Here is a 72089-nt window from a genome sequence, read left to right as displayed (position 1 = left end):
CAGCTGGTAGATGAACATCAGCTTCTTGAGGGAAACATGTAGTTTGTCCTTTTTCCATTTTCTCTCAGCGTTTCTGCATTGCCTCTTTAAACCAAGGAAACCAAGAAAATGCAACAGTTTTCAGTTTTCAAGCTATAGTATTCAGAAATTTTGAGCATAAGCTATTAAAAGTGCTTACAAAGACATCCACAGCGACATCACGTTTGCTGCTTATGAAAGCTGTTGCATAAATGTGGAAAATTATACTAAAATGAGCAACAAAGCTACATTTTAGTGCTTGGGAGCGAATCATTGTAGATGGGTTGGATTTGGAGCAGCACAACATTGTGGTCTGAGACAAGAAAGTTCATTAAGTTTACAATCATGCACCATGCGTCATTATATGACGGTGCTCCACATGTTGAGTCAGACTGAAAGACTCCAAAATTCTGATGAAGTCAGAAGCAAATACAGAGAATAAGGCACAACAGACATGAAAGTTGAAGTGACCCAGAATAAACTCTCTCTTATAATTTCTCATGATAGTTGATAAGAGACTTGAAAATTCTTGCATAAAAAGACTAATGACTGCTTCAAGTAGAAAAACATGTCATATCACAAAGCTCTCAACCTGAACATGAAATGACCTCCACACACCTCAATCCAATAGAGCATGTTTGGGATGTGGTGGCGATTCAGCACCTACACTTGTCCAATATATCCACTATCCTACCTCTGCATGCGTCTTCAAACTACTCAACCTGAGCTGTCCCTGCTGTCTCTGCCACCTCCAGTCTTTTTGTTATTGTCAACGTCTTCAAGCCATACATCACAGCAGGTCTCACTACCATCTTGTAAATCTTCCCTTTGACATTTGCTGCTATCCTTCTGTTACAAATCACCCGTGCCATTCATCTCCACCTACTCCACCCTGCCTGCACTCTCTTCTCCGCCTCTTTCGTGCACCTTCCATTGATTTGGACAGTGCACAAGAGAGGACACTGTTGCTGAATGAATGCCATAAGGATTAAGGCAGTTTAAAGCCAAAGATGTAATAGCAAGGTGTACCACATTAAGTGTTCAGTGAGTGTCATTTTGATTTGAATTTGGGTTTGGTTCAGGTACCAAAACTACTTACTTAGGTTTAGGTATAAATACTACTTGGTTAGGCTTAGCCAGAGATTTTGGTTGGGGTAAAACACACATTTAACATGTTGCAAATCTCATTTATTTTCAGTTGCCATGGAGCTGAGTTCGCCCCATTTATTCACACAGCTGCTGGAAGTCACTTAACATTAAAACACAACAGCAGGTCTTAATGCGTACACAAATGACTTATGGGCTGCTTTCCTGTGTACGGCAGTCTCACTCATTCAGGTATGCCTTTCCAAAGCAGCTCTCTGGGGTTTCAGAGGCACTGTTGTTGTTGTGCAATCCTGGCACCTTCACTCAGGCGCTCGGGACGTTCACTTCTTCTTGAGTTGGAGAGAGGTAGGTCACTTTGCAAGAAGGGCTCATTCTTATGAAGTAAATGTAGAACGTTAAAGGCAGTGTTGTGGTTTTGGAGGCACTTAACGCATATGTAATACAAATATTCAATTTATGTTAAAATACAAGTTGTAAAGTTGTGCTATGAGGAATACAGTGAGCATTTGAGGATACTTTTTGGCGTACAGCTCACACAGACTTGAACACTTTTGTGCTCACACTTGAATGCACCCTGAGTACCACACACAAACATCACATCACATAACCTCATGTAGATGAAAACACTGAGCAACAGGAAGCTTGTCTGAGTCTGGAGGAAGACGAAGACCTGCTATGACTGCTGGGGGCTTCAGCCAGCATCTGACAGGAGGAGGTGAACCATCTCATCTAATTGACTATAGACAGGATCTCTGCGCTCAGGACTGCCGCTGCGGCCTCCAAGACTCAGCATTGATCTGATGGAGAACACTGTCTGCCTCTTTGTTACTTACTTTTTTTTTCTCATTCATTTGTCCTCTATTCTTCTCGCTTCATTTCCTTTCTCTCTCTTTCATCCAGTGCCCCTCCTCCTCTCCTCCTTTCACTCTGCTAATCACTCCTTCCTCCTCTCTCCCTCGCCGCTGCTTCTTTCCTCCTCATCAACATATTTCACTACAAGGGATCTGAGCCAAGCCTTTAAGACAGATGGATGATGATGAATGGTGAGGCAAACCAGATCTCTCTCTCTCCCTCTTTGTCTTTTCCTTCCCCTCTTTCTTCCTTTCTTTTACATGGTCTTGACTTTGTTTTCTTTGATGCACTTTCGAAGCTAATGAGAATTTGCCTTCGGGAGGGAGATGATGTGCTTTCAAATGATCGGGGCCAAAAGCTACTTCCTTGGCCATCTAACATCAATAAAAGAAAAGCCAGTTGGACACAAACAGGGTTGAGATTGGAAAAAAGAAAAAGGAGAAAGAAGAACCACTTCTATTAAGAATTCGGTTAAGGATCCTCTTAAACCAATGAGGATTGTCGCTGACTTGTTAGAGCTTGTACCCTTCTAGTCTTCTTGACTTCCCCACGAATCCTCTGTGGGATTCAACTGCTGTTGAGGATAAAGATGTGTGAGAAAAGTTACATGTAGCTTTTACCTTTGAAGAAACACAGATGAGGCCTTTAGGGAAATTCCCCATGGACCCACGATGGACTCCCCTTGGCCTCAATTATGCCAGCCTCCACTGGCATTGCAGCGTTCCATCTATATCTAGTCTACGTCTCTCTCAGCGTGACACCTCTTCTTGTCTTGCAGCACTGCAGGACAGTTTTGTCCTTCACCTTTTGATCCAGACCAGATCAAACACTGCCTGCTCTTTGATGATAGCACTGACGGTGGTAGCGCTAAGGATCCTAGGGCATTGATCCCATTCAATTTATCACCGGAAAACTCTAACAACCTGTAGCAGCAGGCCTGCAGTTATGCTGCTGAAGGCTCATAGCAGGAGGTACCATAAATAATGGTTGTCTGGCTGTGGTGATGTAAGATGTGGGTGTAGGCTTTGCTGGCTGTCACTGCTCAGGGAGTGTTTGAGGAGCTGCTGTTGTGAGGAACATAGTGGTGTAGATTGTGGAGCCAAGAACTGTGTGATACATAATAAGTGACACTATCAAATATCAATGCTCACAGATGGAGGATCAGACTACTCCAGCAATGCTAAAAAGTCCTGTGTCTTTTGTGATTCATGCTGACCACTGAAAGGATTTGGGAATTTTTGTACAGATATTCATTTCTCTCGGTCAGTGAACTATCAGAAGATTAGACATAATTTATGTATGCTTAAGCCTTTCATGATCACCTGATTTTTCTTCTCTTGCCACCAACTTTGATGTTTTTGAGCCAGCTGTTCCTGGATCACTTACACAAAAGTTGTCCAAACATTATCAGTTACTGCGTGGATGAATTAGAGCTTTTCACGATCGCGCCAGCACTTAAAGGCTTTAAAAGTTGTATCGCCTAACCATAATGTAGGTGAGAGGCTTACCAAAGTCAGCAGGCAGTGCCATTCATCACTAAAATCCACAGGATAACAACCTTGCAGTCTACTGTTTGACTCTGATGAGCCTTCAAGAACACAGTTGGTATTCTGCATTCAGTGCAGTTCAGCATTTTCAGAAAGTCCTAAGAGCAGTATGACATCTTTTGAAAGACGGAAAAAGCAAAAAAAAAATGTTATCAGCTGAATTGAGTCTCAGATTTATAGGACTGATTAGTCTATAAAGCACAGCAACAAGCACGTACAGCCACATTAAGCTCCTCAAGCAGGGCGTTGGTGACCCAGGATGAATTTATAATAGCCTTAGCGAGCCTTGATTTTTTATCATCATGTCTTACTTGAAGAAAACGAAATGTTCCCACGAAGTGCTCAAGTTTTTATCAGTGGAATTTAGTCTGATAACATTTATAATAAAAGTAAACTTTCAGTAGGGAACTTTCAAAACAGAAGCTTATGACAGTTACACGTAGGCAGCACGTACCAGGTTGTACAGAGACAACTAAAAAGAACAACAACAGCATTTTCATTGTGCATGTGGACATGTTTGAGTGGTGATATTTTGCCCAAATCAGCCATGTGCCTAAATGCAGCATATCTGTAGCCTCTTAGTCTTAATTACATAATTGATTTAGTCATTTTGCCTATAAAATGTCAGATAGCTAGAGAATCATTTAATATAAACACAACTCACAGCTGTTTTTTGTATTTTTCCCAGGCCAATGGGGAAAAGAAAACCCAACAAAACAAGGCTCCTCTGAAATAATTAAAGGAGCCATATTTAGCACAGGCTGCCCTAAAACTGTAAAAATATCCATTTGTAGATCAGTGTGTGACTAAAAACATTTTTAACCCTGCAAACTAAGGCAGTCGGGGCCATTTTCATAATCCGCTTCGGCTCAGATCTTGTGACACAATGTACCTTCTCCATACTCTAATAAATCTCAGAGCATAGTGACACCTGATATTTTGCATTTATGTATCACCTTTAATGCTGTAGGAAACCATCAATCATCCAAATTACAACAAATTAAACCAATCTACAAATTGAGGAAAAGATTAGAATGAGCAGTCTGACTCTTTAACACAACACATTGGGAGATTTATTGCAATCATTACCATCTATTCAGACCTTTTCATCACCTCGGGTGCTTACCTTCTCAAGTCCCGAGTAATACAGCTCTAGATGGTGATATAAAACGATTAAGGCTGATATGGACATTTACGGAGCCCACATTCATACAGAGAAGAGACACAGATACCTGAAGGTCAAGTGAAAGGGGGGAGCAGTCAATTTCAAAGAAGCTTTTGTCAAATCCTTATTGAAATTCATCAATAAAAATGGGTTGCCCTAAGCCTTTTCAGAAATAAAATTGTCATGCTAATTCATTTTGATTGCCACATTGGAATAGCTAAACAAAATGAATGGCGGGGGCCAGATGCGCCCACTGAAGCGTAACTTTGGATATTTCATAGTGAATTACACTTGATCGACTTTCCGCATGATCTCGGTGCAAATTCTGATCAAATGCCAACACGTAAGGAAATCCAATCATTGGTTTTCTAACTCATTGATTTGCATGTCAAAGAAGTACCTGTTAAAAACTTAAATGAAAAGCAGTAGTGCTGAGTGGGACTTTTATTTTTTCTAAAACTGAAGAATGAAGAGAGTTTAGGTGTTGATCCCAAGAGTACCCACCATGATGGTACTAGAAAATAATTCTTTAGCTGTTTTTTTTTTTTAATCAAACAATAAACATTATGCTAAAACCTTCAAACACTTGCAGAGAGCAGTCCTTAAGTGTTTATCAGAGTTGACATTTGTGCTAACACGTGGTTGGGATTATGGGTTAATGCTAGGATCAAATACATGATGGGTTATATAGATTAAAGTCTGCAGACCATGGAACTGTGAAAAATAACAAGGCCTCTGTGTTGCATGAGAGACAGGACTCTTGTGCATGAGGGGGGAGGATAGTTTCCAATGAGCCATCTGGACATGGGCCTCCCCAGGGGAGACAGAGCAAAACATGCTTAATCTGTCTCCTTTTTCCCTGTTTCTTCATCTATCTATCTATCTATCTATCTATCTATCTATCTATCTATCTATCTAATTTTTCAATGAAAATATAAATGATAGATAAAGGATAGATATTCCTTAGTATTTTTTTTTTCTCCACTGTGTAGACACATTCAAACCAAAAACTTCAACTTCAAATTTGGATTCATCGCTCTGTAAGACATGTCGTCACTGATTTTCAGTGCAGTTCTTGAGTAATTAGGCATACCTCAGCCTTTTTTCCTTCCCTGTTTCCATTACTTACAGTTTTTCTCCATTGGTTTGGCTCATTTCTTGAAACAGAAATTACATTCTCAAAACTCTAAGATCATTTGGCAAAACACTCTTACAGTTTAGCACAACACTATAGCTCACCTGCAAAAGCTCATATCTCTTCCAAAACTGTTCACTCAGGCTTCAATCTAAATCCCTTTCTCATTTAAGCAGTCAGTGTCTCCAAAATGGCAAAGATCCTTCTCAATAGCTTTGGCTCATTCCTCGACACAGATCGGACAGTCTCATCATTCTTGGTGCTTTTGTCAAAATAAACCTGGATGGTTGATCACAACAACATGGTCCACCTGCAAAAGCTCATATCTCCCCTAAAACAGTTCACTCATGTGTCAAAACTACATTTCTTTCTAATCTGAATAGTCAGTGCCCCCAAAATGCATCGTCCCTTTGGCATTGTGTGAGTACTGCCATACAAAATGTTTAGATGTTTTGTCACTATGGCAGAGGACCAACAATATACAACAGAAAAGAGTAGCCTCCAAGGTTTGACATCACAGATTGCACTCACACTACTAAGGAAATGATAACCATTTTTTATTCACACGCAAAAGAAGGTTTCATACATATGTAAAAAGAAAATGTACATTACAGTAGTAAATTGTATGAACACAAAATCAAAAAACAAGGACTTATTCAGTGGTCGCTGTACTCATTCTCCCGCTGCACAGTGACTGGAATACTACTCTAAACTGTATAAATTATGTAATTCGATAGTTTACAGTAATTTGTTCAATATACAGCGGGGAAAATAAGTATTTGACACATCAGCATTTCCAGCAGTAAGGGGATTTCCAAGTGGACTATTGACACAACATTCCCACCAGATGTTGCCATCAAGCCAAACATTGAAGTCATACACACAAATCAGAACATTTAAGTATACAAGTTAAACCATAATAAATAAAGTGAAATGACACAGGGAATAAGTATTGAACACACTTTATTTAATACTTTGTAGAAAAGCCTTTGTTGGTGATTACAGCTTCTAGACGCCTCTTGTATGGATAGACCAGTCGTCTGCATTGCTCAGGAGTGATTCTGGCCCATTCCTCCACACAAACGGTCTTTAAATCGTGGAGGTTCCTTGGGCCTCTTCTATGAACCTTAATCTTCAGTTCTCTCCATAGATTCTCTATGGGATTTAGGTCAGGTGATTGACTGGGCCATTCAAGCAACTTGATTTTCTTTCTTTGGAACCACTTCATTGTTTCCTTGGCCTTGTGTTTGGGATCATTGTCTTGCTGGAATGTCCACCCTCTTTTCATTTTTAGCTTCCTGGTAGATGGCAGCAGATTCTTATCCAGAATGTCCCGGTACATCGCTCCATTCATCCTGCCTTCAATGATATGAAGTCTGCCAGTACCCCTTGCTGAAAAGCAGCCCCAAACCATGATGCTTCCACCCCCAAACTTAACTGTTGGTATGGTGTTCTTGGGGTGGTGAGCAGTGCCATTTCTCCTCCAAACATGGTGTGTAGAATGACTGCCAAAAAGTTCTATTTTGCTTTCATCTGACCATACTATAGTCTCCCAATAATCCACAGGCTTCTCCAAATGCTGTTGCGCAAATTTTAACCGAGCCTTGACATGCTTTTTGTTCAGCAATGGAGTCTTGCGTGGTGAGCGTGCATGGATGCCATGGCGGGTCAGTGCATTGCTTATAGTTTTCTTTGACACAACAGTACCTGCTGATGCAAGGTCTTCCTGAAGTTCTGTCCGAGTGGTTCTTGGCTCTTGGAGTACTCTCCTGATTATTCTGTGGACTCCTCGGACAGGGATCTTGCGTGGAGCACCTGATCGTGGCTGGTTTATGGTGAACTGATGCTCTTTCCATTTCCGGATAATGGCCCCCACAGTGCTCACAGGAACATTCAGCATTCTGGAAATGCGCCTATAACCATTCCCATCACAATGCTTTTCAACGATGAGATTACGCAGATCTTGTGAGAGTTCTTTGCCTTTACCCATCATGAAGTCTTTCCTGTGTGCCTTCTGGGTAATGAGGGGCCTTTATGGGCCATCAATTAGGACTACAGCAGCTGATTCCAGTTAGTACTGATAGGGGACTGGGTTTCTCCATCAATACTGACAGATTTCAGGTGATCTCCTGGCTTTCTATGTCATTTTGCCCCTTGTTATCTTCATGTATTCAATACTTATTCCCTGTGTCATTTCACTTTATTTATTATGGTTTAACTTGTATACTTAAATGTTCTGATTTGTGTGTATGACTTCAATGTTTGGCTTGATGGCAACATCTGGTGGGAATGTTGTGTCAATAGTCCACTTGGAAATCCCCTTACTGCTGGAAATGCTGATGTGTCAAATACTTATTTTCCCCGCTGTATTTCTTGTCATATTTAGTATCAAAACATTCCACTAGTCCTCTCCACCTGCTAGTATAGACCTACCACTGTGGGCAGATGCACACAAAATCTCTACAGTAAGTTATACATTTTTTGCCTCACGCACAGTGCCCTGTCCTATACAACATATAATTCCATCATAGATTACATAGAGTACATACCTGTTTTCCCTGCGAAAGGTTTGGATGATGGAGGATACTGTAGAGCGAGGCACATTAGGCTGCACTCTGCCATTGTGAGGCCATGGTTTATGACATGGTCTATAATTGTGGCCTGAATTTCATTCAGGACAGCACAGTGTCTTCGCGCTCCTTGGGCTCTTCCCCCTATTCCTCCACCACGCATTCTCAGTCCTCCTCTTCTTCTTCTTCCTCCTCTTCCTTGAGGAAGAACTTCCCCTTGTCCGTTTGCTTGGCCTTGTCTATCCATGTTCAGAGATGGGACTGGCTCTGATCAAGCTCTATATATCTGTGTTTGGCAGCACACAATCATGGAACACACCTGTGTGTGACACCTAGTTTCACCTGACTGTCAATGACTGCCATCAATTTATCAAATATTCAAAGAAATTCATATATGGTATTCATGGTATTATGTTCTTGACCAATTTTGACAATTGAACAGACCGTTGTGCTTGCGAGTACTTATACAATGAAATTATGCTGACATGTTTTGGAGAGAATGATCATTAGACTGAGAATCAACTAATCAGTTTAGATCTACAAGATCTATTCATTTGGAAAATGTGCTACATGTGGGCTAACTGTATAACTGTAGGCTACTTGTACTTAATCATTTGCAAAGATGCACTGAGACAATTGAGACATGTACTAAGGCATTTGCCATTTGATAAAATGAATGAGAAATGCCATTCTGTTGTGAACATTTGCCAAGAGGTTTGGAGGTTTGTCCATGTCATTTTGAGAATGTAATTTCTGTTTCAAGAAATGAGCCAAACCAATGGAGAAAAACTGTAAGAACATCTGAAGAAGTATTTTTAGTTGTTTATAGACAGATTCTAATTTAATTTATTTAAACCAGCATATTTTGGTTGGTTACCTCAGGACAACATTGTGCAGTTAGGACACCTTTCTTCAGGCAATAATGGTAAAGCAGTGGACTAGAATTTAGAACCACCTTGTTTTAGGTTTTCAGGTGTTTCCCCACTCCAAAACACCTGATTCAAATGATCAGTCTGTTATCAGACAGTTCATGCACATAAGTTTGTCATTTGAATCAAGTATGTTGGAGCAGGGATTGAGATCAGTTTTGATAGGATTGAGCGATGGGATGTGTGAGCAATCAAATCATGCACTAAAATGATCATGTAAAAAATTGGAGGAAATGAGGACACAAAGATTTTATGGTAGGAAAGAATTTGGACATTTAGGGTCATAAGGTCACTCCCTCAGTGAGGACAGTGAACTGGATGAAAGTGACAGCGAGTACAAGAGGATCCAAGAATCAGGTCTGAGGAACAGTTAGGAAATCATGGGTCAGTTAAAGGCTATACATATCTGATGTGTGTGTGTAAGCATTGGCAGGTGCATGTAAATAATGGTGTGTGTGTGTGTGTGTGTGTGTGTGTGTGTGTGTGTGTGTGTGTGTGTGTGTGTGTGTGTGTGTGTGTGTGTGTGTCTGTAGCTTTTATGAAGGTAGATGTAAGACAACAGGATGTGATGGTAATCCAAATGTCAAATGACGGAAATGTGACATTCATAAAGTTCCGCACAGCGCATTCAGACACACGGAAACACACACAATTGCACATGCAGACCCATGCATCATGCATGGTATTCCACATTCGTCCTAGGCCATAACCATCCCCAAGTAATTCATAAAATTCATACAACTCAACTACTGATTGGAAGGCTTGATTTCTGGCTGCTCCAGTCTCTATGCCAAAGTACCCTTGGGCAAGATACTGAACCCAAGTTACTCCCACTGTGTTCATCAGAGTTTGAATCTGTGTGTGGATGTTAGACAGAAAGCACTTGGATGTAGAAAAGGTGCTTGTATGAATGTGTATTAGAATGGGTGAATGAGGCGTGTTGTATAAAACCCTTTGAGTGCGCACTTAGAGTAGAAAAGCGCTACATAAACGGCAGTCCAGTTAGCATTTATTCAGTTGTTGCATTAAACACTAAATTTCATGCCATAGAGGGTTAAAAGTATGCAAAGGATTGCTTCAGGTCCTGCAGAGATGAAGTATTTCTGTTTGAATAACAGATCCATGGGATTTCGTGACAGCTACTGTTTAATTTAGAGTTGCATTAATGAGTTATTTATATTTCAAAGCATGCCACCAGAATTGTGGATTTGCGTGTACTACTCCTGGCCATGGGAGTGTTTGGGATGCCATCCAGCCAAGTTAAGAAAAACATGTTTGGTTAAGTGTGTGCGTGTGTATGTGCATGGTGGGGTGGTGGTGGTGGTGGTGGTGGGGTACTTTTGGGGTTTGTCTTGGTTTTTTGATTCACAAAAAAAATGAATGGGAAGACTATATTTCTGTCATGCACATTTGGCGATGGTCTGAATTTGCTTTGTGTGGGTGTGGCTACCTTAATTTATTCTAGAATAGAAAGTATCTGCCAATCTGCTGTGGAAAGTGGGGTTTTTTTTTCAGTCTGATTAGTTTTACTGCAGCCAGCAGATATAGAGAATTTAAATTTCTTTTTTCTTGCAGCACTGTATTTTTTTTCAGCATCTCAGAAAAAAATCATGGTTTTTTTGCCAGTTTGCTACCTTTCTCTAAAAATCTGATGCTGAGGAGGCAGAAAATCAACAAGAGTGAGGAAAGACTGTAAAGTTGCAGACCTGTAAAAACAGTAGTGGTGTTTCATGTGGCGTTGGAGCAGGACTCCTAGCCAAGATTGAACTTTCTGTAGACATTTTTTCTGATTATTGTCAGACTGGTGCTCCATTTTTGCCAAGAATAGAGCTCTGGGGTTTCTCAGATTACTTTTTTGTAAGTTTTCATAAGTTTACAGTTACAATATGGTACACAGTTTTATCAATGTACCAGTCTTTATTACCTTCATGATCATATACTTTGTCGTCTTTAATTTCTTCGTTATAAAATCTGCAATTCTACCAACAAAAGTAATTACACCCCTATATAAAAAGCCATTTTTTCCTCTTAGTTATGTGTCTCAAATGTAGGAAGATAAATGAGATAAAGAACAATTTAGCTGCAAAGTAAACATAGGCTTGAAGTCTTATCCATCACTTTGCAAGTCATTTCTCCAATACACTATCTCCCCTTCTCACGCTTTCTCAGTCACCCTCTAGTGTGTCTGTCTCTCTGTGTGTGTCACTGAGTTGCAGCAATTGGAGGCCCTCGGGGTATTGATTGGGCTCGACTTAATGCTGTCAGACTGATGGGAGACATGTGATTCACAGATGAGATCTTGGCCCTGTACACTCAGCCTCCAACCACAGTCTCACACACACACATTTTACACAGCACGTGCAGTCACGCTGGCAGAACGCGGACAGCAAGCACACAGACTACTGTATACACATTACGATCATGCGCCGTTGCACAAAGGCAAATGCATGCACCCACACTCAAATGGTTAAACTGCTCATGCATGGGTCCGCACACTCCCACACACACAAACACACACCCTTGGGAGTCCCTCCTGACACCCTCAATCTGTCATAGCTAAAACCCAGAGGACCTCGTCTTTGAGTCAGGAGGGTCTGGACAGTACACTGAGCTCAGCAGAGTTTGCGCTAATCAAGACTGGCAATGACAGACTGCCTGCAATGACAGACCTTTTTTCACTTTTACATATTTCACAGTTGAGGATATCTCGTTTCTTTGGTTGGAGGCATGGAAAAAAGAGTTTGTCCTGGTGGGCAGCGATGGCTCGTGCCTAATCACTGTCACAGCACTGAAGTCTGAACGCACAGAAAGCTCCGGGTTATTCAGTCATATTTAATGTTAATAAATAAAGCAAATAGTACAAAGCAGATTTTATCTTGGCTTTCTTTCTGGTTCAGCGACAAGAAAGGAACATATTTTATTACCACAGCAGGTCAACATTGTAAGCTACATGGTATTATTTAATTGTTATAAAATGGTACGTTACGGCCTTTCAGTAACAGCAGAATGAAGAGTGATCATAATACATTCAGAAAAGCCTTTGTTTATGTCAGTTAAAAAAAGAAAAGGCCAAAGGCATACATTGCAATATATAAGAGGAGAATGTTAGCACATAGGATAATAAATTACCGTACTGAATATAAATATTTATGAATGCTGCATGAGGCATAGGCAACACAAACAACATTTCATTGTTTGTTTAGGTCTTTCCATGCGAATGGGTGCTTTTCCATGTGAAATTGAAAAATTTAGAAATGGCCGGACTTATCTTCTAAGGGTGCCTTACCCTCACTTCCTTAATAAATAATGCAATCGCGCAAACAATGCACTGCAGCTCCAGTGCCGCTTATTTGCCTTTATCCATAATAATATTCATCAGGCTTTTATTGTGTGTCAGGTTTTTTTAAAATAAAGAAATACATTTCCCTGAATGCTGTCCTCGAACAGAGTGCTGTGCTTCTGTTCTGCAGATTATGTTGCCCTAATAAAACGTACATTCGATCTTTCCTTGAGCGAGTACTGAGCGTCCTTTGTGACATCTGGACGTTCTCTGTGTTTCGTCCCAAGGACGGGTAGCCGCTGTCAAGTCCAAAGGCAATAAACATTCAAATAAACACCCGGGTCCTCAACATTAGGCCTGGTAATTGACTGGATGCAGAGCTGGGAGCACTGAGCCAATGTAACGGGAAGTAATCATGTGATGAACTGACCCCTTTGTTAAATGGTGTCACTCAACCTCTTAAAATCTGATAAACAAGTCAGTAGGCCAGCACAAGATCTATACCCTCATCAGGGTTGATTTTCCTGCTGCTTAAATATGTCAACGGTTAAATGTGACCTGTGACTTTCTAATAAGAGGTGGCCCTTGCACTTACAATTCACCCGTAAAGTTGAATACCATAGTATCACAGTGCTTTTAGATAAAACCTTGGACTTTAGTTATAAAGCAAATTTCTTTTTCTGGAAAAAAAAGAAAAAATATTTAGAAAGTAAATTCCAACATTTCATTGCTGTTGTTTTGTTACCATTCCTTTATGTCCATACAGTTTTCTTTTGTTTGAAACTCACAGTATTACAAGATTTGGAAGTTTCATCTATACAAGAAACTTTGTACTTTGTGCTAAATGCTAAATCAATGGGCTAATTAAAATGGCCAACTAAGATGGTAAAAAAGCTAAGTTGTACAGATGTAATGTTTACCAAGTTTACCATATTAGTTTAGTGTAAATACCAGAGGGAATTAATTAAATTAAGATGAATGGATGGCTCCAAACAGTTGCAGAGACATTGGCGAAAAAACCAAAACATCATCCTCCTGGAGGAGCTGTAATTAGATGAGTACCAATGTCATTAAGAGTCTTCCGAGAACTATAAAGGCTCAGGCCAGCATTTCAACACAGTCCAAACATCTTTTGGGACATTTTGTTTGCACTAAAGGCACAGACTAACGGACCAATATTGCCACACAGCTAGTATAGCCAAGCGAGGCACATCAAGATCACTGACCATTTAGCTGAAAGCCTGAATTATACAGCCAAAGTGATTATGCATGAAATTCTTACATGTTAGCATAATATTAATGAAATAATCTAAGGTAACATGCACAATCTGAGCATGCGGCAGAGAGCATGAATGACTTTCCCAATAGTGTCAATATTTCACCTTCCTGAGTCATATTAGTGCAAGAAATTGATGACTCCATTGGATAAATTTGGCTCCGGCCCTTCTCTCCTTGACTCACTAAATGAGCCGAGTGAAGGATGTTGTGCTCTTCTGCATAAACGCTCGCAGCAAAATAGAGTTTATTAAGACCCATAAAAAACAACATTAAAATTCACAACCAAGAAAGCGTCGCCTGACCCCTGGAGAATGATAAATTAGCTTGTGTTGCTCTAGTAAAACGACCATTTTATACCTTCATCTCCCCCCCCCCCCCCCCGGAGCTGCTTCCCCTTCAGTGTGGCAGCACTGCAATGGGCTCTGGACCGGGAGGCTTTGGCAATGAGATTTTTCTCAGATGATGCTAATATCATTCTGCTGGTTTCTCTTGTGAAAGGAAATCAAATGACATTTCATTCAGCTATAGATCTGCTTCTCACATTCATTGTGCTGCTGGAAGTGAGCAAAGCGTGGAGCCACACATTTCTTCTCAATTCTGAATTAAAAACTAAAGTGTCTAGTGGTGTAATAGAAAGCAAGAGTCAAGCAATAAAATGTCTCTTGAGAAATCTTTGGGTTGATATGATCTGCTTAGGGCTTATTTCACTCATACCTTTGATTGTGTTAACTTACCATTGAGAAAGGGCTTTCTGCAGCCTGTTCTGCTCTGCTTACCTGGCACAAGCTGCTGAGTACAGCCACCTCCTCATCATTAGTTTGAGCGATGGCTAAATAGATTTCCTGTGACAGTGGCATGCCAATTTCCTACAAGCAAAACATGCAGGTTCCTGAGCACCATTTGGGAGGGGATGGAGGAGAAAAATTGGCCCTTAATATAAGAAGTTGATTATATAAAATAAAAGTGACATTGTTAGTACAGGAAGTTGTGTTATTCTACAGCCCTCTCTCAACATGCAAAGCTGTTATTTTGTAAGAGTCAACCTTTAATGACGCTCTGCTACCAAAGTCCCTTGCGAATCATCACTAGCAACTCATTAGCACTATGCTAAGCTAATGGATCAGTAAATGGATTTTTATGTGGGCATAAATGCTAATTCGCTACACTGCAGCGCCGTTCAACAATGCTGTGTTTAGCAAGACAGTCTGAGCCTCGAGGGTGTGTTTGTGTCTCATTAGGCTCGGCCAGGGATCCATTCTGGATGGGGAAGACTCAGCAGCAAAACTGAAATACAGCGATGAAGGCCCGCAGTGCTGGAGCACTTATCCCTTGTGCTGGCCCTGATGGTTTTATTCAAGAGGAAAAAAGATATCCCACAAGTGCTGACACAATTGCTTTTTTAAAAGCACAAAAACAGCCAGTAAGATCAAGTGTCAGGTGTTATTGTGTTACATGGTGGTTGCTGCTAGCTAGGATTCACATAGACACAAGCTAAAGGCACTTGATAACACTCGAGCTACGATATATCTGAGGGAAAAAAATGCTCTCATGTAAGCATGATGAGTTTTGCCCCTCCACTGATCCCACTCTAGTGTTATTCCATGATGGGCAAACATTTACTGCATGGTTATCTAGCTGTAGCTACAATACATAGCATCATTTTTTTTATGTGTCAATTACAGGGCAATTCCCAGAGCTGATTGAGAAATGTAATCAGATTTTATGGCGGTAATCTGCGTTGAGAAGTGATCGTCTATGAAGTTCATATCTGCAACTACACATTTTAACAAATGTACAGGATGGGCCATTTATATGGATACACCGTAATAACATGGGAATGGTTGGTGATATTAATGTCCTGTTTGTGGCACATTAGTATATGTAAGGGGGCAAACTCCTCAAGATGGGTGGTGACCATGGTGGCCATTTAGAAGTCGGCCATCTTGGATACAACTTTTGTTTTTTCAATAGGAAGAGGGCCATGTGACGCATCAAACTTATTGGTAATGTCACAAGAAAAACAATGGTGTGCTTGGTTTCAACGTAACTTTATTCTTTCATGAGTTTCAAGTTTTTCTTTGTTCACAGCCATTGACATGGCGAAGAGGTTAACACGTGAGGAGCGGATCGAAATCGTGTTGATATCTGGTGAACGCAGTAACCGGGTCATTGCAGCAGATTTCAATGCAAGACACCCTACGAGACCACCCATCTCCCATGCTACAGTCAGCAAACTGCTTGCTAAGTTTTGTGAAACTGGTTCGGTGTTGGATTTGCCAAAATGTGGACGCAAGAAAACTGTCACTAATGAAGAAACATCAGTGGCTATCCTAGCTTCATTCGGCAAGAGCCCACAGCGTAGCAAGAGCCCACAGCATAGCACTCGCCGCATGTCACTGGAGAGTGGCATTAGTCGAACATCCCTTCGGCGGATATTAGCTACTCACAAATGGCACCCTTACAAACTCCAGCTACTGCAGCATCTCAACGAGGATGACCCAGATCGGCGCACAGAATTTGCAGAATGGGCAAAACAAAAATTGGAACAGGACCCTCAGTTCTCGCAGAAGATTTTGTTCAGTGATGAGACAAACTTTTATGTGAATGGTGAAGTTAACAAACAAAACCACCGCTATTGGTCTGACACTAACCCACTTTGGATGGATCCCTCCAAGACTGTTGGAAAAACAAAAGTGATGGTTTGGTGTGGTATATGGGGTACAACGATAGTGGGTCCATTCTTTATCATTGGAAACCTCAAGGCCACTGGATATTTGAAATTGCTACATGATGATGTGTTTCCCTCTTTATGCACTGAAGCTGGCACGTTCCCTGAGTTTTTACAGCAAGATGGTGACCACCACATTATGGGAGCCAGGTCCGAGCATTCCTAGATGAACAGTTTCCTGGAAAGTGGATTGGTTGTTGTGGGCCAGTTGAATGGCCCCCAAGCTCTACCGATCTGACCCCCTTAGACTTTTATCTTTGGGGTCATCTGAAGGCAATTGTCTATGGTGTGAAGATACGAGATGTGCAGCACCTGAAACTACGGATACTGGATGCCTGTGCTGGCATTTCTCCTGCGGTGTTGCTATCAGTGTGTGAAGAGTGGGAGAAGAGGGTTGCATTGACAATCCAACACAATGGGCAGCACATTGAACACATTTTATAAGTGGTCAGAAACTTGTAAATAACTTATGAAAGAATAAAGTTACGTTGAAACCAAGCACACCATTGTTTTTCTTGTGACATTACCAATAAGTTTGATGTGTCACATGGCCCTCTTCCTATTGAAAAAACAAAAGTTGTATCCAAGATGGCCGACTTCTAAATGGCCACCATGGTCACCACCCATCTTGAGGAGTTTGCCCCCTCACATATACTAATGTGCCACAAACAGGACTTTAATATCACCAACCATTCCCATGTTATTACGGTGTATCCATATAAATGGCCCATCCTGTATAACATCAGATTTTCTTCAAACCTTTATCACACTCAATTTTTCCCTTTAACAAATGCTAGATAATCATAAAGATTATGTAAAAGTCATATTTTTATAACATCAATATATGATAGAATCCACATTACAAAGAGTTTTTATTCTGTCACAGTAGCTTCCTGACAGCTCACTGTCTGGTGTAGTAAAGGTTTTCTGATATCCAGTGAAATACTGTGCTGTAATGTAGATGGAATGGAGGAAAAATACCACATTTGTTGATCCCGACAGAAGCCCACATCCAAAACCCTGAGACAGCAAGACATACAAGGAAAGTGGAAGGAAGCAGCAGGGGCAGGCCTTGTTGAAAGGACATCTCTGAGTGGGAGTTGAGTGGGAATACTGGCTCAGCAGCATCCGCAGAAACCACATGCCTCAGTCTTTTTACAGTCAGGTGGAACACCTAATATTCTTGATTGTACTAATGCTACATTATGACCTAGAAATATCACTCGCAGTAAGCCAATAAGAAAAACAGTGCCAATTCATAAATCAATAATAGCAAGGCAAAGCATTTTACGAATACCTTACTTCCCCATAATTTTACATTTCTTTAAGATTTCCTGGAAAGAACACAGTCATTTGAGAGAATACAGTAGAGCCAGCTGACTCAGGAGGCAGAGTGGCAGCCTCCGCTGATCAGTCCACTGCTCCACTGGCCCGCATATCAAACTGTCCATTACTGGTTGAATGAAGAATGTGTGTAGGCTGCAGTGTAAAATGTTTTGAGTGGCCAGTAAGGTTAGAAAAACACTAAATGAATTCCACCGTAGAGCCACAGTTGTATAGAGTTTAATTAGTTTTACAGTAATTAGTAGGAAAGGCTGGTCTTAAGAGAGATTTACAGTAAAAATCCGATGCATTTACACTCTCGTACTTTACTCTAAATATATACAGTACGGTAGACAAATTATCACCTAACGGGCTTTTGCTGTGACCAGTATATGCAAGGTCATGCTGGCTTAGCAGTTAATTAAAAATATTTACAAATGCTTAAATTTAAAACTGCCTTTAGTTTCCCATTAATGAGGACTTTTTATAGGCCTGTGAAAGAAAGCAAAAGCCTCATGAAATTTATAAAACTTTTCAACCTTTTATGCACAATGGGTTAAGTGGCTCTGAGCAATTAAGTAACTAAATAGGCATTAACATTTGGTAATTATATATTAAGCAGGGGTATAAGAGAGTATTAGTTCCTAAACAATGCCTTAGGGGTTTGCGTTGATTTCATATAGCCACACAGTTCTGAGTAAACTGTGACATAGAATAAATCAGATTAATATTTACTCTGCCTGTTTTAATTGTGAGAAGTATGGGAACATTTCTGATGCAATTATATGTCAATATCCACTTGCCATATTGTGGAATAATACTAAAATAATAAAGACATAAGGCAACTTTTGTAAAGCGATATGTTATACAGTGAATAACTCGGTTGTCTGTAATGAAATCTATTCTCTACAGTTACTTCAGGTATAGTATTACACAATCAATTCAATATTTTTTTTCGTTATTATCATAATTTATCTCACATACCGTTATGTCATGTTCAGATGGGTTTTTTCAGCTATTTTTTAAAATAAATGCTGTCTGAGAAATACAAATATAATATCTATATACATTACAGCCATGTGTTCTGTCATAAAGATGATATAGCGCCATAGAGATCCTTGTTGTTGCTTAGATGCTAGAAAGTGAAAGTAGGGGTCAAAAGGCACAGCTTTTACTTTGAAGGTCCCAAAAAGTTGTATGATAGTGCACTGAAAACCTCCTTGAGAGTATTTTGGTTACAGATGTGGCCATCAAGAATTTGTATACAAAACACCAACTTGTCTGCAAACAGTTGCCAACTACTTGCGAAGTGGTAGGGAGATTATAAAAAGGGCACAACCTAGAAATGGACACCACGTGCTGTCAAACTTAGTGTTTGCATCCATGTCCGGAATCTTCCATGAAAACTATGGGCGACTGCAGCAACGTGCTATTAACCAAAGCAACCACAAGGAGGGTTTTGTGGTAATGCCCTCTGTGAATGATTTCACCAAGTGACAGCCAGCAACCTCTCAACAACAATACACATATTTGCCTAGCAACTGGAGGCTGTCAAGGGGTCGAAAACCAGTCTCTAGCCCTGTGTGACTGGGGCCTTACCGGACTTACTTTGATGACATGTTCTAGCATAAATACCTGTCAGATTTGGACATTTTTCAGATGCAGAGGCAGAGGAGGTTTATGTATGTCCATCTGTTCTTATCTATCATTGAGTAAAATCCATCAGTGTTACTGTCCTGCTTAGAGTCACTGCAGCAGCTCCTGCACTGACAGTGAGGCAAAACAAAGGGACAATTTACTTACGGTGAGTGCCAACCATAGAAGTGATAAATAAAGGCAGCATGAAATCAAAGAAATGGGATCAGGTGGAAATTGGTATTTTCTCACAACACAGAAGACTGTGTACTGACCTGGAAAACACACACGCACGCACGCACACGCACACACACACACCAAATGCGCAGTCCACAGCTTCTGGGAGCAGATGCTCTCTTTATATCCTCAAATGCATACATTAAGATGGAGATGTACAGGGCTTTGTAGTACAAAGAAATGAAAAAAGGGGAGCAAGGAGCAGGCACATTAACCGGAACACCTGTACATTATAATGCAACCAACTGCAATCACCCCTAGTAAAGTATCACCTTGGCGATTATTATTTTTGCAAATAGCTCGGAGAGATGTTATTCATCTGCAGACCGTAGCTCGATGTGTTTGGAATGTGTTTTATTTTGTATTTGTATTCTTTTGGAAAAATATTACTGGCGTTCACGTTATTGTGTCCACTTCTTCTGCTTCTCTCAGACTGATGTCTTTTGTGCTACTGCTCCTCTATAACTCCTTAGAGTAAGACCCATAGAACAAAAAATACATTAGTTGGATATATATATATATCAATATGTATGTATGTACATAATTTTAAATATATCAAGCATTTCTTGGCAAAAAGCACATCTGGCCAGCCAAAACATTTCATATCAAAATATAGTCGGTTTAGACAAGGATTCGGAAATACATTTAATCACACATAAATCGATTTTAATTACAGAATTTTAACTTATGTGACAATACTGTTTCAATTTCAGTTTCAATTATATTTTATCCCCAATATAAATATTTCTATGTACTAAAGAAAAGACAAGAAGGAAGAAAGGAAAAGGCGAACCCAGGATTAAAATGAGATCCAACATCTGTAAAATCCCAAATGCTTCCTTTTTGCCAGATGGTGAGCTCTGGTCTGGGCGTGTCCCAAAAATATACAAGAGTATGAATAATGCATCGGATATGACTTATTTCACAGTGTATCTCTGGATGTTCCTACCCACTCACGCAAACAGAAAAACATACACACACAAGCACACGTGTACTCACATATTCACACACGGACAGATGCAAACATGCACCCACACCCGTGCGCCCACGCACACATACACACACACACAGTATAGATCATTAAAACAAGCCAGGGGTCCACATCTGCTAAATGCTCCCAGTTGTGTGTACAAGATGTGTGAGCTTCATTGACAAAAACTACTTTTCTAGTCTATGTTGGCACCACATAAAAAAACCAAACAACATAAGGTATAAGCTAAGTCATCCAAAATGTCCACATTTCACCATCACGATCTCCATTCAGTGAGCAAAGACAGTCAACTCATCTGTCATCTCTTGTGTGACTATCATGCTATTTCATAATATCCGTCCCGTTATGTGTATGCAGAGACATTGGCGGCTATGGCCTTGTAAAAATCTCACCCGGCCAAATGAGAGAAAGGTGTTAAAAGCTAGAATCCAACGGACAATATGGCCTGCCTCAACCTCTGTAAAGTCACGACTCGAGCAATGAACTGTCATTAAAGAAACTTGGCTGGAATATAACCTTGGATTGCTTCATGGCGGCGACTGTAAAGAAGATGAAGGGGCTGACTTTTGAAAGGCCTTGTGACAAGTCTAAATCAAGCCACAAAGGTATAAAAAGAATCTTCAAGGAGCTGTCCCCTGCAGATTGGGCAGTGGCAGACAAAAAGACAAAAAAAAAGAAAGGCCTTCAGTGAATTTTCCACTGGTTGTTCTGGGGTTTCTCATAGGGATTTTGTTCCATGATTAGTCCATGAAGTTGGGTGTGATGAACGTTCAATGCTGATGTTGTTACCATGCTGCCCTCGTGGAGTTTTCAGACGTTTCAGGTCTCTCACTGCGGTGACTGGAGATGTTATGGGTTATTTTATCTTTTATTTTTTATTATTGAAGGTCAGAGCCGATGTAAGTTTTGGGAGCCTCATTGGTGAACGGACAACATATCTTGGGTGTAATGACTGGCCTCGGTTTCTTTAGCAACATAGATGTCAATGAACCTGCAGCAGAAGAAAGAAAGACAAAGACAAACATGAGACACTAATTGTGAAGTTAGATCGTTTCAGACATGCGCCTTGTTATGCAAATGTGCAGATGATTTTCCGTGTTGTGTAGCCTTTTGAATTTTATGTCAAATTTCAACATTTTCCATGAACCTAATGCTATCACATTAACAGCAGCAGCACAAAGCAGCCTTTATTGTCGCTTTTGCCTGCTTGTGAAAAATTAACTTTTACTTTGGTAATCTAAACTAATTAGCAGATCCCTTGTGTAGTAGTTTACACACTCGCCTAACAAGCAAAAGATCCCCGGTTCAATTCCGGGAGGAGACACAAATCCCTTTAGGGTTGTGTCAGTAAGGGCATCCAGTGTAAAAATCTACCAAATCAAACATGTGGAGCTACCTGCTGTGGTGACCCCTTGTGAATTAAGGGAGCAAGTCAAAAGCAGCTTTAATTAGATTATGGTTCCTGTGCACAAAGGAAAAGAAATAAACGTAGTCTTGTTTTTAATCATTTAACAACTAAATTAGCATTTTCACTTCAGTAAAAAAGAAAAAGAGAATGTGCCCTGATTTCATTTTATGTTTTTTTAGGGCATTCACTGCCTAACTGTGAGTATCAGAAACGCCTTTTCTTGGTGTCACGTTTTTGTCAGGGCCAAACTGCAATCCTCATTATTTTTTTAATCAAAAACAAAACCAGTTTAGTTAACAACAAAAACAGCCAATATACAGATTCAAATGTGTTAAAGGAAAAAAAACCTGAAAGACCAGCACCACCACCACCCACCGACTTCCCTCCTTCCACTTTAATTTTCATATTTTATCCATGTCAGCTCCAGAAAAACACTTTACATACAGAATATGAGCCAATTATGAATTTAACGAGAGACCCAAATTAAGGTCTTGTCATTCTTTGCCTGTGCATTGTCTGACATTATGAAAACAGGCATCAGGACTCTGCTTTAGGCACACTTCAACATTTGTTTTGTTAATTCCATCAAATAAATGACAAAATTAATGAGGAATGTATTAATAGAACGTCCCTCACACTCAACGGTAACTGATTTATGCTTTGACATCCATCACCATTGAAGCCTGTGAGGGAACAGGAAACACCTTTTTTCCTGGATATAGTTACCTCTTTTCTTTTCTTTTGAAATCACTATTGCTTCCAGTGAATAAACACAGCACTGGTGTGACTCCACAGTTAATTATGCCACGTCTAAAAGGTAAAAAAAAAAAAATCTAATTATATGAGTTATGTGAAGAAATGGGTTCATATGTCATATATTTTTTTCTAGGTGGAATACATTTCACCTGCGGTGAAATTCTGCAGTTAATGGCTTAATTTAGCCAATCATTTGATCAAAAAAACCATTTGAATGATAATAGAATTCTGCCATGAATATGTTATATGGATGAATCCATAAATGTTAATACATAAATGATTCAGGGTGACAGTGGACAAATGTGACACCCCAGGACTGACCACATAAATCATTCAGACACTTAAATATGAGTTGGCAAATCCACACAGAATTGCACAAATTCCCAGGGCTGGCAGATAAATATTTATGACGCCCCCTTTCCCCCCGTCTTTGGTAATTGTGCGTGATTCATTTTGTTTTCTCAGTGGAAGAGGGAAAATCAATCTTAGAATATTGGCTATGAGACACACGGCATGCAGATTCCAAATGCCTGTTTTGTTTTGGGTTTTTTTTCTGTAGAATATAAAAGGTTCAGATATATTCAGTCAAGTTCTCCGATGAAGATTTCAGTTTAGTCGTTACTTCATTTCCGGAGGGAAGTTTCTGGATGTTTCTGGATGATAAACCTGAGTCAGGCTAACTTGCTACCCACTCCCGTTTACTTGCTGACTTTAAAACAAGTGGTGCTGATTTAGATGGATTTAAAGTATAATTCTTTTCTTTCTGTTTTTTGAATCTATTGTGAAATCTTTTGTAGCTTTCCTCTTGGTTACTAAAAACATTCTTCCATGTAGACATGCTTTCGATATATGTCCTGAGAAAAAACTGAACTTGAACTTGAACCTTGAAGTAGCCGCTCCCTTTGATGTAGCCACAGAGGGGCCCTTTACTTTCAGTTCTTATGCATTTCAAAAAACTGCCAATAACTCATTGCATTGTTACATCAAAGTGACTCGGAAATTGTACCAGACCTGGACCTTTATTCAAGCTCGCCATTGAACACATTACTGGAAAATACACTATGAATTGCATTCGAGGCAGGGCCTCTTTTATTTTCTGCTTCTTTTCAAAGTTAGTATTTGTGCTTTCTACAAGATCCAACAATCAAAACATCCTTGGTTTCTTCAAATGAACTGGAAACAGGGTTATGCACTCAGCATGCAAATTATGCAAAATAGCAGATCATCACAAAACTCATACTTGCTGTTTTTCCTCTGCATCCTACGACGGCTCCTTAGGCAAAGGCTGGAAAAGAAGAAGCAGAAGGTCACCAAGGAAGAGAGGGCCGGCCTTCATTTTATTCAGTTTTCCCTCAGCTTACTGGCCTTAGACGCAGAGCAGCATATGTCCATTTAAAAGCACAGATGGCACATCTTCCAATTATATCTAAGGCGAGACGAAGGAAGCTGAAGGTTATTTTGTTCTCTACCAGATTTTATGACCTCCGAGGACACTGCTTCTCCCCTCAACCAGAAAATACGATCAAGTAATGGCCAACGCATCATCTGCATTAAAGAGCAGAGGACCTCTCTTTTCTTCCATCAGTGGCGTCACACTTTTTTTTTCATCACATTAGCTGTGAGGCAGGGTGATAAACAGTGTTCCACTTTATTTCTTTGTGAACGCAACTTCTTGCCGCCCACATTCATCTTAAGGAGGACACGACAACATGCTGTTTTCCCCTCGACCATGGGAGAGATACAGCTTCCTCGCTTTCTTAATATTGGTGAATGAGCCACTTTTGTGCAGATAATGACTCGGCTAATCATAATCAGAAAGCTAATGGTCTGTTTAGCCAATCAGAGGAGCTAAGGCGAGACGGCTGTCTGGGCTGTGCATTGGCATTCCCAGCAGCCGCTGCTTTCCCTTCGGCTGTGCCAGGCTCGCAGCACTAAGGCAGACTTGGTATTCCGCTGCCTGCTCGGCCGGTCCTTCTGTGATCTGTCTCTCTGTCTGTCTGACCAGCCGACTGGCCCCCGCGCTGTCGAAGAAATTCAGTCCTCTGAAGAGGCGCTGATCCATCACACCTCTCCAGCAGCATGTCATCTAAATGCTAAGTACTTCCACTGCATCTTTAAATCAAAACAAGAAAAGAAATGAGCACGGGAGGCGAGCGGTTGGAGGGGATAAAAGCTTATAAGGGCACAATAGAATCTACCAAGCAAACCCTTAGCTTTTTGATTACATTCATTTTCAAAGGAGAGGAAATGTGGGAGGGGAGAAACTGAGTGAATAAGCATGAGAGACCCTGTTATACTTTTAAATGTTCAAGGAATACAGAGAAGGCATGGTTTTTGCCCTTAAACATTCCCTCAAAGAATATAATTTTGTTGTTTTAGTCCACTCCAAACATCATCATATATGTGCCTGAGCCACTCCCGCAATAAGGACTCCCTCCCATTCCCCCATCTCCCCGTCTCAGCCCAAGTCTTTGCTATCGATTGGAGCGATTCCTGAAGTCAGGGCAAGTGCTGAGGCGGCAGAAGCGGCCGACACTATTAACTGCTCCTACTAATTAAAAGGGTAACAAGGTGAGTTTGGCCCCGCGGGACCACTGTGCAAGAGACGGAGCCGGCTGTTGGCCCGCCATGCACACCGGTAAACAGTGCTTAGCGCCTATGGTGTTTACAAGACAGAAATCCAAGGACATCGAAGACATATTCATCTCCCGCCGGCACAAGGGATGGGGGAGATTTACAGATAAAGAGTGAGAGAGAGAGAGAGGATGCGCACTAACAAGCGCTTTGCTAATTGGTTATATTGCGGTGAAATTGAAACATTTGGACCTCGTCTCTGAGCTCGGGGTGCCCTCGTTTCATCATCACTTGTAAACACTGAGCACTGTGCATAAATGATAAAGTTTCCCAGTTCAAATGAGGTGTGCAGCGTGGATCTTTGAGAGGGTGCCAGTGGAGATTGGCAACAAAAAAATAATAATATTAAGGGATTCAATTAACGTCGTTCCTTATCATCAACACAACATATTTTAGGATCAAAGTATTTTTGAGATACAGTATGCCTCGCATTACCCAAAATAAAATCATCAGCCAAGGTAGCATTGCAACTCGCAGAAACCTCTGTAGCTGAGACGAAAAGCCACTGCAGGCACAGCAGACGGCTTGTTTGCTCAGTGCTCAAGGGGAAACAATGCAGAGGCTGCATATTTGGTGGCACTTCGAGCTGCAAAATTGTCACCAACAGCACAGCCTGCCATTGTAGAGAGAGGTGCTATGCTGCGCCATCACTGCAGTAAGTAAGAATCTTTCCCCAGGGGTCTCTCCTAACAAGTGGACTCCTGCACAGGACTTAGCTGGGTTCATCAACCGGAGCCTCAGAAAGGTCCCAGTCATAACAATTCACTGGAGCTTCTGCTGTTATTAGCCATAGCCAGCGCTTACTGAAGAACCTGTGTGGATGGTTCACACTTATCGTGTGAGCCTGATGTACTGAACCATCAGAGCATCACACCCAGAGCTGCCTCAGAGGGAAAAAACCTGATTAGTTTCCAAGCAGCATGTTCTGTTTGCTGCTTTATTTCTGATGTGCCATCTGCAGGAAAAAAAACCCTCTATTTTTCAAATCTTCTAATTAAGTTTTGCTCTTTAAAGCTGGATTTAATGAATTCATACAAAGCAAGCTATAGCCACAAAATTGGCATGATCTGGAAGACTTGAACCATGTGGCATACACAAACACTGCAGAGAACACAGATTCATGTATTCACTTATGAAAATGTTAACTAAATGAAAACAAATTCAGAATTCATGCTCAGTGCAAAGTAGAACACAAATCAAGCGTATTTTAACAGCCTGTGTATTGATTTTGATGCTGTAAAGAAATTCATGAAGCCCCCAGAGAAAGATGATAAGACACATTTAAAGTTTCAAATGCTTTGCAAAAAGGCCAGCTGGAATACAAAGTCTTTACCATCAGCTAAAACTTTGCTAAGCCATTATATTGTGCTTAAAGTATTAAATGCAAGACTGAGTACATATACTGGTGAAAAAGTGTCAAAAATAAAAACTATATATTATATAGGTTGATGGTGCTGCATGCATTAATTATAATTAAAAACATATTAACAAATGTACTTGAAAAACAATGTTCTGTGCTACTAAATCAGCATTTGAGTAATTGTATTTGCTTTCTACGACTGGAAACAGGCCTGGGGTTTGTTTTGAGGATGACTACAGCATTTTAAATTAGACAGAAATGTTAGCTTGTAGTCGGGTGCATCATGGGGCTGCAGTACTGAACAATTTATTAAAAATACATACACTAAAGATCCAAAGGGCTCAAAAACATCCTAGCTTTGAAACGGGATGCTGCTGAGCCTGCATGTCCGGTCTACGCGAGGGCTTTTCTGCATCACTGTTACAAAAAAAACCCGTGTTGGTGCCCTTTGGCTTTGACAAATTTACTCCCGACAAAACTCTGGAGGCAGGCAGCGTGCAGGCTAAAACACAAATGGCAGTTCAAAGCTTGCCAATGACAGAACTTCAAATAGGGGAGCCGGGTACAGTGTGCTGAAAGTGACAGCAGAAGGGACCGCATTCACTCTGGACTGAAAAGAAAAGGGGGCAACATGCGCCTGGCAAAGTCAAACTGACAAAAGAACTCTTTAATAGATAATGGCAGTACCAGAGGAGGCAAAAACAAAAACACAATGTGTTACTTTATTATAGCATGTAAATGAATACCACAGGAAACACTATGAACTGAGAATGTGATCATGAAGCGTCCTGCAGAATTCCTGCGCAATAACACAACACCTATGATAACACAAATGGAAAAGGAAATGGAATGGTGGGAATATATTAGCTGTTTCTCTGTTTTCTGAACATCTCTATCAATCTAGCCTATTTCAATACATTTTCGGCATCACTCCCCATGCTATCTGCTCAAGACTGATGATCGTGCCACAGCGTGTGACAAACAGATGAGGAGAAACCAAAGAAGCACATTTTTCTTTTCCGCTTGATAAATAGAAGATCTGCAAATGAAACTGAAATAAATAGTATATTTGCTTATCAAGTGTAACCTCTGTGTACTATGCATTTGCTCGGCAGGGGCACCCGAGCGTTCGAACATCAGTCATTTTATAAATGTACATCCAAAGGCAAAGCAGCCCAGCTACAGTGTGTTATCCCCGATGATCCAGAGAGGGCCTGTCAGATACAATATGACAGGAGTACTGTCAATTCACAAGCAGAAATGGGTATGAAAGGCTGGAGGTGGGCCAGTAAAACATAAAAGCTAGACCCCGTGCTCTTTTGTCTGATGTATCAAAGAAACAACGGCGGCATGTTCCTGTCATTCGATTATGAGTGAATTAAAAAGAACAGTTTTAGTAAATTACAGATTTCTTGTGGCAGACAGCAGTAGTACTACAAAAGCAGTGAAAGTTAAACCCAGTTTCTTTCAAGCGAGCACACTAGAATTGATTTCAATAGTTTGTTTTTGCATTATTGTTGGAATTTTACTTGCTGCTGCACAGAAATTAAATAATTTCGGCACTGAATGAGACTGAAAGCCAGCAGAGCAATGAAGGACATGGTGCAGAGCATGCATATCTAATATCTGCAAATGTTCCAGGCCTGGTTTTTCAGTGCAGTTTGAAAATGCCAACATTTCTCTAATGACAACCAGTTTTGATTAACTGAATCATTATTTTCTTTCTGTAATAGACCCGAGACCATTTCCTCTTGTTGGAAGAACATTTTACTGTATGTTTCCTTCTGAGCCTTTGGCGCAAGCAGTTGCTATTAAAAAAAATAACCTACTTACTTCTCTTATCATGCATTTTATTTGGGCTAAACTACTGCTGCTGGTCACAGTGCTACAGCACCTAATCAAAGAGATTCCATCATCACAACCACCTTTATCTAAAGATGGTGCCCCACTGAGAGTGAGTCGGTTTGAACAGATTCCAGAGGCGACAAAGAAGAAAACAAAAAAGAAATAATTTACACATCCTAAAAAAATAATATAAAATATATAAAAAATATAAGTGCAAAGTTATATGCTAATGAAACTGCAAGTAAAACTAAACTAACACTGAAGGACCTCTTGAAATAGAGCTTTTATTCTCATTAGGGCCAGTTGTTTTGATAAAGATTTTATAGCAACTAAAGCGATTATAAAGAGTTCTTATAAAAATGTAATTACATGTACAGATGAAAGACAGGCGGCTAATGTGAGCCTTCAGCACAGCACCCAGCTCTGCTGCATTTACTTTACTTTTGAAAACTACTTTACCGAGTATTATGGCGTAATGCAGCTTGTGTGTTTGACACATATATACTCTTTTTTTTTTTTTTTACAGAGACAGCACTTCACTATAATATATCAAAACAGCCACTGTTTTTGGTTTGTTCTTGTTCTTATTCTTTGTGTTATTATTGCTTCAGAGACAGCTATGACATTTTTAAAAGAAGGCTACACTTAAATGACTGTGAAAATGTCTTGTATCTGTCTTGGTTTATTAATTATTTTTAAAAAGAAAAAATGCTTCTATGTTCTTCTTACTGTGAATCCTATCAAGACATCAAGGTGTCGGGACATCTCTCAGTACTTCCTGACCTTCACACTTTGTCTGTAACACCTAGTCGCTGCCTCCAACTGAAGACAGAAATCTCAGCTCAGCTCATAACTGCGCAGCTACATTGAATATCACTGTAATTTTAGGAAACTCATACCCCAAAACAGGATAGTGTGACAGTGTATGATCAAGTGAATAAGTAATCACTCAGCCGTAGAGACCATATGACAACCACCAGTTGAGAGGGAAAAAATGAGTAATCCTCAACTAGAAAATCTCGAAATGTTCGAATGCGTTGCTTGCTAGCAGATAGCAGTTTGCACGGAACATGCCACCTTGTCTGCAAATAGTAAACAGCTGCTCTCTGAGCATTAGTAAAATTGTGAAAAAGAAGATGCAAAGCAGAAATAGACTGTAAAGCAGCTTTGAGGCACAGCTTTTACTGTGAAGGAGAAATGTTCTCTGTTATCATATGAGTTGGTGTCTATCATGCAAACTACAAGCAACCGCTCTAATCTCCAAGCAAGCAAATCAATGATAAGGAGATTCTTGCTATAGCACCATTTTAGCGACATCCATGAACAGGTCGAGAATCGGTCAGACATTTTCCCCTCATGTCCAGTATGGTAGTCAAAGGAGTCCAATATGGTAGGCTAATTAGCTAACTGACACTAGTTAGCTAATTATGCTGGAAGCATGCTCACCAAACTTTCAACTGCTCAGCAAGTCATGTTAGCCTGTATGCTAGAAAATACATTCAGTCCAGTGGTTTAGACTAGTTGAGGGGAAAGCTTGAAGATAGCTACATGTAGCAGCCTACTTGTAACCTACCTACTAATTGCATAACCTGGGTACTACTCTCAGTTTTGGTGATCTATAAGCATTTCTGGCTGTGGTGTATGACAAGCTGACTTAAAATAAAACACACTCTCTCACACACAGTGCCCACAGAAAAAGTGTGTTATAACTGTATCATAATAATTCTGGGACAAGAATGAGGGTCTGTGGCACAGGAGAATGATATATATCTGACTTTAGCTCCACCTGTTATTAGGATAATTCATTTTTGGTGGTTATCGTGAGATTTATCATGTATATCATGTTCTACCTGTAGGGCTGAGATAATACCACCTGCTTCTCATGTTATTTGAATAATTAAGTGGTATAAATGAAATCAAACACACTCAGTAGAATTATATTCACTGGAAAGGTGAAACAATGACTGCAGTGTTAGTTTTCACCAGCTGTTTGGAAATATAGAACACCATTTGAGATAGATGACATGCTTTGACATTTTTTGGCAGTGCACCTGAGGCTCAGTTGTACTGTTTTTTGTTTTTTTTTGTTTGTTCCTATTTGGACACAACATCCTTTTCTAGCCTCTTACACTAATGATTCCAAGCCATACAGAGAACTGTCATCTGTACCGCAGGTCTCCAACCTCACCGACTAATCAACAATTTATTTCAAGAAGCTGCAGAGAAATAGTTGTGTCCCTGACAGAGCCTGGGAGTGTGTTGGGCTGCCTTTGAGAAGCAAACTCATTAGAAGTCTGTCTCTGGTCAGATGGGCTGCCAGCACAGCAGTGACCATGGCGACACGTGACTTGGCTGCCTGGTCCTTTGTCGTAGACACTGAAGCCTTTATAACTGAGGTGCTAGCAAGTGTTACATAACGACACTGTGGAACTACATCATCTGTCCATGTAATTTTCTCACTTCTTATGAAAGAAGTGAAAGAAGTGAGAATTTCATAACTCCTTCATAACTGGACGGGAACATTTGAACTGACACAGTGCCAAAAATCCAGTTTTATCTGTTTGCTTTGCCCTTTGGTGTCATATTTGGAATGTTTTCTAGCCAAACACCTGTTTTTCTTTGCTCTATTTCTCATAAAGGCACACCTTTTACTTATTCCTTCCTGTACAAATCAAGATTTTTGTGTCATGGCATCCTTTCAAAAAGCCGGCAATGCTAACTGGCTATGATGTCTTTATGTTTACAGCAACACTGGCAGGACTACACAGACTGCGCTGGCTTTTTTTTTTTTTTTTAACCATGGCTGACGCTGGAACAAAGAGCACATAGCTGGAGGAGGGCCACCAGAGCAGAAAAAAAGAGAAAATGCTAAAAAAAACAAAAAAAACATGCAAGCTTCTCTGACCTACTGGGTCACTCAGTGTGTGTACGTCTGTGCGTATCCTGTTCATTTTGTAACCCTCCTCATTTTGACAAAAAATGCCCAACTACGACTGGTCTAATCCCCTCCAGGCCACACACTAGCCCATCAATGGCATTTGTTGTGTGGGTGTATGAAGATTTTTGGGGTATTTTCTTCCCACCAACCATCGAGTTATTGTCTGTGGGTCGAAATGCGGACGAGTCTGCAGTCTGACTATGATCAAATCAGGATTTCAAGTACTTACATTTCATACTTTAAGCTCCCGCTAGCCTGTGAAGTAACAATATTCAGGAAAATAGTCCTATCTTTTTTTTTCCGCACTGAAGAAGCATTTCTGATATGCAGAATTTCAATTTGAGCCCATCACTTTGCAAACGCAAAGCATTAGCAAAGGCTGATATTAGAGCTCAGTAGTGCTCTCAACAGAGCTCTCGCCAAGCAGAGAGCAAGTGATGCAATCTCACAAGCCTCTCACTTGCCTAAAAGGAGTAAAACTAATTTCAACTGTCCTAAATTCTCCCTGGCTGTCTTGTCAATTTTCCACCTTATGAACATTTCCAGCTTCCGTTCAATAGCACAGACCCCGGCAAGCAAATGTGCTCTTGTGTAACCCCACAATTTAAATCCACCCCCCACCCCCACCCGTGTCCCCGTCAAGTGTATGGAACCAACCTCATAACACCCCACCCCAGCCCTCCTGAATTGCGCTTTCCACCTTGGAGAATATCATATGTAGACCTTTCAGCAGCTCACTAGTGAAGACAAATTGCAAGCTTGTTTGGAGGGGCCTCTAGAGAGTGATTCATATTAATGGCTAGCTGGCAGTGGAGAGCGGGCTGCATATGCAAACTCCATTAGCAGGTTGGGCTGGAGTGTGTGACCTGGCAGTGCCACCGTGAGCTGCACTCACAAGAGGGCGGGCGGTAAGGAGGAGGCTGAGGTGATGGGAGGTGGTTGTGTTTATAAAGAGCTGCAGGTGCAGTGACATGTGTCTAATATGGGAGTGTCTGTATATTGCAGTAAAACTGACAAATCACTTAATTAATGTGTGTTACAATAGTTAGACCTTTTTTTAAGGTTTTATTATACCTGTGACGCTGACACTGCAACTCCAAAAAATGCATCACGTACAGTCAGCATATAAAAGTGCAATAATTTTTTAATTAAACTGCTAAAGCAACCAGAGTTACTCAAGGCAAAGAAATGAGATATTTTTCCATGACAGCATCAGCCACCTGATCTCAACCCAACGGAGCACGTTTTTCAGTTACTGAAGGTAAAGAGACGCACAATCAAGCAGCAACAGCAGCTACACAAAGACCTGGCAGGTTATCTCAAGGAAGGAAACACAGTGCTTGGTAATCTCCATGGACTTTAGACATCAGTCAGTCATTGCCTGCAAAGGATTTTCAATCCAAGTATTAAAAATAATCTTTATATTTTTTTTATTTGTCCAGTTTCTTTTGAGACTTTGAAAATGGCTAGGTGGCTGGCAGGGTGTATTTAAAATGGCTGTTAATGGTTCTTAACGGTTAATGTAATACTTTTGTTAAACCCCTTGAATTAAAGCTTTTAAGCTGAAAGCCACTGTGTGTGTACAGCCGCAAAATTCCTGTCATCCAGGCACTGTATATGGAGCATTAGTGCACAGATTTGTGCATTTTCTTTTATATCACAAGGTTCTTTCAACATTATCATTATTATTAATAATAAATAATTATATAATGCATGAGGATATATACATATATATATTCTCTTTAGATACTGTATTTGAGGTAAAGAACAAAGACCTCAACAACTAATGAAACATACTAACATTTTTAACATCTAGTTGCCCCAAAAATGTCAAGTATTGAAAGTAGGGAAGGCCATGGGGTTGTTAAAATAAAAAGAGTTTATCCTCATGGGAGCACTAGTGTGCAGCATCAAATTAATGGCAATTTGCCTGTTTGATTAGATTTCTGGTATGCAGAGTTTGTATTTTGGCCTGAGGGTGGCTCATGTCCAGAATAGATTATAAAATGTATTATCTACATTCAGGCCTGATATTTGAACTAGAGGAAAGGTCACAGAGTACACATACACACACACACAAAAGTCCTATTCTTTTTGAGGACTGTGTAGATTCATATAAAAAAAAATAGTTTCCAGTGTTGGCCTGCACAGTTCATTATTTGACATCAGACAAATAGTTGTTGAGATGTCTCTGTCTGGGCAAAAGTGATAGGCTGACAGGTTGACGTCTCCATTGTCAAAACTCCACCCAGAGAGATTTTATTAGATTCTCTTCCTTTCATTAATGAAAGCAGCACTGCATAGAAACTAGCTTGAGCTGGCTGAGTGAATTCATATAAAATTGATAAGTTATTAGAAAGAGATTTTATACTGGACTTAGATATGAAAAAGAAAAAACGTCGGCTTCAATGTATAATTATTCTAACCACATTGTCTTTTATTGAATGGATGGCTTCCTGCATAATTTGCCACCATCAGGTAGATTTGTCACTTTGTTGTATCTGGTAGCTCCACCTACATCAAACCTGTGCACCTCAGCATGAATAAAGAGCCATTATCAGCTTTCAGACAACCACACTCCCCGAATGCCAGTGTGTAATATGATTATTAACCACGTGAAGACAGATTGTCTCGCAATTAAAACCTCCTCTCTGCACTCTCCTTCTCCCAGATACTTGCAGATGTGGACAGACAGAGCTTGGCCGCAGGCCGAGAGGCAGCCAAGTCCTCCATCCTGTTCTCTCTCTTCATCCTTCTATCCCCCCTCCAGCCTGATCAATCCTCTTTATAGATTTCTCATTTTCATTTATCTTCCAGAATGTGCTTTCCTCCCATTTTAGGTCTTACAACAAATACCTCTTGATACCTCCTCTTTTCTACTGCCAAATCCTTCCTATCCCTGCCCCCTCAAAAATACATAACAGAAAAAACAAACAAGCAACCCCCCCCCCCCCCCCCCCAAAAAAAAAAGAAACCCACCGACATCACTTCAGATTAACTTCTTCAACAAAAATCTGCTCAGCAACAGCTAATTAAGAATGTGCAGAGGAACACATCATTTGCATTTTTTGTATATGTATGCACAAAAAGCAAAACACTAACCTAAGTGTGCTGTCAGGATACATTACAGCACGGCGGGAATGCATGCGTGAAATCTGTCACAGCTGCCCAAGGCTGCTGGACGGAGGAGGCAGAGGAGCAAACAAGATGAAGAGACATCAAATGAGAGAGATAAGAGAGAGTGAAAATCAACAGAGCCGGTCAGAGGCTGACCTTTGGCCTTGTACCTGACGGCAAGGACAGCGGTCTCTCCTGCTCTGTCCATCTTGTCATCTCTTGCTGACAACACCAAGCTGTTTCACTTGCACTGCCTCTGTAAGTTATACCCCTCTGTTTCTTTCTGTTGACATAATATTACCTGAGGCAGATATCAGGCAGGTAAAAAAAATTATTCACTCTTCTGGCATGAAGGTACAATCAAAATAGTGATTGTCCATAAATATGAGCCTACTTCTTTGTATTGAGCCACTTACAGTTATTTAAATGATCCAATGAACTCATGCATGTTCTGTCGAAAGGAGATCGCTTAAAGGACATGGTATTTCACAGAAACACACAAACTGTTCTTTGGCATTGGTGCTGTGACACAATGGGTTTATGCCAACAATGAGGTCTCAGTTCCAATTTGTTGCGCATGGATGCTTGCACAGGACCTCTCGGTCTCATGTTTGATTGTACTTTCACAATAAATCCTTTTCCTACATGCAGAACTCAAGTCCTTACTCCAAAGCAAGGTTTTTTAGATCGATGCTCACTGACAGAAATTATGTTTTTATTAATTAAAAAAAGACTATTTTTCAGTGATTGTGTGTATTCAGTTTGTTTTGATATTTACCAAGACGAAGCAACTGTTATAAAGTTTAAGATCTGGAGTTAAAAACAAAAAATCATGTTTTCATCCGAAGCATTGTCAAGAGATGCTAAGCATTTCTAGATTTCTCATGCTACATTAGGCAACAACACTAGCTGGAGACTGCTGCGGCCAGAATTCTGCCAATCATGTGCAAAGAGCTTGATGATCTTGTCGCCTTTGAAAGCGCTGCTTTGAAAAAAGGGAATAGGTCTGCAACCATTTCCAGTCTGTTGCTGTCTAAAAGGGTTGCACTTGACTAACTCAGGTGGATAGCAATATGTTGGGAATCTGTCTGCATTTTCAAATTTAATGGCAATTATTTGCACATCTTCACTCTGAGAATGATTGAGAGTCCGACGGAATGAGACAGACAGCGGTTGTTTGGAGACAGGTTGTCTCTCCCCAGGCAACCTGCGCAATCCCCTTGTGATCATAAGCGATTGCCCAGAGGTTGAGAGGGTTGCACGTTCAACCTTTGGGTCACTGCAATTTTTTTTTAAATTGATAACAACTGCCAGTTTTTCCTAGTAGCAAGAAGGTTGCTGTCCTATTTTTCCTCTAGTATGACTGAGCCATTAATATGCCCAAAATATGTGAGAAAAGCTCCAGTCTCTTGGCTAACAAACAAACTTTTGTCTCTCCACCGCCGTAGATTTTATCATGCATTGGCAGATTGTTAGGCCTCGGTGTCTGATACTGCTGCAGCTAATGCCAGAAGACAACTTGTGCAGATTTCTGTGACAGAGCTGCACAATCTTTAATTGACACCCTGGGAATGACAGCGAAAAGCCGAGCAAGCAAGGTAACACTGGTAAATGTAAAAAAGTGGTGCAGAAATAAAATTAGAAGAGTTATAAAGTCAGCCAGTTGGCTCAGAGATTTAATGACCACAGTTTGGCTCTTTGCTGTTCAAGGAGCAGATGACTAAAAAAAAAAAACTTGTCCAGCCGAGCTTGTCACCAACAGTCGTTAGGCCCTCTTCAAGATTTTCATTTAACGTGGGAACCATTCTAAAGAAAAGCATAGAGGACATGCTAGCAGTGTAACTGGGATCGGCTGACGTTTTTTGGAGGAAGTGTATTTGTTTCCATGACTTGTCAAAGACAGGTTATCAACACCATATCTCCACAAGTCATAGCAGGAAGGTAGCCACCTGCTGAGAGAAATGCATTACATTGAATTGTACAGAAAGAATACAAAATTGCTCCATTTTCATGGAGCTGCATAGTGTGAAATTGCCAAGAGATATAGTGTGAAGCACACAGTGACAGAGAGACCTGTATCCATGGTGACTCTAATGTTCACTAAACAAGCAGTAATGTCTGGAGGGTAGATATTTTTCTTTATTCTTTGCTTTCAAACACATTCATAATGATTATTCTTTTGCGTTGATACATAAAATATATGAAGTTAACCCTCGTGGAGACTAGGAATGCTCCTTGTGCATTGTTTCGCTGCTTAATCAAATGAGAATTAATCAGTGCTCAGTAAGCGATGCAGCACTGGCAGCTCTGAGGCATTGGATGCACTGTGAGAGGAGCCTACAGAGGACCAGATGACACCATATTGAGGGTTTTAAAAATTCAACATGTTTTGTATTCGTTTACATCTCTAACAAAGTCAGAGAGAGGTCAGACACTAATGTTATCTGTCTGCACACTGCCTAATGCTTTGGTCAACATTTTTACATATTACATATATCTGTCTTGCATTTGCATTTGCAGACGTTTTCCATCAGCTTCCACCTTCTCCATAAAAACACAAAGGCAGAATAATAACTACAGAACATTTGTTCCAAATGTGTGATTCACTTGCAGTTCCTAGCTCGTGTGATTTGGTGTCAGATTCAGATTTGACTGGCTTCAAATGATTTGTTTTAGCTTTGGGAGGAGATGACTGAGCCTTGGCTAGTGTGTTTAAGCCATTCTGTAAAATAATCCAGGATGTAGGAAAAAGAAAGTTTTCCACAAGTAGCCCGGGTAATATGGTACACTAATCCAGCAGCTCTGTAGCTGAACATCTTATACTTCGCTGCAGATCAGTAAAAACTAATGATAATTTCACTAATTTCATGAGATTTTCTTCCTATGCACCTCCCAACACATCTTTGCACCACTATTACTGTATATGCTACAGATTCAGTGGTCAGTGTTTCAAAAGTTTGAATTACCAAAATTCAAAACTCCTGTAAAAGTGTAAAACAAACCAGACTGAGGCCTAAAGATATATAAAAAAAATTTTCAAAGTTTGATCCCACAGAGAGCAGTGCTGCATGAATTTTCTGGCATCTTTGTTCCACTATTGATGCAGTGTTTGAAACCTGGATGCTGACCTGCTGTTTGACTGAAATATACTCCCTGTAGCCCAGGGCTCAGGCTTCACCTGACACTATCGGCTGGCGGGGGTTCGCTCATGCTGAAAATGTAAGCGCATTGCTGTTATGTGCATATGGCGTATATTAATGTCACGTCTAGTAAATTACCGTGACGGTCTTGATGCGACCACTGCCCCTGGTGCAGGTCCAGCCGGATCGGTTGAACAGGAGGCTGCAGACCTCCCCCTCCATGCAGGGAGCCATCTCACACCACTGACGGCTGCGAACAATTCGCGCTGGGAGGCAAAGAAAGACATCAGGTCAAAGAGGTAAATTAGACAGAGAGACAGATGCACAGAGCGAGAGAGAAAAACTGCAGAAAAAGTCAACTTTTTTTCCCCTTAACAAACAAATCTGTTGTTTTTATGCTCACCAGACATAAAAGTAACCTTATATGTTGATGTCTCTAAAAGCCTGTAGTATTTTAATGAGGTTCTTGTTGAACTAGCATGTCAGAATTGCCTGTGGTAGTAACCTTTACAGGCCAGCTGGCGGTCCATAAATTACTCTCTTGCTAATGCAAGCTTTCACTGCAACTGCACAGAAAGATTGCTTCCCCCCCTCTTCCCGTTTTGACATTTTTTTCTTGGTGGAAATTAAAACCTAATAATGTTTCATTTGTTTAAGCTAAATTATACTCTGAGAAGTTGAGTCCAGCTACAGCTTGGCCATAAATTTGATCTTGTTACAAAATGCACACATCTTCATTTTTCACGTTGTTAAAGCAGGCCATACGAAAGGGGTCATACTTTTGTAAATTTTTTTGTAAAGTTTTCTGCTCATCTTCATCATCAGAGAGCAGATGAATCCATCTTTTTCCCCTACTGGGGTCCTAATTAGGTGGAGGCTGTGGTGGTGGTGGCGTATCTCCATTGTGTTTTACAGGTGTAGCTACAATTTAGGAACACTTGGCGATTATTTGTTTTTAGCCTGCCTACCTAAAGAGATAATAGCTTTTATACACTGGAGATCATTGTGGCCATATTAGAACGTGACAAATGACATGACTGAAAATTGGTCAAAAAACACTCAAAACGCAGATTGTAATAACAGATAGGGGGCCTTTTTCAAAACATATTATATATTATATATATTTTCGTTTTGTACATGTGTCTTGTCCAGTAACTGTGGGAGGAGAAAACTGTGTTCATTTAGCATGGACAAATGCATTAGTAAAATTGATGCAGCAGCACCATGGGTTTTTCAGTCTACACATTCTTCTTGTCAAAACCTGATGCCAACAAACCCACAATGCAAATTGAACATTAACAGATCAGTGACAGATTGGGAATTGTTGAGGCGGCGATGGTGAATAATAGAAGGAAATGGATTGCAGATGTCTGGTGAGACCGCTTTTTTATTTTTATTTTATTTTTTGTTGCACTCAGCACCCCCAGATTTACACTTTCAAACTTGCAGTCTTAAGCCCCAATGGACAGTGACGTTATTTGAGCACTTCTATCAGGTTTTACTCAAAATAAACCACAAACAACACAGGCAGCTGTGTTCCCAACACAGTAAACCCACTTATGGAGGCATTTGGCCAACATGTTAGTGGCAGGCTAGCAGCTGTAATTTGGTTTTGGGCCCTCGCAAATGCCAAATGTATTATTTCTGATGTCAGTATTGCTATCGTGCTGGACTTATTGTTTTTAGACTTTATGCAGTTGTGACACAAATGACAGCTGCAGGGGTCTGTAAACCTTAAATTCATTTTCAGTAGCATTTTATAGATAGATTAGAGAGAGGAGATTACATATCAGAAAGGCAATCACAAACAAGCCTTTCTCCAGTCTTCTTAAAGTTATTTGTTGGCAGAAGACGTCAGGCTGTCACAGCGTAACCGAGTGATGCTCCCATTCTCCCGGTGCAGCCTGACTGCATGACATTGAATTAACATTCGCCTGTCGTCGAGGTTGATAAGCACTGATTGTTCTTTACACAGCGTGCTAAAGCAACACCGAAAGGTTATCAGCTCTCTGCGGACCTGGCTGGGGCCACCGCTCCTGCCTACCCACGATCCCCCGGGGCAGCACATTGTGGAACGAGGTAACATGGTGGGCAAATTGAAAGAGAGGAACTACAATTCGCCGAATGTCCGGAGGAGAGCTGATGGTGGAACCGAGAGGGGAGCCGCAGAAGGGGAAGAGTAAAGAGGTGCGGAAAGAGAGGCCTTGTGACATTTTGCTGTGAGGTATTCCTGTCCAGGCCTTGTTAACGGTCTGAAATTGGTCTTTGGAGTGTCAGACCCCAACTGCTAGTCTGCAATAAAGATCTGCTGTCTTGTGGTATTTATCAAGCTGGCCGAATAGCACCCTCATGTATGTAACGCAGCACACACAATCACTGCTGTGTAAATACAAAGCCCTTCTCCCTCAGCAAATAATGGATATTATTTACTCATCGTGAAAGGAGCTGTGCTTTTTTAAGCCTACTCTCATAGTGTTGCCATGCAGCCAGGGAGAGACAGCAGTTCAACGAAACAATACATAAACCTGTCGTCGCATCGCACAGAACGAGCTTAAGAAGATAGTTTTGCTTTGCGACTGGATTCTGAGACAAAACGGTCATTTTGGCATCATCCTGAGTGGGGAAGAGGCAAATCTAAAGTGACCTTCCTCCTGACACAGCAACGTGCCGCGGTGAATTTTCATTTTCACAGCTATCCGTCAGGTGCAACAAAGCGTAGATTTATCAGTCAGTTGCAGATGTAGTTTTGAGTACATTACAGGGCCAGCAAAACTCAATTTCCAGGGCAAGGAATAAAAGCTGAGCTGGCAAAGCGGCGGGAGTGCTGACTAACCGTGGAGTGCATCAGGCCAGCCAGCCCAGAGTCACGCAGGTTGGCTAAAATAAATGCAGTTTTCCTGCTGTACTATCCGGGCACCCGATAGCTTGCCCTTGTTAGTTTTTCAATGCCATCCATGACAACATGAGTTGATCTATGATGACTTGATGAGTCTCCTGGTGCTGAGAGCCGCGGATTGGTCACGCGGCGTTAGGGTGGGATGAGAGCATTGCTGTGATAACCTCATGCACGACAACATCATGAATAACACGAGCGGCAACAAAACGGCAGCGCTGCAGTTCGGCTTCAGCCTGTCTCCATCCATCAAACCTATCGCTCCCAAAATGCTGGCACGCACAATTGTAGACACATTAAAAAGCTTAGACGTTACAACCACCCACCCACCCACTAAGCTTCTGTGCTAAAGCTGTCTGAAAATATCTGTCTGCTGCTTGATTTCACCCTTCAGTATGCTTTACATGCTGTGGGTATAATAAACCTGGCTTGTTGGGTTACTCAACTGGTGCAAATTGCTGGAAATATTGTGGCTATCTTGGCATTATAGTTTTACCATGGTGTTTGAACAGATTTTCAGGCCTGTTTTGTAATGTTTTCCTGTTTGTTATGGTAACAGCAGAGATGAAACAGCTGGCTGTGGTGGCTGGAAGAGAGGAGGAGAGTGTCTCTGTCTGGCCGACACCTGGGTGGCCCGTCGTGTCGCAGTCGCTGTCGGAGTCCCGCCCAGGGACCGCGGACGTCAAGCCAGGCTTATCAGCTGCCAGGGTCCCTGTCGGGGTACGGCTCTGGACCTCAAACTAGATCACACGTAAGACCATCTGTCCCCCCTGCACACGGTGCCAAGCCCTGCCCAGCGCAACACAGACGAGACTCAGAGCAGGGCAGGAGGCACAACGGCGACTTCTAAACCAGACGCGCTGCTAATCTGATGAAATTCTGCCACCGCAGAAGAGCAAAAAATAACATCAAATTTATACTCAAGCCACAGGCAGCTCATTTAAAATGTATTCAGATGAAGAGAGAGACACTTTCTCACCAAGGACACACCAAAGGATTAATTGCATCGAAGAAAAAAAAAAAACAAGGCGACGAATGAATCACTAGAACAATTAATTAAGGGCATCTTTTGAAATGGAATAAAGGAACTAATACTGATGATTCTTATGCAGCAGTAAACACCCTACAAGATTATAGCCAGTCATTAAAGCTGGGCACCAAAAACACTGTAACAGGTTTTTACGGGTTTTCGGGCTCGTGTTAATTAAACTTCAATCACGGATCAATCTGCAACATTATTCTGACAGCATGGGCCTGAGGGGCTGATGATCAGCCCGCCTACAAAATGTATCCACACATAATCATATATTGTGTTTGTTGAGAACCCAGTTAGTTTCCTGTTGCAGTTTTTTTTTTTTTTTTTTTTTTGGGGGGGGGGGGGTTGCTTTGCATTTCTGGTGGGTAGTGTTTTATTTGTGGTTGTTGACACAGATGGGAAGTTTAGGCTCCACTGATCAGAAATCAATAAACCATTAGTAGAGTTGTACAAAAAAATAATAATAAATAATTTTTTTATGGTTATGAAGTGGTTATAACCAATCTGGGTTAAGCCATCAATCAACTGGCTTTTCATGAGCAACAAAACTGTTGGTCAATTACAGAGATGCCAAATATTGTATTTTCAGAAAATACCTGTTCCATATTATTGTAGGGTCTACCTTAAAATATGAAACGCCTTGATTTGACTGTTGTTGTGATTTGTTGCTGTATAAATACAATAAAATTTAATTGAACTGAAAATTTACACTCCTTTAACTACACAGGGGACAACTATCAAAGTTACAAGTGCCACAGTGATACAACAAGACTTTTTAATCACTTATCATTAGCCTTCTGTCTTTTTCTAAAGCTGAATTTTGTCACTCCACCGAATCTTTCGGATTTTCTTGGCATCCCTGTTGAAAGCAACGTTCCATAGAAAGTTCATTCAAAGGTAGTAAATTGCGCAATTAGACACACTAGCGATCAAACGCTTGTAGATTGCAGGTTAACTCCATTTCCATGAAAAACGATTAAATAAAAATCTTAAAGGTGTTTTTACTCTCTGCATGGAGGGCTTTTGATGTGAAACATCAGCACATCCTTTTTTTAAAATTGCAATTGCAAATAAAAGAAACATTTGAACTCCTTGGTGAATAAAAATATTTCTCCTAAACAGAAAGAAAAAAAACAAGAGCAACAAATTCAATTCAATTAAAATTAACTTTACACATTCAATAGGGATTTCTTTTGTGCTTATGCAACACTGAATAATCATGCATAAGACATGGCTGTGTTCCATATGAAAGATGAAATTGCTCATGAAACTGCTGCTATGAAATATACATTCAATAAGTATTAAAATGATCAAGATGAGGTAAATATGGAAGGAAGTGCTGTTAGCACTGCAGGCAAACAACGCCGACAACACTAGCAAATGAATGTCAGATCAGAAGCAAACATGTTTTTCAAAGTCACGCTTGTTTAAAACGAGGGCCTGGCTCTGTCTGCAGTTAAAATAAAGAGTACATCTAATCCTCTCGGCTATGCGTCTGCAATATAAATATGAAAAAAAAAAACCTCTGCTTTTGTTTTGTTTTGATGCTTCTTCTAAATCACTTCTTTTGCCCGTTTATTGTCAATAACGTTTTGACTGAGTGCAAAACGAGAAGCTTGAACCCAGCATATAAACGGTCTCCCTGCAGCCTCTTATCATGCTGGCCATCGAGCTTCATACGATTACCGTGTGATGTGGTGGCATGGCAACAACGGGCCAAGCAGAGAAAGGGAGCAGGAGAGACTCGGGGAGCAGATTAGAGTGAGAGCAGGGAGACAAGCAAGGAAAAGCACATAATCCTCCTGTGTACAGTGTGCAGACTAAACCTGCACAACCCTGACATACAGCAGCACAAAAAGAGGGCAAAAAAGCTTGAAATACGCCTTAAAAAAAGAGTAACAAAAGAAGTAACTTGCAGAAAAAAAGACACTGCCCTTGCTGCAACATGTTCAGTGAAGTAGAAAAAACAAAAAACAGAAGGAACAACTCGGTAATATGTCATACTGCACAAGCAATGCAGCTACCATCTAGGCTAATCAATTCATAAATTAACAGGTAACAACAAACTTTATTCACTTTGAGGCTTAGATAGTTTTGTCGTTATGTAATTACTGAAGGCACAATACAAGCAGGACGGCAAGGGAGATAAGAAGAATTGTCCAATTGCCTCTGTTAAGCCATCAGCTGCAGATTGTAGTAACTTTGAAAATGTCTCAGAGGTTACATCAGACTAAGCCTTGGATTTTAGTTTCGATTCATTACAGGAAACAGTAAAGGCCCTCAAATCCCAGAGCTTTTCGTTGTGATTATAACTCTGCCGATGACTTGATCCAATCTGTGCTCACAGTGTAAATTGCACGTATACACTCCAAAAGGTCAGCTGCTCACGGGGTCAACTGTCAAACTGTGCACTTTATCAGTGTGTAGTGTGAAAAGTCAATCTCCCAAAGTTCTGTGCACAGCAACCAAAGCTGACAAGCATCAGTTCTTTGAAAATCCAGTAACAGATAAACATAAACAAATACGAATAACCCTCCACACTGGTCATACCTATTGGGTAAAAATGGATGTTTATCAAAGCTTAAGTTCTGACTGTAATCACATTACCACTCACCATAGCTGACAATGGAAATGTTGGAACATTTTTCTACCTCAGGTGAAAATCAAAGGGTTTTACTTCTATACTCTGTTGAGTGTATTCAGCTGTTAATTTTCCAGTGGTAAAACGCTACATCTCCAAAACCAGTTATGTAGATGTTTGTAAAGGACATATCTAAAGTCTGAATTCACTCAATAAAGCTTCCTTGATCGCTGTCCATGGTGCTGATCGTTGAGCTGATCTAGCTTATGGATATCCTGGTAGATGAACCGGCCTTTGTTCTATTAGGTCAGTCGCCTAATGTCTGCAGCATCTTTGGGTATTTTACGCCTTCTAATTCATAATACATTATTTGCACGCTAACAGCTAAAGTTTTGATATCCTTAGATCTGATGTCTTTACCAGCTTTAATCACACTACTGGAAATAAAGGTGGACCGTGCAGGTTGTCGAGATATAATAGGATTTGACACTGTTGCATCTGTGTCTCGCACCTTTACAAAAAGGCTCTATTACTTCCAAAAGACAAGTTATCCCCCCTCAAAAATAACCTTCCATATTTCTTATTAGATATTGAACATGTAGATCCAGCTGCAGAAACCGGGGGAACTAGAGAGGTGTGACGGGGCAAAAATATATCCCACTAGAAGTGAACCAGGGACATTGCAGTTATTTGCTAATCATAAGTCAGCACACATCTTAATTTTTCAATCCTTGGTCTCAGCATTTAATAGCTATTGGTATTATGTATGAGCATGCTCTTGATCTTTCTACCGCTTTATAAAATGAATAGTTAAATATTCAGTTCAATCCATTTTTAACTAGAGTATGTGCCACCCGTTGACAACAAAAGCCATCTCAAGGTGCTTTGTATTGTAAGCTAAAGACTTTACAATAATACAGAGAGAAAGCCAACGAGCCGATGATCCTTTATGAGCAAGCGATTCGCAACAGTGTCCTCACTTTGTAAGACGAGGAGACCTCTTTGTGTTACAAACTGTAACATCCAATCTGTAACACCCAAATGCACACCTTTGTCTCATTTAGTGGCCTCATTCAAATGCGGATCCACAAATACAGAGAAATTAAAGCCATATCCTCTCTTAGCTACTTGTCTGCAACGTGCTTCCACTCTCTCTCTGGATGTGAGAGCACCACTCATGGGTTCTCTTGCAGGACGAAGGAGGACACAGCGCCTGCCTGGCCAGATATCAGAAAACAGTGCTTAACTTGTCCATTGGCAGGTTTAGTCATAAAAAGTGCACTAAAAAGTCCAGTTGTTATCACAAGCACAACTTTAGAGTTATTAACACTTTTATTGCACTTACAGTAACATAACTAGTTAAAATTAAGTCGGGCAACCCGTCTCTCAATTTCTCTGTTCTGTGTGTGTCTGTTTCACCACAATACACAGGCCTTGACGCAGAAATGTTGAAACAGAGAGCAGAGGATAGGAAAAAAAGGAAGGAGCACACATAAATAGCACAAGCTCCTGATATGACTACGTAATCAAGCAGCTAAAAATGCGCCAATGTCGGATAAACCTTGTTCCCGATTTTCAGTTCTAACAAGCCGCATGCACGGGATTGGCTCCTTAGTCTTGTTGTGTTTGGAACTGCACTGACATCCTGCAGCTCCCAGGCAAAAAACGCTCAGCCGTGTAGCCGACTGCTTGTCTTCGAGCACACAAAAGAAACACCATATGGACATGCATATAAACCACAGCTCTCCGTCACAAAAAGGAACTTGTTTAAGTTACTCTTTAACCTGAAAAACAAATGAGATTTTGTGCTCCGTTCACCATATGTTTCCAAAATTAGTCATAGCTGTAAACACCCCGTATCAGGCAGGCTCGCTCGCCTTTGTTTACATGCCACAGACGGAGAGTCAGTGACGGTTCCACTTTCATTAAAGGTCACTGTTCTATCACAGGATCACAAAAGGGCAGTGATCCACTTCTTCTGCAGCTGTGAAAGTGTTGTATAAAACTGATCAGGAAGAAAGTGGAACACTGAAAGAGTGTTCCCCGGCCTTGGTGAGATACAGAAATATATAAACCTATTTATAAGTCTGTGAATTGTTTATGTGTTTAGAAGGGCAAAAGAGGATTTATGGGAAGGGCCATTAAAGTGAATGTAAATGAATATGCTCTCAGCTAAAAGGTTAGAGAGGATATGTGAGCACAGGCATCATTAAATCCACTGCATTTTGGTGCAATACACACAAATTCCATTTCAAATCCTGGCAACAACTGACGAGTTCAGCTGTCAGCAGAAAATCTTAATATGACCCTGCAAGCAACAGGTCCCAACTTTAATGTGCTGGCTATTAATGGAGCGTAGGGTGTGGTGCGGCAGGAAGCCAGTAATAATCAATTTCCTGCTGCTGTAATCATAGTTCTCTGTAAATTAATTAGCATCTGTTGAGTGTTATGGAAAAATGTCTGCGGAGAGGGAGAGGTGGTTAAAAGCAGCGCGTGGAGAGGATGACATGGACTGTGGGGCTCTGGTGTCAGGGATATTAGATTAAGGCCAACATGAGTCATCGCATGATGGAACTAATGGTGCATCTGATTGTGATATTGTGAGCTCCAATCACACCCCTCCCATCCCTTTCATCGTTCTTATCACCCTTAGCTTGATACTGCCCAATGGCTCAGAGACAGGGGCTCTAAAGTATAAAATCTTATCTACAAAGTGGATGAACACTGCAGTCTCCATTACAAGTGATCTTTATTTTTAAAAAAAACCCAGGTGGAGGAGGAAAAGGAGGACGAAAATTCAACCCAATACACGCTGGAGACAACAGAGGAGGCACAAAGCAGTTACTAATTTGCTGATGTCACAGTGGCTGACTGAAGAAGGCCTAATGCAGACAACCAATCACACAGTTAGGAGAAAAACAGTCTAAAAGGCATCAAAAAGTCAGACATGCAAAGTGATTATCGATTGGCTGGTTAAACGACCAAATTACATCGGCACTTACTTTTAATGGAGAGAGAAGGAAGCCAATACATTTTGTTCATTGGGCTTACTGAGGACAGGTTGCGCTCTGATGTTGTTGTTGAAGTCTGGCTTTTTACCCAGTGTCAAACGGGGGAGATGATGCTGCTTTGCATAAGGATATTTTTGACATAAATAACTTGGCTGTAAAGTGGCTAATGACTCTTTGTCCTGTTTTCTTCCATTCTCCTTGGGTTGGTAAAGTTTCATGACTGCATAGCGCATGGTTACGACGCTACCATTTTTACAAAAAACTGTCCAAAGACAGGACAGTCAGACCGACAAGTGGTGCCGTAGTTCCTGCAACAGCAGGTTTGTCCAGCAGCACGTTTGGAAGTCACGACACAGGCGGACAGACAGAAAATAGCAACTGCATTCCACTCAGGAGTAGCCGATGCAGGGCTGCGGTGCATTTTGCTTCACTGAAATGGGACTCCTACTGGAACAGAGACATTATTGTTAATAATTACACCTGTGCTTTTCCTCTTATAATTTGTCATGATGTTCCTGTTATGTCAAAATGTCTGCCATGAAAAAGGTCTGTAGATGCTGTTGTGGCAGAGGAAATGATTCCACGTGTCATTATCGCATGTATTATTGGTCTTGGCGATATTTTAACCTGAAGCTGATTTTTTTTTTTTTCATTTTGTTTGCAGATCAGTTTAGTTTAGAGTTTAGTTTCAGATATCCCAGTTCCAGTAAAGATACATTTATCAAAGCTTCCTTGCTTTGGAAATTTGACCAAAGCAAGAATGGATCAAATGAAAAACACTTGTTGCTAATTTATTTTAAATAGCGTTATTTTCCGTAGTTACTTCTTCTGGGGAACCAGCTCCCAGTGTGGATTTGGGGATACAGACACACTTTGGGGGCGATCGTGGCTCAAGAGTTGCGAGTTTGCCTTATAATTTGAAGGTTGCCCGTTCGAGCCCCGGCTCGGACAGTCTCGGTTGATGTGTCCTTGGGCAAGACACTTCACCTACCGCCTACTGGTGTTGGGCAGAAGGGCCAATGGCGCGATATGACAGCCTCACTTCAGTCAGTCTGCCCCAGGGCAGCTGTGGCTACAACTGTAGCTTGCCTCCACCAGTGTGTGAATGGGTGGATGACTGGGTGTGTAAAACGCTTTGGGGTCCCTAGGGGGGACTAGTAAAAGCGCTATACAAATACAGGCCATTTACCATTTACTTTACTCTTAAGATTAAGCTTAAATTTCTATGTGTTTATAGTTAAGGCTGGGTCAGGTGACCCTGTACTCTTCCTTAGTTATGCTGCAGAAGGCCTAGACTGCTGTGGGCTCACTCTCCATGTGTTTATACACCACTCTACGTTTAATCATTAGTTATTATTAATCTCTGGCTCTCTTCCACAGCTGTTTTTGTCCTGTCTCTCTGTCTCATCTCATCACAGCAGATGGCTGCCCCTCGCTGAGCCTGGTTCTGCTGGTTTCTTCCTGTTAAAAGTTTTTGCTTCCCACACTTGCCAAGTGCTTCATCACAGGAGGTCATCTGATTGCTAGTCTTGAATTGATTGTTGTTATGATTTGGCATATAAATATTGCATCATGTAGTTTAATTTAGTTTTGGTTTTTATTTCCATTAACTAAAATGTTTTTTTTTTCAATATTTATGTCACTACTTTAATTTTGGTGTTTAGTTTTATTTTACAGTGTATTATTCAGCTTTTCTCAACGAGACCAGAGCATCCAGAGAGCACTCCTAGATTAGTGAAATTACAATGCAATTACATACATTAAAAACTATCAATTTTTTTTTTTGGCATGAGATTTATTCAAATACTTCATTGTTCTCCACTCCTGCATTACTGCAAAAAATGTACAAACGTAAATACATGACTAGGTTTCCCACTTTTTCCCACCTTTTTCAGAAACACAGATCGAGATCCCACACTCAACAAGAGTAAAAAGTTTGACACAACTTGTTCAATAAAGTATGAAGCCACTGCTAGCAGCCAGCTAGTGTAGGTTAACATAGAGACTGGAAAAAAATAACTGCTAGCCTGGCTCCGTACAAAGAAAACTAAACCCTGCCTGCAGGCATCTCTGAGGTTCATTATTAACAGTGGTATAGAAATTTCATAATCATATTTTACAAGAGATCATTCCTTGTACATTCTGGAGACTCTGCTGGTGGTCTGAGCCAAGCTAACCAGCCGCTAGTGATCATATGTAGCACACAAGTGTGCCAGGAGACTCGATCCTTAACTCTTGATGAAAAACACTTCCCTAAAAAAATCTTAAAATGTAAAAAAAAAAACACCTAAATGCTCAGAGAATATTTCTACTTTAATAGTTTAATTGAACTACAGCTGTTCGAATTATTGTGGTAAAGGTGGAGTTGCATACAACAGGCTTTGTATAGGGAAATATTAAAAGGTTTTGACATGCTGACTGCAATATAGTTGTTATAGGTGAAATACAGGTGCCATGCATACAAATAGTTTTTCTTCAAACATAGGGGAAAAATCCATTGTGTTACAGAAATATTGAAATTACTTTGAACTTTTTTTCATCAATTACACTTTTTAATTAGATTGTTTCTATGTTTATAGCACACCAGCCGATTCAGTGGCTTGCCAAAGTGACTTCTTGTCCCGCTGTACTGAATCACTCCAGCTACGTTCTCTAATATTTATTCTCCATTGGGCTAGAGAAGTCACTGAACTCACCATCTACGCAGGCCGGCCTCGCCCTGGTGGTGCCGGCGATCTGGCCTCTCCTGCAGGCGCAGCGGGCTGTCTGCCTGGCGATGGTCCGCCTGGGAACACTGCTGTCTCTGTTGAGCATCACTATCTCACAGGTTCCCACCGCCAACTGGCCTGCCAAACACAGCAGTGAGGATAAAGTACATCACATTAGCATAATGAGTCAGTAATGAACTTATTGCAAAGGAGCAACTGGTGTTCAAAGGTGAAAACGACAAGCTGGCTGTTGTTTGCAAAGAGACATTTTTTTTTACCTTTTGGCTTTGTGTTCCACTAAAGAGTTTAATATTCTCATTAAAAATGTCAGGGAAGTTTTTAGTGCTTTAAAAGCAGCCGGCTAGAATGCTTTTCAGTTTTAATACAGCATGACAGAGTTCTCTTGATGAAAGTGCCTTACAGGGATCATGCAGGGGGAAAAAAATGAGTTAAAAGAGCATCTTCCACTTGGCTAGCCATAACTGCAAAATAACAAACACACGAGTCAGAGGCTCCGAGATATGAGAGCACCATGAAACAACTTATTGATTTTTTTCACGTAATGGGCAAAATCTAAAGACTTCTTCTGACGGTGAGCATGAATGTTCTCTGCAAATTTCATAGCAGTCAACCCATTAAATAATGAAACATCAAGACTGTTCTTGCCGTGAAATTGACAACACTGGCCATTTGTAGATAGCTTATCCTCGCGTGTACCTGAAAATAACCACTTTACAGGCAGTCACAATAATTAAACAGAGAACTCACAGCCATGCCCGAACGTACAATGTGAGGTTAACACTCTCACACCCTGTTTGAAGCCATGTTTTTTTTTTTTTTTGCTCTTTTTTATTTGATTATCCAAATGAGTTGGACCACTGACAGAAATGAAATGTTACTTGGTTGACGGAATAGAGGCTGCTGGGCACTGCTCCTACACCAGACAGACCAATCTTCAAGCCAAGCCAAGCTCTACTGAGACAGCAAATGGACAGAATGTCTTAAAGTGATGATTACCTTGCTCAGAAATCTGTGTGTGTGTGTGTGTGTGTGCTATTCTTATAGTTCTGTCCAAGCACAGAGAATTACTTCAGAGTTCTCCGGGCATTACAAATTGATGGATAACTCCCTGGTCAGGGACACGTGCATAAGCAGCTTTTCCAAGTTTGCCACAGTGTTATCTTTAAATTAATTACACAAACTGGAGAAATCTACATTTTGCAAGCATGCTTTAGTTGCAGATGAACTACATGGGAGGGGCAAGGGGGGTGTATGAAGGGGAGGTTCTCCATTCTTCAAAACAACTAAGAGAAAAGGCAGATTAGAGAAGAGTGTGTACTGCAGTGCCTGTAAGGTCAATCCTTGGCATTCACCAACCATAGCTCCTTTATGCTGCTGCTTCTAGTCGCTTCCCGTCACACTCAAAGGCTCATTAAGTGAGACGCTAACTGCTATGTAGCATGAAATGAGCGCAATAATGGCAAAGGTTGAAAGGGTTGTTGATGAACACAAATGACTCATAAAATTACCTGAGCAGTGCTGAGACATTCAAGTATCAGAGCAAGATGTCTGTGAAGATTTAAGGTGACCCTGCGGCATTTCTTTTAGCATAATTCACCAAGTTGAGATACTTCCTGTCCATAGCAACGATAGTTAGGTAGGCGATAGATAGACTCACGGGCAAAAATTAACTTGCCAGGTTGACTGCTTTTCCTTCAGAGCTTTCTGGCATTAAACCTTCTTTCATTTTATATTTTCTAGTTGCAGTTTGTTTGTGTTTAAGCAACAAAATACTTGGTTAGGTCCACATACTTGGTCCACAGAGGAGGGACTCCTCAGTTGAAGGTAATGTTTTCTCTACTGCCGTGCAGGTCAAACTTTATATTTCTACACCAGAGTTAGCTAATCATATTATCCGACTTGTTCTGCCCTACTCGTTTGCTGGAAGTTATTAAATTGTTAAACTTTTCACTTCCAGCAGTGCTACTTGACATCAAAAACAGGCTTACAGGGTATCTCAGCCTCTCAGTTAATAGATCAGCGAATGGGCTGCAGTTTCCACTGACAGCCACACTTTGCTATTTAAGCTGATAAAACTGGTTTACTTTTTCCATAAAATTACCTCCAGAAGAGTTGGGAGCCATAAAACAAAACCAGCTCTACAGAGATCTGCTATGAAAATCTAATTTCATAACATCAACCTTGCTGGCCACCCTCCACCGCGCACCACCATCACTCAGCCCACCCTCCTCTCTCATTTTTCTGCTGAGGCGAGATCCTGTATACTTGGTTGTTGCTTGGAGGACAGAGGTGCCATCAGATATCAGTGCTCAACACTGAACAGATGAATGGGCTTCATGTAATAAGCCTGAAGGAAGACAACAGTAAGGCGCTGGGGGAGTTGAAGTGGTGAGTTGTGTAGTGTGTGGGTGGGGGTAGCTGCTTTGTAAAGCGCCCTTAGCCATGGCCAGCGCTCCATCATACGTACAGGAGTTAATTCATGTGACAGAGGGTTTCTGTCACTCAGCGGTGTGAGGACACTTTGCCTCGTCTCTGTTTCACATGATGAAATGCACATATGGCCGTGACAGCGAGGAGAGCGCCGACTGAAGGATGGGAATGGTCGCTGAACAGGCCCTGGATCCTGTCAGAAATGACAACAAGTAGCAGTAGACACTGGCTTTAAGCACCGACTGGCAGCTTGATCACCTTATCAGTGAATCATAACACTATGCTAGTGCTAACTGGCAGCACAGACACACACAGGGGACCAAACGCACACAGCTTAGAGCAAAGATGTGAGTCTGTGCTCTACATATCAGCTCTTTGATCAGACACACTGCAGATCACCAAAGTACAGGCACACAAATATCTTAATAACTCTGCCTGAAACAGGCTGCCAGGAGTCCACACTTGCTTTCACATTGTTAGTCTGATTCAGTGTGCATCACTGCTGGACTAAGAGCCGTTGGGCTCTAGAAACACCACACTGGCACAACCTCAGCGACGGACAGTGAATATACAAAGCCGCCAATTATCATCATCCCTGTCAACATCGCAGCTGATTGCAGCAGTTTGCTGTTTCTTAGTTAGACAGTTGTACTAACCAATAAAAACTTTCAGTCCTTTCTAGCTTATCTTTTTTTTCCTTGTTTGTGTCTTTAATTAAGACTGTGCAGATACATCAGAAGTCAGTCTTAACTGATTTTTTAAAAAAAAAAGAAAAAAAGCTTTATCAGATTTAACGGGCAGCCGCAGGAGACAGCGCCGCGCTGCTCCTGTACAAGTGAAACCACATTGGGAGCTTGTGAGAAAAGCTCTGTTTCTCCTCAGGGAATTTGCCATAAAATTATATGAGAGGCTGCACTGAATGAACTATGACTAGGATTCCATTTCCATATTAAAACAATCTTCCTTTATAGATTGTAATTACTGGTGCTCTGAAACACATGGAAGCGAGGTTTCACAATGTTTTATTGCACAACGCGACTTTCCAAAATGCAGTTTTGCACTATATTTATAAAAAATTCCACATCTTGTAGAGTGGTGCAGTTAATTATTCATGACAATACGTATTGTGTTTGGAATTATTCCCTATAGGGACCAAAGCTATAGCGCAAAGCTCCTCTGTGCTGGTTTGGCCTAAACATGCGGAACTGACTCCGACCACTTTTCTAATCTGGCTCTAATCACCGCACTCAGATACAATAATAAGTGTGGGTGATTATCTTCATTCCATTGTGCGCTCCTTTGGTGACAGAAGTGGCATTCTCAAGAATGAAAATGGGGCTGGCAACAAAACGCTCGTTTAGAGAGCATGACAATCATATTAGCATGTATAGAATCTGATATGAATCCAGCAGATCTTCTGTGGGAGACTGGAAACATTGCAGGAAAAATTATAAATGTTAATGATGCAGGTAATCTGTCATAACTGATTAGTAGTGGCTGCTTTTATCAATTTTTTAAATGTAATTAAAAGTGGCTAAAACCCCCATTCAGCATCAGCCAGCTATCTCACACAGCACATTTAGGCTTTCCTTGTTGTTGCCTTGTGTTTAGGGACACACTAATGATTGTTTTGATTATGGATTAAATCAACTTTTTAAATGGACTGCTTTTATAAAGTGCTTTCCACTTTTTTTTTTTTTCTGAGGACAAAGCTCTCTGCAAATCCTCTCATTAAGCCACACACAAACACACACACAAATAAATACACATTAGTGGTGGTGTCAAGGTGAAATCTTTGGGATCTGCATCTTGCTCAGTGATGCTTGCCCAGCATTTGGGAAGAAGGAAACAGGAAACAAGGAAGGAAACAATTAATGGCTGTTCTTTCCAAAGCCCCCCAAAATAGCAAAAACTGCAGTGACAAGGACACAAAGAGGGTCTCTCGGAGACAGAACACCACCCTCAAAAAAGTGTATTTAATATTAAGAGGCACAAAACACATCATGTTCACACATTTTCTCTTATTTAGAACCTCTCTGCTGTGATCGAGGTTCACAGGAGCCATCAATGGTGCTGAAAAAAACACAACTGCACAATAAAGGGAAGTTAAAATTCTTTGTGTGACATTAACTATGGCCAGTTTCCTGAATGATTTAACCACAGAGGACCTTGAAAATTTTGTCTGATAACTTACAAAGTTACATAAGCACTGGGAAAAGACAGTTTGCGTTGTCTTTATTTGCAGAAATGAACACCCTTCCCTGTACTAGGCTTTATACTCTTGTTTATCTGATTCTTTTCTGCCCAACAACTGCTTCAGACTACAAAATATCAGGGAGATCATGGCCCAAACTGGAAGACGTAGAGTGCAGCTTCAGGCCAGGAATGGTACAAAATGGGTACCACTGGTCTTTTTATCTTGCATGCTGTGTCATAATGGATGAAAACCGACGCTGCACCTGAGATGACTCATGACAGGAAGACTAGCATGGTAGAAATGTTTTGATTCTTCCACCATGACTCCACCACCTCTGTGAGGATGACCCAAATGAGCGCAGTGCTCTACACCGGCTTTACAATTTTAGACATAGCAAAGAAAAATACGAAGAATTGTTGAAGTTGGATGGAGCTGAGAAATTGAAAACACAAGTGCCAGCATCAGACAAACCACTTTGTGTGTCAGTGATTTTTAAAGTTCTTTTTCTGGAACACGTCTCCTTACCGATTACATCCCAAACGCCATGAAAGAGAGGAACATGCAAACTATCATGTTTCTCAGTCACAAGATTTTGACTATAACTGACAAAGCTGAGATAGTGACTACTGTAACAGAAAGACACAATGTGCAGTCATGTGAAAAGGGAAGCACAGCCCATTCAAAGTATGTAGAAACACCTTTGGCAGTAATAACTTACAGTGATGATTTTCCATGTGACTTTCTCAGTCTCTCACATCACTGTGAATGAATTTTGGGCCACTCTTCTTCACAGCGTTGCTTCGGGTCATTGAGAATTGCGGGCATTTGTTCATTCACGCCAATTTTAAGGCTTTTTGGTGAATTTGTTGGGACTTCATCTTTAACACACACCTGCTACTGACCAGAAAATTTACAAAAAACTCTGTTTTTATAGAGGCGCTCACACTTGCTGTTGATCAGCTGCATTTGAGTATCTTGTTAATTTGCATTTGCATTTTTACCCTGTTACTTCCTTTGGAAGCAGCAAGATTGCACTTAGTTTTTCACAGGACTGCAAAGGGTGAGAGTGTGCATGACTGTAGTCTGAGCCTGACAATGGACTCCCACTGTAAGTCTTGGAGTACTTAGAATATAACTTTATGCTACACCATTAATTTTTACTGGTATCCCAAAAATCTGTAATGAGAACACCTCGAGTAATTTTCTAATTTTTCTGATTTACTAATGTGAGTCAGTGAAGCCCAGTGCGGGATTTTCCTTTGGTTTTGGTTTTTGAGTACATAAGTTATTGTCTTGTGGGGTCAAATGACTTTCTTGTTCACACACAAGAATTTCTATAGTTTATAAGAACTATAGTTTAAAGTTCTTGCTCTAACTCCTTGCTGACATTTTCTGACTGACTTGCTTATGGTTTGGTATGCACATGATAAACCTTCACAAACATGCATGCAATCAAACTAGTGGCAGTCATCAAGCTGAAAAGAAAACGTAGTCACAAGAGTAACTTGCCTTGACTTGGACATGAGTGCAAAAGCAATTGAGTGGGTTCATGAGGGATATTGCTTGAAATTGGCTTTCTAATAGATGCTAATTATTTCACCACCACTTGTGGCACATATAGACTCAGCTAACCTAAGTAAGAGATCACTCTAAAACACTGTTACTCTGCTTCACGACCTCAAAGGAAGCTAATAAACTCAATCCCACAAATATAAAGGTAATTTCAGTGAGTTAATCTGGATTTATTCGCCACTGCAGCCCGAACTTTTACTTGATCTTCTCCTCATGTCCATTCTGATCTCACAGCTCTGGCTTCTATTAACAACTCAGGATGACATCAAACAGCCAGCTTATTTGACTGTGCATATGGTAGTCAAGGCAGCCGCAGCCAAGTCCATCTCATTACCTTAACAGCACTTGACGCGTGCAGCGCAGTAGGTAGCATGTAATAGGACACCAGGTGAGAGAGGCAGATGTTTGACTGACCCCGTGCTATATGCTTCCTGACATCGCCGTGATCTTCTGCTGTTAAACAAGCAGGGCAGCAGAGCAGTGGAGCATAACATGTGCTTTATATTAATTGGCTTACCACCACTTAATTTCACATGCTATTTGAATACTCTATGTTAGTCCGATTGATAATTATACAAGTGAACAACTCCCTGCTGATGTTAGAGGACCTGTAACAGTAACTATGCAATTTCAAATAAAACAGTGCAAAAGGAATCGGGTGTGATGGTAGGGAGATGTTGGAGCATTTGGGCTGGGATGAATTATGTTATTAGATAAAGAACATTTCTCTGCAGTGTGCTAGCCCTCAGTAAGTCTGCTCCTTGTTGTTCTCTCTTGAGAAGCTGCTCATATTCGAATGCTGAGCTCCGCATTCGAATGACAGAATTTTTTAAGCTGCATCAAGTGTGATTTTCAGGCAATCACAAGCAACCACTGAAAGGCACTGCCGCCCTGCCAACTGAGACACCAGAAATGGGCTCTATTTGCTCAAATTTAATTCCCGTGTCAGGTGTGAACACTACTCCACCCACAGGGAATGACAAATTGAAACTTCCCGTAGCCGCCGTAGGATGGCACTCCCTTGGGGAAAGCTGGGCTTAGTAGCTTTAGATTGTCTCCTTTCTCACTAGAAAGCAAAAGCATGCTGTGTAGTCTGCTAACATCATATTAGAAGAAACTTCAAGATCCCCAAGTTCATTTTTTTGTACAGTTTGTCTGCAACCTTTGTGTGACATTGCCAAGGGCAGCTTTAAAATAGAAAACATTCCCCTTACATCCATCCCCTGCTAGGACTCACAGTGTATTTCAGGGCTGTCCTGTGTTACGGTTCACATGACTGAGATGGCTTTGAATGCATTTCTTTTGCTGTCGCACAGCACAGCTGCAGAATATTACAATATAGAGTGCGCTCAAACAATTTGCTGTGGATGAAAACAGGCTAGAGGCATGGAGAGCGAATGTACAATATGCCTTGCAAATGCAAACAGTAGCTCTGCTGAATGTAGCGCATAGATGACTGTATAAAGCCACGGTGACTCATTTCAAATTCCCCCCCAGATAGCGTTCCATGATGCCCTCCTTCTTTACTGCAAACACAGAGAAAATGGTGAACATCAGAGGACTATTACGACCCCATAAGTACTGTACAGTAATGCGAGATTGTGTGAGCTTTAACACTCAAGCACATTCCCTCTTAGAAAATATGATCACGGCATCAGGCAGAAAATAGAAAGGGACAGAAGTCCAAAGGAACATAACTCAAATCATTTACACCACTCTGCCAATGATGGAGCAGTTTCAAGCCCAGAGATTTCCGCAGAGAAAATAACAATGCAGAAATACACCGAGTAGTGCGCTACAGTCAACCACAAGGGAGGTCAAAGCTGACGGCTAGAAAGAATTTATATTCGGGGAGTTATGAAATATGAGCTTTGTGAGCTGCCAAATTGATTTAGCTGTAAAAATTCTTTTCATTTTGTTCCATAAAGATGCTCATACTTTTAAAGCCCCACCGCCTATATAAGCAGGTCTCAGTGATTTGCTTACAATTTACAGCCAAGGTCATAATCAAAGTAGGTCTCCCTTTGCATGCTTAATGCCGCCTTGAAGAAGACTGGAATGGAAATCATTCTTTTCACTTCAAAAAGTCAGTAATTCTCCAGTACTCTGATTAGTTTAATGCTTGGATGGGTAGGCCCTGCTCTCTGAGTTAAAAGAGAATACCAACCAAAGATTTTGAATTTTATCTCTCTGGTGCACCATGAAGATTTGCTTTCTCATATACATCGGGGGGAAATGACCATGATAGGATACAGAATAATTCATCAGGAGTAAAATCGGTCTGGTTTCGATACTTGAACCGCATGAGCCTGTTCTCTGTACAGTCTCGGTGAGTCACATCAAAATGTAGTGACACGGGCCACAGACGTGGCTCATAAATGTGCTGTCAGCCGCGTCGACAGCAGAGCAGGGTGACAGGATAGATTGTTGCACTCACTGGATTATTCAAACAAACCAAAATGACACGTTAATCATGACACGTCACATGCGCTGTATAGAGAAGCACTTTCTGTACAAAACAGAACACCAAGATCAGGAAGTCACCCTGTGGTTTCATTTATTTGGGTTGTCCACCTTCTCTTGTATTAAATATATTTTGCTTTACATCATATGTTTCTGTTTTCAGAGTCACATTCAATGTTCAACAGGTTTAGATCCGTTAACCAGCAGATACTTAAAGTAGCGATCATTGACTTTTTAGCCACTTGGGAGCAACAGCATATCTCATATGTTATGATTTTTTTTCTTTAAACAAACAATTGCTCATTGAAATATTTAGCAAACGTTAAAATGAATTTGGAGTCTCCTCTCAACCAGAGCTGTTGAATGGAAGAGTCGCGTCATCTTTCTTCACCATTTTTTTTTTTTTACAGCAATGGCGGATCATGGAGACTCGCAAAAGTTTAGCAACGGGGGTTAGCAACTTATGCTAGCTGCACCATAGAGATATAGCAGCACAGAAGTCTGAGATGTCTTTTTAAAAGGTAGTTAAACAAAAACAAGGCTGTATGTTTTAAGCGCACATTCCAACTGCCCGCTAAGCACTTGCAGGAACTGTTTACCCCGAATTCAGAACCCCCGGTGACTGGACTGCCTTACTCAAGGGCTCTGCTTTCAACCCTTTTTAGAGTTCCATCTTCTACTGAGAAAAACAGAGGTTCAGCTTTCTTCACCAACTTGCTGCTAAGTTTGTCTGCTGAGCAGTGTTGAGTGCTGTCATCAGAGCTTTATAGATGAAGGCAGTCACCCACCGCTATTTGAAATCAGACTAGTCTCAGGAAGATTCAAATGCTTGAAAACCCATACAGTGCATATAAAGAGGCCAAAAAGATGAATGAAAATGAAAGCGAGAGCTGCTAAATTGGTTAGCTACTACAACCGTTTCACATAATCATCTGTGGTAAAATGAGAAATTATGACAGCTTAAACATCCTTAATGGGAAATCCAAAGAAAAGATACCACACTACTCATGATATGATAAGTAATCTATGGAAAGAGCAGCTGAGAAACACAGAAATGATTTTGCTGTTGCATCAAAGATGAATAAAGATTTAAGAAGTCTCATCTGAGCAAATTATTTCAAATTAATGATTTACTGCCATGGCAACAGAATTCTGTCAGATGAGTTAGAGCAAAGGCCAACTATCCCTTCACCTCCAGCGAATAAATGTGGGTAAAAATGCAGCACTCCACCCTCCCTTTTCATACTAACTCCGAGGTTTGTGGGTGACAAAGCAGAGATGTGTCACCACTGCTCCCTGGCTGCACCACTGAACCGGAATGTGGCCCAAGTACGAAAATCCCAGACAATTCCAAATTTATTGTTGAATAAACTGGCAACGTTGAGAGCAGCCGACAGGCCATTTATTGTGACCGACGGTGGCCCAATGGCGTGCATGGACAGAGCTGCTAGGCTTTGATTTCCTGTCCTGGTCGCCATGACAGATGGGCTATGAAGACGGTGGAGGCAGCACAGCCTCTAACCTCAAGTTAGTCCTGCTCGCCAGTTCACCGGCACACAGTGTGGCTCTCAGGGCCTCAGGGGCCATAGTGGCCGAGCTTTTCATGGAAAGTGAACAGTGCTTTGACTCTAACAGTGATGCTTAGCTATAAATGCTAAAAGAAATACTGCAAAATGAATCTTGTTATATTTTTAGACTGTAATGCTAAAAAAATCAGAGCTGCTTCTATGAGTGCAGTAACTGGTCAGTGCAGCCAATTTCAAATGACTTGGTTTTGATGATTACATGTCTGCATTTAAAATATATATATATGTGTGTGTGTCATATATATATATGTGTGTGTGTGTGTGTGTGTGTGTGACACATTTTATTCTAAAAACAGTCAGCAACAAACAGAGGGACTGTCTACCCCAAAAATCATATCCAGAGGTTTTAACTACCAGGCCATGCACGGGAGATCTCACTTACCCTGGGAATATATGAAGGGCAACAAAGTTCACAAGAGATTGATCGAGTAATTTGTACAATCATGTGCTAATGAGATCACTTTCAGATGAAAACGAGTCAATAATAAATGGCTGTGGGGAACAGGAGGGTAGCTGTGGCTCCTTGGATAATATGCACAGGCTTGAGAGGGGTGGGAATTAGAGGCTGGTGACAGCAGCGTTTTTGGGGAGAAAACACTGCAAATTAGAGGCAAAGGGAGCACATTTCAACGCGCAGGCAGTTCATTTTTCACATCAGTGTCTACTTTTGTTCCCGGCAAGCTGCCAAAGACATTGATGTAGGCACTATCCCTCCTCCACAGTGGTAATTATGCTGCCGGCCAATGCTTGATTAAAAGATCTAATCTGCAAACTTAGTGTTCAGCATCTCCCAACAAGTTCCAGTACTTAAAGCCTGTTCTCTGTTTCTGACAGCGGCGGAATCTGAAATGTTGTGTCGTGGACAGCAGCCAATGAAGTGCAGGGAAACATCCTTTTGCTTTCTATTCTGTGTCAGGGTGAAGGTGTAATTGCACCAGTGGATGCATTATTCAAGATGAAAACATGGCTTGGAAGGATATAAAGGCTTTAACCTAAGTGGAAAAACAATAGCTGAAGGCTTTCTGATGTTTTTTCACCTAAGGCTCAGTTATAGATTCGCCAAATTACTATCCCACATGGCAGCAAACAGCCTGATTTTTGGTCCAGCATCAAAATGGAAAAAAATCAGTGTTGTTTGGGTTGAAGGTTATAACTATTCTTAATGCATTTCAGATTCTTAAAAAGTGTTTTGGAAATGGTGGTCTAAAGCTCCTAGGTACATAATAGTGCTATCAGACATAATGAAACTGTGCAAAATAACATCATTATACACTGACTGGGAATATTATTACTGATATGCCAAATCAGGCTGCAAAGAGGTTCAACAAGGTCACCGTAATTTGACTTCTGATGAGCACAGAGGCTGTTTAATTGGGCGTAATAGGAATTTCCCCCCAGAATGACAGGATCTGACCACACCATGTGCAGCTGCATCCCAATAAAAAGCCCTCAGAGACCTTGCTGCTGTTGGCAAAGTAATAAATAGCTGTAAGTGCCCTTACCCTCTCTGAGCAGATGGGAGTAGATGAGCCAGAGGAGCAGTAGGCAGCAGAGTGACGCACCTCCACCTGCGGAGAGCGTCTTCACTCCAGACTGCATTCTACACCGTCAGCCTTTGAGATTATCCAAACTTTGAACACTTGTGCCGCTCAGATGTCAAGCAGATCAGCGGAAGAGTGGCTAATCCAGTTGCATCTCCAAAGCCTGACGTGGGCATCCATTTTGAGGTTATAACACAAGAGGGACCGATAGTAATCCCCCTTTGCTTTTCAAATTCCCTCGGTGAACCGCATATCCATCCAGGCTGCTCATCACACACACACAAACCCACACAGACACACACAGGCTACAATGTCACCAGATCTGGCCAAGTTTACGCAGCTGTGCTTTCGGGAGCTGGAATTCACTTTGATGATTCTGCAAGAGAAAAGAGGGGGGAAAGAAAAGAAAAAGCTGGAAGTGTGCAGATGAAGAGGAGGAAAGAGCAGCAGTCCCCCCCGCGCAGTTTTGATTCCTTACACGGAGATGACGACGCTGGCAATAAATTCAGCCGTTTCGTCCTCTTTCGTCCTCTGCGCTACGTACTGTTATTATTATTCCCAACCAACTTCAGCACCGAGCCGAGCTCTGTGTCACTCTACAGAGAGACGCGCAAGTTATCCCATGACATGACGATCATCCCGATCGATACCCAAACTTGTCCGAAAACGCGACACTCCAGACTCTTAAAACATAAATAAATCAAATCTAAAGGCGCAAATGCGTCACGCTGCCACACACGCACAGTCTGCATGTACACGGCAGCGCTGCGAAATGTCAGAAGAGGAGCGGCGGGGTCTCACGCAGCGAGCAGCCTCTGGACAAACGCACTGTGCGCGTCAGCACGGCCGGTGCGGTGAAGTTGGGCACACTTGTCACCTGTATGAGCCTTTGGATGCAATCTGGAAGATTTTGAGCGACGGTGTCTTGCAGCTTTAAGTTCGAGGATAAGCACCGCTCCACGCCAAGTCAATGGTGCGGTTCCACCTGAGCGTGGTGAACCAGCCTTATTCTACCCCGGTCGGGTGCATTTGCATGCAGGCGACGCCGAAGAGGAGGTTTCCTCCTTTCACTCCATGGCAGAAACCGTGCTGCTGCTGCACCCTGACTTCCCTTCACTTACGACGTTTTCAAATGCTCTCTCTCTCCCTCCCTCGCGTGCGCGCGCGTTCTCTCACGCGCAAAAGATGTCCTAATTCCTTCCTCAAAGTGTGAAAAAACTTTGCGGTCCCCCGGCTATAAATCGCAAACTGTAGATGATGATGTTGCTTGTTTATACACAGCAAAAGAAGACCAGTATGAGCCCACGGGGAGAAACAGAGCGGTCCCAGCTTAGCACATTCTGACACTTACTTTTCTCCGTGTCCTTATGCCCCGTTTTGGAGGTGGAAAACGCCCTTGAGGGCCTCATTGTCTGGGGACTATGGTTAACATTTAGCACACTGGCATTCCGGGAAAATGTGACAGGTCTGCTTCTTGAGAGGACCGTGTTATAACATGTGCGTTGCCTCAGAGCTCTTTATGGCAGTATTATATACTGTCTAATATCATATCTCACAAGTCTCAAGCGTGCACACACAGAGGCAGGTCTGTATAGATGTATGCGTGCATAGGAGAGAGAGAGGGGGAGAGAGTTAAACTCCTGCAGATGCCAGTTTATCTTCTGAAAGAGCACCATTTAAGACTCCCTTGCCATTCGAGGACCATTACCATAACTCACCTTCCATACACACACACGCACTCACCAGATTCCATGACCAGTGAATGTGCACTTTATTAGCAGATGAAGAAGTTCCCCTTGTGTGCTGCTGTGCTATCAGCCTTTCATTCAATGGCTTTTATCATGACGTATTGGCCCGGGCCGATGCCTGTCACGTCAGCGCCGTAAAAGATGAAAAATGACAGGACCTCACAATTCTAAGACGACGCATTTGTTATATTAAAAGGATACTTTGCGGATTTTCCATCTGAACTTTTCTGCACTAGTGAAACCAGTTGCAGCTGCTTACTTTACTTGGCCGGTGGAAGAGTTACAAGCCCGGGCCGACTGCTGAAGTGAAATGTATTTTCTTCTCTTGTGTGCAGTGAGGCTCATCCAGCTCTCAGAGTTAAGAACTACGTTTCCGTCTGTCTGAGTGACGTCTCAGCAGGGGTTCCAGTGTAATTAACCATAAGCCATAACTGTAACTGACAGGGTTTCTGCCAGTTTATTTTTACCCATCATATTTATTTTCATTTTTACCAATGAGATACAGACGGTTTTTCCGTACTGAATTTGGGAATGTGTGAAGTAATAATAGTAAGAATGATGCAGTAAGTCTTGGCTGGGGTGGGTATTCTAATATCCCCTCGGCTTGCTGCCGGTACGTTGGGGTTTTTCCCGGTGGACGAGAGGGTTTGTTCCCTGCGCCTTAGGGTCGGGGAACGGGTCCTGACTGTCATCTGCGCTTATGCGCCGAGTGGCAGTTCGGAGTACCCAGCTTCTTAGATTCCCTGGGGGGGGTGCTGGAAGGTGCTCCACCTGGAGACTCTGTTGTCCTGCTGGGAGACTTCAATGCTCACGTGGGTAACGACAGCGAGACCTGGAGGGGCGTGATTGGGAGGAACGGCCTCCCTGATCTGAACCCGAGCGGTGCTTTGTTATTGGACTTCTGTGCTAATCACAGTTTGGCCATAACGAACACCTTGTTCGAACATAAGAGTGTCCATAAGTGCACGTGGCACCAGGACGCTCTAGGCCGTAGGTCGATGATCGATTTTGTAATCGTATCACCAGACCTGCGACCATATGTTCTGGACACTCGGGTAAAGAGAGGGGCTGAGCTGTCAACTGATCACCACCTGGTGGTGAGTTGGATCAGGTGGCGGGGGAGGACGCTGGACAGACCTGGTGCACCTAAACGCGTAGTGAGGGTGTGCTGGGAACGACTAGCAGAGGCCCCAGTCCGCGAGATCTTCAACGCACACCTCCGGCAGAGCTTCAACAGCATTCCGAGGGAGGCGGGGGACATTGAGTCCGAATGGACCATGTTCAGCGCCTCCATTGCCGAAGCTGCTGCATTGAGCTGCGGCTGCAAGGTGGTTGGTGCCTGCCGTGGTGGTAATCCCCGAACCAAATGGTGGACACCAGAGGTGAAGGGAGCCACCAGGCTGAAGAAGGAGTCCTATCGGGCTTGGTTAGCCTGTGGGACTCCGGAGGCAGCCGACAGGTATCGACAGGCCAAGCAGAATGCGGCTCGGGCAGTGGCTGAAGCAAAAACTCGGGTGTGGGAGGAGTTCGGAGAGGCCATGGAAAAAGACTTTCGGACTGCCTCGAAGAGGTTCTGGCAAACCGTCAGGCGTCTCAGGAGGGGAAAGCGGTGCTCTACCTGCACTGTGTATAGTGCTGGCGGAGCGCTGCTGACGTCGACTGAGAAAATTGTCAGGCGGTGGAAGGAATACTTCGAGGACCTCCTTAATCCTACTGACGCGTCTTCCAAGGAGGAAGCAGAGTCTGGGGATGAGGGGAATGACCCGCCAATTTCTGGGGGCGAGGTCACTGAGGCAGTTAAACAACTCCTTGGTGGCAGAGCCCCTGGTGTTGATGAGGTCCGCCCCGAGTTCCTGAAGGCTCTGGACGTTGTAGGGCTGTCCTGGCTGACACGCCTCTGCAATGTTGCGTGGAGATCAGGGGCAGTACCCGTGGATTGGCAGACCGGGGTGGTGGTCCCCATCTTTAAGAAGGGGGACCGGAGGGTGTGTTCCAACTACAGGGGGATCACACTCCTCAGCCTCCCCGGGAAAGTCTATGCCAGGGTGCTGGAAAGGAGAGTTCGTCCGCTAGTCGAACCTCTGATGCAGGAGGAACAATGCGGTTTTCGTCCTGGTCGCGGAACACTGGACCAGCTCTTCATCCTCTCGAGGATACTTGAGGGTGCATGGGAGTTTGCCCAACCAGTCTACATGTGTTTTGTGGACTTGGAGAAGGCATTCGACCGTGTCCCTCGGGGTGTCCTGTGGGAGGTGTTGCGGGAGTATGGGGTGTCTGGCCCATTGCTACGGGCCATTCGATCCCTATACAACCGTTGCAAGAGCTTGGTTCGCATTGCCGGCAATAAGTCGGACTCGTTCCCGGTGGGTGATGGGCTCCGCCAGGGCTGCCCTTTGTCACCGGTTCTGTTCATAATTTTTATGGACAGGATTTCTAGGCGCAGCCAAGTGGCGGAGGGCTTTCGCTTTGGTGGCCTCAGGATCTCATCTCTGATTTTTGCGGATGATGTGGTTCTGTTGGCTTCATCGGGTGAGGGCCTCCAGCTCGCACTGGAGCGGTTCGCAGCCGAGTGTGAAGCAGCGGGAATGAGGATCAGCACCTCCAAATCTGAGGCCATGGTTCTCAGCCGGAAAAGGGTGGAGTGCCCACTCCGGGTCGGGGATGAGGTCCTGCCCCAAGTGGAGGAGTTCAAGTATCTCGGGGTCTTGTTCGCGAGTGATGGGAGAAGGGAGCCGGAGATCGACAGACGGATTGGGGCTGCAGCTGCAGTAATGCAGACGCTGCACCGGTCCGTCGTGGTGAAGAGGGAGCTGAGTGTAAAAGAGAAGCTCTCAATTTACCGGTCGATCTACGTCCCTACCCTCACCTATGGCCACGAGCTGTGGGTAGTGACCGAAAGGACGAGATCGCGGATACAAGCGGCGGAAATGAGCTTCCTCCGAAGGGTGGCTGGCATCTCCCTTAGAGATAGGGTGAGAAGTTCGGCCATCCGGGAGGGGCTCAGAGTAGAGCCGCTGCTTCTCCACATCGAAAGGAGCCAGCTGAGGTGGTTTGGGCATCTGGTAAGGATGCCCCCTGGGCGCCTCCTGGGTGAGGTGTTCCAGGCATGTCCCACCGGGAGGAGGCCCCGGGGCAGACCCAGGACACGCTGGAGAGATTATATCTCTCGGCTGGCCTGGGAACGCCTTGGTGTTCCCCCGGATGAGCTGGAGGAGGTGGCTGGGGAGAGGGAGGTCTGGGCCTCTTTGCTTAGGCTGCTGCCCCCGCGACCCGGCCCCGGATAAAGCGGATGAAGATGGATGGATGGATGGATGATGCAGTAATAACATAGTAGTAATACATATGCACTTGCTGTGCTTAAGAAAAATATGAAAGATTTCAAAGCTGTGACAGATTCAAGAGGATGTGCGTGTGATATAAGTGATAATATACTTAGTAACTGAAGTGCTGTAGTTAATTATGGTTTTGATGTTCTTGATTATTTCCACTGCATACTGCTTTATGCTTCTTCTCTTCTTTGTTTAGCTGATAAGCCTGTTTATTAGTTAAGTTGAATGCTAAAGTCGCATACAAAATATATGATCAGTTTCATAATTTGAAAATGTGGATCATGATTTAAACCACTCAGTATTTAGTCATGCTGATTATATCAATAACAGAACTCCAACAATCTACACAAAGAGGGCCTTTTAGCGGCCTTTCTTCTCTGTTTTGCTGCTAATATGCCTGCAACTGTTCTTTATACTGCTATTATGAATGTTTCTATATTAATTCATCTTTAGTTACATGGTCATTTTTGTGTGAGCAGATAACTACACAACTTTATACCTGTGATGCGTTTCGTCACGTGATTTTGAAATGTATTAGTTTGGATTTAGTTTCGTAAAAATTAGCTTGTTTTTAACAAAAACACAACCCAGACTATAATATGTATGATATAAAAGATGGACATGGACATTTTGAATCCATGTCCATTTTTTGGAGCTTGGTGTGGCCACATTCAGGTGAGCGGGTGGAATGCTGATACTTAAGCATCACACAGACACAGGTACCTGGTTATTAATGCTAATTAACATGCAAAAGATTTCCCTCAGAATTGTAACACAGACTTTGGACTTCTGAAGCAGTCTGTTAGCTCCACTGTAAAGCACAGGGCACCAGCACCGCAAATGTTTGCTATTTCTTGAGACAAATTAGTTTAGTTGACACCTAGCAAACAACTACTGGCTAGATTCACCCATGTTAGAAATGTGACGGCCCCCAGTACCCTTCAGTACCTGGTTGTTGGGATATGATGAGTGGCTCACTGGGAGTGATGGCTGACACCTGGGCTGGTGTGTTTGCTTGCTTGTACTGTAGGTGCTGAGGTAGTCAGTCTTTTTCTCTCTCCTCCAGGTTACTTGATCTATTTAACATCAGCTGCTTTATTTTTTGTTCACTGACACGGCACATGTTCATACAGCAACACAACGCTCCTGAATTGATGCATATTTATTTATCTCTGAAATTGTTGCCCTACCCTTTGAGCCAGGGTTGTGTCAACACCTACCTGTCACTTAGGCAGTGAGGTCCATACTTTAAACAAAGACACAATTCTTATAGTTTTGCCTGTTTACACCATCACTGTGGAATTTAAATCAAGCATATGTCTGAAGTACAGGCCTTCAGCTTTAATTAAAGGGGTTTGACACATAAAAAGTAACTGAGCAAATGACTAACAGTTTCAGCAGTTTCAAGGTCAGGTGAGGCCTGATCCTTTATTATTCCATGACAAATTTGGCACATATGCTGAAAAAATACCAACACTTGGAGTTCATTCCAAGTGTTGATATTTAACACTGGTTATATTTAAGAACAGAAACATTGCCAGAAAAAACATCTAAACAAGTCTGCACAGCTCTAGAAGAAAAATATCTGGACATTTAAAACCAAGATTAATTTGTATCAGAATGATGGGAAAATGACACCACATCATCTGTCAAACATGGTGGAGGTAACATTATGGTATGAATGTATATGGATGCCAATAGAACTGGGTTACTAGTGTTTACTGATGATGTGAATGGAACTGTGAAGTGTACAGGAATATACTCTCGACCAGATTTAGGCAAATATCGAAAAATGGCCACGCTTCAAAGTGCAAACACAGTTAGCCGCTGCAAAAGAAAAAGTTTCCAAAGGTAAATTAATGAGTTATTAATTAATGGCCAGGGTTAGTCATCCTATCATAACCCAGTGAAGCATGCTTTTATTAAATACAAAACTGAATGCAGAAAGTCTCATAAACAAGAAGTAACTCATGATAAATGCAAGTAAGGCAAGAAAATGAAGCCTTAAAAGAATCTTAACAGATGATAATAATAATTTTTTAAACAAAGTCCCTCTGTATAGCTGTCGCAAAGGGGAAAATCAGCAACAGAGATCAAAAATGCTTTTTTGCTGTAAAGCTGGGCTTTTTAACACGGGAATCTGTGGCGAGGGACTCCCCTTTGGACCATTTGCTTCCAGCCCTTAAGGCCATTCGCTGTTTGGTTTTTACACACTGAGGTAACGTTTTGAATTTAGGACATTGATCAGCTGAAGTTTTGCTATTCTAATAAAGTGAATGACGCCGGCACGCCCTGTGTGGTTTATTTCTTTGTGTTTGTTCACCTGTGTGATTGGCTTCCTGCACAGCTGCCCCGTTGCACCAATCAATGTGAAGATGGAAAGAGTAGATTTCACAAATCCATATTGACCTGCTTGTTCATTTTAGCAGCTGTGAGGTTGCTTGTTGTCCTGAGAAAGCACAGGCGTACATAATAAAGGCATAATTCAGGATGCTGGGTCACTGTCACAGCTCGCTGGGACACATGGATATAACACAGTTAATGGTATTGCTTCAGTAACACCTGACCTTTTCATCATTATACTGGCTTTAGTATGTATATTTATATATTAATATTGCAGGGGCTTATTTAGAATAAACTATAACAAAATGTGGCTGGATTCAAACTCATTTGAGACAAAAGAAACTGAAGACATTCAAAGATGTTAAAAACCTATTGCTGAAGACCTTTAGACACATGTAGGTTTTCAGCAATAGCAAAATAATGCTGATCTAATTTAATAATGTTTATTAATATTTATATTGGGGCTTGGGTTAACAACAAAAGGGTCTGATGAAACTTGGTATTTTGATCAAGGAGGCTTCCTGGCACAAACCCAAAAATTAGAACTTAAAGCATTAATCTTGCTCATTTAGATAGCAGAGCTTGTGTTTTATTAATAATGCCTGTTCACAGCTTTTCATATAAATATGGTTTTACTGGAACAGCTGGAGAATTTGTTACAGTTCATTTGCAGCATTTGTTAAATTACTGGGCCAAAAGAAACAAATTAGGAACCTTAGAACTTATAAGGAGGAACATAGGGATATTCAAGAGTCTTAGGGATGTGATTTGTCAGCTTGGGTGAAACTAAGACAGGTCACAACTGTGTGGACTCAAATTCCTGTTTTCCAGACACCGGCTGTTCTGTGAATCTGTTTAAAGAGAGAGGAGCATATGGTAGCCAAGGCATTGCCTGAAATAAATCTATTTCCCTCTAAAATATTACAACACTGGAAAGAGTCTTCTGTACATACTGGTTTAGCATTAAAGTGACTTAAAATGTACCATTTAAATTGTTTTAATACTTTTGCTTTAGGTACTTTAACAATGTTTTCAAGATTTCACCATTTAAATAAAAGGTCCAAATACTACTTCCAGTGTTATCACAGTTATTTAATACAGAGTCTTGTTTAGGTTCCCATATTTAATACCATCTGTGCGTGTCATTTGGTGCTAACATAGCAAGTCAACCAGTTTGGACATTGATGATAAATATTGGGAACAACTCACTGTTCTTTAAAGCGTTTGGCTTTAACAGCCTCTTGTTCCTGATCATGGTCCCTGTAGTCGAAGGGCAGTTGCCTTTACCCCTGGAATATTTGACATTTAAACCCTATCATCTATGACTTACTGGGGACATATGCTTCAGCTGGAAATTTAAGCCATATGTAGCAAACCCCTCTGAAACCCTACACTGTAACCTATGGCATAAACTGAAGTGCACCTCCCTAGAAATGTAACTACACATTGGATCAATGCCGCGTCGTAATGCCATACTGTGATTGGCCTGTTCACCACCGCTAATTTCTTCTGTGCATTTCCAGCTAGTTTTTTAGCCGCCAATTTTTTTAAAGAAGTACGAGAATAACAACCATTGTCTCAGTATGAGGAATAATAATCAAAGCATCAATATCAAGACTTTAAAATGTCAGCAAATACCTGGAGGAAACAATTGGAATGTACGGTGGCCCTGAGAGGCCGAACGGACTGCAACTTAGCAGTTAGAAAAATGCTGCAAAAGCACACAAACACAACAGAAATAGGAAAAACAACAACGGAAATAGGAATAAAGAAAACAAAAATAGGAAAAACTAAAGCAGAAATAGGAAAAAACAGATTTCCAAAAGCACAAGGGAAGTGTTTCTGGGGAGACAATAACCTGATGGACCAGTTGCAGGAACTGAAATATGCTAAGAATTGTGCTGGGAGAAGTGGAGGATCACTCGGTTTTGTTAGGAAAGAAAAGATGCGAGGTAAGTATGTTAGTCTAACTATTAGCCTAAAAATCCATCATCAGTATTATATGAATCATGATAAAAAAATTTAAAAAAAAACCTACCCTGTTTTGGGTTCCTGCAACTGGTCCGTCGGGTTATTGTTTCACTCCAGAAACACTTCCCTTGTGCTTTTGGAAATCATTTTTTTCCTATTTCCGTTGTGTTTTGTGTGTCTTAAATTGCAGTCCGTTTGGCCTCTCAGGGCCACCATAGGAATCGGTGCGGAACAGTGGGAAAGTGCAAAGGAGTGAAGAAACTTGAGGGTCAAATACATTTGCCCCTGAAGAAAACGGATCACAACAAAGAGCTGGTACCCAGGAGGTGGGGGAAGTTCCAGCATTTTGTTTATTTCTATCAGCTTGCATCGCATATAAAACATCGAGACACGATAGTAAGTAACACATAAGGCATCAGCACAGCAGCACTTAATTATGCTGTAAGCACTACAAAGATTCACAGCAGAAATCTAAATCAGTGTTTAATCTAATGCATAATAATAATCGTATAATGCACCACAATGTAACACCACACTGGCTCAAATTGACTTTACATCTTTGCTGATTCAGTTCTCTACAACCTTTTGTTGAACCTTGGGCGGAGGCGGACACTTTTTAGTCAGGCTTGCCTTTAAAACTCAAAGTAATGTGCTGCACTTTCATCA

General features: G+C 41.6%; 1 protein-coding gene across 2 annotated transcripts; it reads right to left on the bottom strand.

The window, feature by feature from the left end:
• Window positions 1-20436: 20436 nt before the first annotated feature.
• Window positions 20437-63164, bottom strand: tafa5l (TAFA chemokine like family member 5, like). Of its 2 annotated transcripts, none has more exons than XM_035905475.2 (6): window positions 62511-63164; window positions 61994-62408; window positions 50211-50360; window positions 38132-38259; window positions 24200-24244; window positions 20437-21786 (listed from the first exon to the last, which is right to left on the bottom strand). In XM_035905475.2, exons 2-5 carry the CDS (start codon window positions 62088-62090, stop codon window positions 24221-24223), a joined length of 399 nt encoding a protein of 132 aa, XP_035761368.2. In that variant the 5' UTR covers window positions 62091-62408; window positions 62511-63164; the 3' UTR covers window positions 20437-21786; window positions 24200-24220. The 2 variants fall into 2 exon arrangements, with proteins under 2 accessions (XP_035761368.2, XP_006785363.2); XM_006785300.2 differs by having other exon boundaries at window positions 62910-63164.
• Window positions 63165-72089: the final 8925 nt, after the last annotated feature.

The sequence above is a fragment of the Neolamprologus brichardi genome, chromosome 20 (genome assembly GCF_056152115.1).
Source record: "Neolamprologus brichardi isolate AB-2024 chromosome 20, ASM5615211v1, whole genome shotgun sequence".
Taxonomy (NCBI): Eukaryota; Metazoa; Chordata; class Actinopteri; order Cichliformes; family Cichlidae; genus Neolamprologus; species Neolamprologus brichardi.
Note: the sequence above shows the minus strand (reverse complement) of the source record. Positions and strands in the feature narration are given on the sequence as shown.

Excerpts from the sequence above, each read along its gene's own strand:
- tafa5l (XM_035905475.2), bottom strand. The coding sequence starts at position 62,090 with ATGCAGTCTGGAGTGAAGACGCTCTCCGCAGGTGGAGGTGCGTCACTC. Across the intron at positions 50,361-61,993 it reads CTCCCATCTGCTCAGAGAGG|GCCAGTTGGCGGTGGGAACC; the intron begins GTAAGGGCACTT and ends TGTGTTTGGCAG. Across the intron at positions 38,260-50,210 it reads GAGGCCGGCCTGCGTAGATG|CGCGAATTGTTCGCAGCCGT; the intron begins GTGAGTTCAGTG and ends TTTGCCTCCCAG.